This window comes from Crinia signifera, chromosome 12, assembly GCF_055691185.1.
Source record: "Crinia signifera chromosome 12, ASM5569118v1, whole genome shotgun sequence".
Taxonomy (NCBI): domain Eukaryota; kingdom Metazoa; phylum Chordata; class Amphibia; order Anura; family Myobatrachidae; genus Crinia; species Crinia signifera.
The window spans coordinates 72,996,256-73,062,690 of record NC_139228.1 but is presented as its reverse complement, the minus strand read 5'-3'; the positions used below and the strand labels follow the sequence as shown (position 1 = coordinate 73,062,690).

General features: G+C 46.7%; 3 protein-coding genes across 4 annotated transcripts; all 3 read left to right on the top strand.

Moving 5' to 3' along the window:
• The first annotated feature begins 11,598 nt into the window (after positions 1–11,598).
• On the top strand, positions 11,599–14,093 carry RPS29 (ribosomal protein S29). Its single transcript, XM_083167683.1, has 3 exons — positions 11,599–11,757; positions 12,879–12,978; positions 13,951–14,093. Exons 1-3 carry the CDS (start codon positions 11,696–11,698, stop codon positions 13,957–13,959), a joined length of 171 nt encoding a protein of 56 aa, XP_083023809.1. The 5' UTR covers positions 11,599–11,695; the 3' UTR covers positions 13,960–14,093.
• A 7,813-nt stretch (positions 14,094–21,906) lies between these two features.
• On the top strand, positions 21,907–25,835 carry LRR1 (leucine rich repeat protein 1). The gene is made up of 4 exons (XM_083166348.1): positions 21,907–22,284; positions 22,773–22,871; positions 23,328–24,055; positions 25,096–25,835. The coding sequence occupies exons 1-4, from the start codon at positions 22,099–22,101 to the stop codon at positions 25,349–25,351; spliced, it is 1,269 nt and encodes a 422-aa protein (XP_083022474.1). The 5' UTR covers positions 21,907–22,098; the 3' UTR covers positions 25,352–25,835.
• Positions 25,836–31,172: 5,337 nt separating this feature from the next.
• On the top strand, positions 31,173–34,408 carry MGAT2 (alpha-1,6-mannosyl-glycoprotein 2-beta-N-acetylglucosaminyltransferase). Of its 2 annotated transcripts, none has more exons than XM_083166177.1 (2): positions 31,173–31,387; positions 32,554–34,408. In XM_083166177.1, exon 2 carries the CDS (start codon positions 32,848–32,850, stop codon positions 34,150–34,152), a length of 1,305 nt encoding a protein of 434 aa, XP_083022303.1. In that variant the 5' UTR covers positions 31,173–31,387; positions 32,554–32,847; the 3' UTR covers positions 34,153–34,408. The 2 variants fall into 2 exon arrangements, with proteins under 2 accessions (XP_083022303.1, XP_083022304.1); XM_083166178.1 differs by lacking the exon at positions 31,173–31,387 and adding an exon at positions 31,394–31,522.
• The last annotated feature ends 32,027 nt before the right edge of the window (positions 34,409–66,435 follow it).

Genomic DNA, 66,435 nt, shown 5'->3' with positions numbered 1-66,435 from the left:
GGGATCTGTACTTGGACCGGTGCTTTTTAATATCTTTATTGGTGATATTGCAAATGGAATTGAGGGTAAAATGTGCCTTTTTGCAGATGACACAAAGGTATGCAACAGGGTACACACACCTGAGGGGTAAAACAAATGATTGAGGATCTAGGTAGATTAGAAAAATGGTCAAGAGAATGGCAACTACAGTTTAATGCCAAAAAATGCAAAATCATGCACTTGGGTCTCAGAAATCCAAAGACTAAATATAGTATAAATGGCACTATAATGGAAACTACTGAGGAAGAGAGGGATCTGGGTGTCACTATTTCAGGGGACTTAAAAGCAGGTAGGCAATGTAACAAAGCAATGAAGAAGGCAAGTCAGATGCTTGGTTGCATAGGGAGAGGTATCAGCAGTAGAAAGAAAGAAGTAATAATGCCACTGTATAGGTCATTGGTACGACCTCACCTAGAGTATTGTGTTCAGTTCTGGAGGCCATATCTCCAGAAGGATATAAATACATTAGAGATTGTACAAAGAAGAGCAACTAAAATGGTGCATGGCCTACATCACAAAACATACCAGGAAAGACTAAAAGATCTTAATATGTATACTTTAGAGCAGAGAAGGGAAAGGCGGGATATGATAGAAACTTTCAAATATATCAAGGGTTTTAACAAGGTACAGGTGGGAGACATTCTTCACAGGAAGAGGAGCAACAGAACACGAGGACATGCACTGAAACTAGAGGGAGGAAGATTCAGGGGAAACGTGAGGAAGAATTACTTCACAGAAAGAGTAGTAGATAAGTGGAATAGCCTACCATCAGAGGTGGTAGATGTAAATACAGTAGTACAATTTAAACATGCTTGGGATAAGCATATTGATATCCTTACAAACAAATAAGGATCAAATATGGTTTGAGGTAACATGTAAAAAAAAAAGGGGCAGACGAGATGGGCCAAGTGGTTCTTATCTGCCATCAAATTCTATGTTTCTCAAATGGACAAAACCATGTGCACTGCAGGTGGGAAGATGTGCAGAGAGAATTAGATTAGGGTGGGGTTTGTACTTCAAACTGATATCCTATATTGCAGTAGAAAAATAAAGCAGCCAATATTTACCCTGCACAGAAACAAAATAACTCGCCCAAATCTAATTCTCTCTGCACCTGTTACATCTGCCCCCCTGCAGTGCACATGGTTTTGTCCATTTGAGAAGGAATTTGCCTTTGCAAGTGAACTAGAATAAGGACCTCAACCCGGGATTTGCGAGGTCACCCTCCCTACAGAGACCTGCCAATAAGCTGGGGTGCTGACATCCATCGGGGGCAGGGTGGGGTGTTGACCTGGCATCGGGAGGGCGAGCTGACGCTGCTTCCGCCCTATAGTGTGAATAAGATTTGGTTTACCCATTCATACTGCACAGCAACCCGGGTTTGACCTGGGATAAACCCTTCAATTAACCTGGGTCGGGCTGCTGGACCCTGAATTTTTGTAAAAGGCCCTTTTACACTGCACAGTGACCCGGGTTATTTGTGTGATGTATAAGGAAACCAAGAACAGCAGACCGATAATGCAATCAAGTGAGGAGAATAGGACTCTTCACTTTGGAGTTATGCTAATTACATCGCCCTCCATGTGCATGCGTTCGCACGGGGGGACAGATGTGTATTTCTGAAAATGTGCAGACGCAGGGTGTGAGTGGGATGGCGAACTATGTGTTTATCGTCCCACTTGCACCTAGCAGTGAGGGGGTTATGGGTGGGCGTGGGGGGCATAGCCTATGGGATCGCCCAGCGTTTCATGGTCGTTTACAGGGAAACCCACAAATGGGGTGGATATTGGATCTCTGCTTCCCGCACAGTGCGCTCCCAGACCAGACACCCCACAGAGCTGTCTGTGTGCAGTAGAGAAATCAGTCAATGATCGAGGACCATCGAATGATTTCTGGCTGCGGGGGCGCGGCTGGTGTTTGGTCCACACGCAATGATGCGAAATTCTCGGTTTCCTATGGACTAGAATAAGGTCCTTTGTACAGACAGACACTGGATCTGGATTAGTGCGCAGACTATGTCTAGGTGTAGAAAGGCAATAAATTGACATGGAAAAGATACATGAAAAATCGGCATGAGATTTTCTTGTGTCGTTCTAGACACCCCCGAGTACGTGGAACCCCAATAACTGTAATGTATACCTTCATCGCTCACCATGCTTCAGGTCATGTTCCTCGCTGTACTCCGGACACTGTACTGTTCCCAATCTGAGGCCATGTGTATGGTATAGCATAAAAAAAATAGTGTAAAACTCCATGTTGACATTTGAAAGGATGACGCCTCCTTAGTGTGTGTGGTGGGGGTTGTGTCAATGTCCATCCCCTCGCCATGCTTTGTGCTGGTCTGTGAGTCGTCAGGATACCCTTGTTACTACTAGTAAGTGTTGGCTGGCTCAGCAAGCAGAGCAGGCTTCTCTGAGCACTGACGGTACACAGGCCCTTATTATAGTTGATTCGGACGGATGCGTATTTTCGGACAGGAACCGAGTGTTCTTAGCCCCGCCTTCCGTGCGGATCGCTCACACCGTCCGAATGCGGTAAGACGCCGAGCGAACGGACCGCTAGTGGATGTTTCATGTGAACACCTCCTTCATCTGTGGGAACCTCCCCCATCCTCCAATGGTAGCTGACCATCGAATGATGGACTGAGCGGTCAGCCTGCACCGAGTGCTCCAGACCACTTGGACATTTTTCCGTATGAAAGCAGGGATATGGGTGGGCAGCTGCCATCCGACTGTGTCAGCTGTCCTCCCCCCCCCCCCCCCCACACACACACACACGTGCGTCACAGCCACACTTCGGCTGTCCGACCGCACACGCAGCGGTCCGACTCAATCAGAATAAAGGCCACAGTGCACCAGATCTACAAAAATCTTTCATAGCACCTTTTGTCTTTTTGGTGTAGTGTGTTGGTCTTGGTGGTCTCCTGTATATTATAGACACTAGGTGATTCATCGCGCCCTATTGGCGCTCTTCAGACCGGCGTAAGGGGCTGTGCCCCCTTAATTTGTGAGCGTTTGTATTGTGAGAAATATGGTTAGAATTGTATGAAAGATACCTGTTGTGAGGGTACCTTGACAGTTGTGGGTGTGGGGAGGGGGTGTGCGTGCAATAGTATAGTAGGTTTTTTTTTGAGTCAGCGGTTCTCCACTGACGAAGGTCACGACACAGGAAAACAGGAGGCTGGGTAGTGATAGGGGTGTGTGGGCATAAGGGGGACTAAAGAGGAGAGTGGGGGACACTGTGCAGCTTCTGCCAGTGGGTGAGGGTCCAGCGTGGCAGCACAGGAGTACAGGACGCTGACCCTGAGTCAGTGTCTCCTCCTACTGGGTGGGAGTTAGGGTGCATGAGAGCAGGAGGTTGGGTGGTAAAGCATGATAGGGAAATGTGGGCAACACAGGGTGAGCGGGTCCCCACTGGCGGAAGTTACAGGGCAGGAGGCAGGGCAGTGATAGAGGTGTGTGGGCATGAGGGGTAGTAAAGGTTTTTGGCTGTTGCTGAGTAGGGATAGGCATTGGTGCAGACGCCATCGATGGTTGGCATTGATGGCGCTTTTGCACCCTGCCATCGATAGTAGTAACATATTACTTGGATAACCATCGATTGTTGTAGCTATCGATGGTCATCCATTATATCTGACTGAATAGGCCGTGGGTCAATCAGAACTTGGTGGCGGGACAGTACTTGTGGAGTATCACGGCTCCCATCGTATGGCATCGTATGCCATATGTAGTGGCATACGATGCGATACGATTTTTACAGATTTTTTTGCATTTTTGCTCAAAAATCGTATGCCATCACATCCCCATCGTATGGCATCGTATGCCATATGTAGTGGCATACGATGCGATACGATTTTTACCGATTTTTGAGCATTTTTGCTCAAAAATCGTATGCGATCGCATCGGATGCCATACGATGGCATACGATGCGATGGCACCCGATTTTGCACTGAAATGCATCAGAATGCATTGTAATGTGTATTAAACTAGTGAAATGCCCCCAAATGCCATTTTTCATAGTGCACCACCCCCACTATCAACGTCAACCCGAAGCGTGGCGAGCGGCGGCGGTATGCGTCCTACGACTTTTTCATACCCCCACTATCCACGTCGGCGTGGAGTTGAGAATAGAATAGTGTGGCGAGCGCAGCGAGCCACCGAGCCCGAAGCGTGGCGAGGGGACGCGGATACCTGTGAAGCCTGCGAGGGGACGCGTATAGCTGTGAAGGTATCCGCGTCCCCTCGTGGGGCTCGCTGCGCTCGCCACGCTTCGGGCTCGGTGACTCACTGCGCTCGCCACACTATTCTATTCTCAACTCCACGCCGACGTGGATAGTGGGGGTATGAAAAGGTCGTAGGACGCGTACCGCCGCCCCACGCGGGCTCGCTGCGCTCGCCACGCTGACGTTGATAGTGGGGGTGGTGCACTATGAAAAATGGCATTTGGGGGCATTTCACAAGTTTAATACACATTTCAATGCATTCTGATGCATTTCAGTGCAAAATCGGGTGTGATCGCATCGCATGCGATTTGATCGCATGCAATGCGATTTTTAGCATACAATCAGCATACGATGAAGGTCGTGGGAGCCGTAATACTCCACAAGTACCGGCGGGACTTCCGAGTGTGGGGGGCGGAGCTATGCTCCGTGTCCCGGTACCTTAAAAAATTTTGAAACTTGATCGGTTCTCCTTTGCCATCGATGTAGGGAAACCATCTGGTCCTCCCACATCGATAGCAAAAGTATTCAACATCGGCCATAAACCATCGATTATTTGAAATCATTGATGGTCGATGGGCATCCCTAGAACTGGAGGAGGGTGGGGGACAGTATGCAGCTCCCAGCAGTGGGTGAGCGTCTCCTCCCACTGGGAGGGAGTGAGCGTGCATGAGAGCAGGAGGCTGTATAATAGTGGTATGTGGGCAAGACATTGATAAAAGTTGGGGCGCTGGTGCAGAGGACCGTGGGATCACTTCTGGCAGTGGGGGAACCTCCAGCGCGGCAGCCAGGGCCAGATTTCCCACCTAGGGGCGGCACCTGCTTGTGGCGGTACAGGATCCCCCATTGTCATGGGGAACCGTGAAATGCGGGGGTTCGCTGGGGGGTGGAATTGCCAGAAGGGGGTCAGGGGGGTCTGCAAATTGGGGGGGGGGGGTGCTGGGGATCCGCGATTAGCAGGAGGGGACGGGGGTCCGCAAATCGTGGGAGGGGGCGCGGGGGGGCTTGAATCGCCGAAAGGGGGGTCCACAAATTGCGGGAGGGGGGTTGTCGGGGTCAGTAAATTGCGGGAGGGGGGTTGTGGAGGTCCGTGAATCGCGTGAGGGGCGCGGGGGTGCCGTGAATCGCGGGAGGGGGCAGGGGTCTGCAAATCGTGCGGGGGTCCTGCGAATCGCAGGAGGGGGGCTCGCGGGGGTCCCGCGAATCACGGGAGGGGGGTCCGGGGGGGTGCAGGAGTAATGGTGGCTGTGGAGTAATGGTGGATGGAGGGTGTGTACTGTAGCCCTGGCTGGGCGGGGGGAGGTGATGTCAAGGGGGTGGAACATTATACACATGAAAACGTTATACACAGAAAACACTGGTCTTTTCCCTAGGGGGGGCGGGTTTGTGTATGCCGCTGCAATATTTTATTACACAGCTCCAGTTGTGTGGCAGTCTACATTTCGGTACTTGTGTTGTTTCTCGGTGGCAGTTACGCCGTCAGCGTAGTGTTCCTGCCAGAATCAGCGTAGTGTTCCCACGGTTAGCGTAGTCAGTCAGAAGTAGCGCAGTGTTCCCACGGGCGCTTAAGTGTCCTTGGCTACGTTATCAGCGTAGGCTGCTGCCACGAAACTACACAAGTAACTACCGTATTGTTGCCGGGAAGTGTGTCTGTCCCTGGCAAGCCTACTTAGCACCTCTCTCACACCGCCGGCGCCACTATGATCCCCTCTTTTTGGGGGAGTAGGTATCATGCTGGCGCCGGCAAAGAGGCGCTCCATCTGACACGCATGAGTGTATCAGACGCTCCTGCATCTGAGTAGCTATTACAGCAGGGTACAGCAACCCTGCCTACAGGGTTAGGGGTTCTGTAGCGACTTTTCAAACCCCCACTATCCACGGCAGCCTAAAGCGTCCACCCGACCTTTTCATACCCCCACTATCCACGTCGGCGTGGAGTTGATTTTATATAGTGTCGCGAGCCACCGAGCCCGAAGCATGGCGGATGACCTTACATGTAATCCGTGTGCGCTCGCCACACTATATAAAATCAACTCAACGTGGATAGTCGGGGTAAGAAAAGGTCGGGGGGACGCGTAACGCATCCGCTCGCCACGCTTCCGGCTGCCGTGGATAGTGGGGGTTTGAAAAGGCGCTACAGTACCCCTAACCCTATAGGGAGGGTTGCTGTACCCTGCCGCAATAGCTACTTAGATGCAGGAGTGTCTCATTGCTGGAGCTTCTGAAACACTCCTGCATGTCAAACAGATGGCGCGCCTCTCCGCCAAAGAGAGGGCATCATGCTGGCGCCGGCGGTGTGAGAGAGGCGCTGTGTAGGCTTGTCAGGGACAGAGATGCAGTTCCCGGCAACAGTACGGTAGTTACTTGTGTAGTTTCATGGCGACAACCTACGCTGATAACTTAGCTTAGGCTGCCGCCGTGAAACTACACAAGTAAGGCAGCCATTGGGCTATGCTGATAATGTAGCTAAGGCAGCCGTTGGGCTACGCTAATAGCATAGCTTCAAACGTAGCGTAAGCTGCCGCCGTGAAACTACACAAGTGCCTACATTTCTTACTTTTTTTACTTTGAAAATAAAATTTGCACACAGGTTTGCAAATGTATTTATTAACAGTTATATACACGCATATAGCGCACACATATTCCACAGCGCTGTACAGAGAATATTTGAACATTCACATCAGTCCCTGCCCCAGTGGAGCTTACAATCTATGGGGTAGATTTATCAACAAACGATCAGGGGAATATGCCTCTGATCTATGACACCCGCCGAGCGGGTGTCTAGCGTGTGGGGCAGGAGGCATAGCGCAGCTACTATATTTCGTGCTGCGCGCCTGCCTCCTGACTAATTTATGAACGGTCAGCATCGCTGACAATTCCGCTGCCTGCAGCTATCGACTTCGACAGCTGCAGGCGGCGATGCCCTATACCTACAGCAGGGACAGCGCTGTCCCTGCTGCTGGCTCTGAGCTGCGCTGGGGATCTCGCGTGAGTAGCGAGGCCGGGGAGAAGCAGACAGCGCGTCAGTGTTAACTGACGCACTGTCAGCTGGAGGAGGCATCGCCGGAGGGGGGAGTTAACGCTTCCCCGCTTCAGCGGCAAGATCTTAGTAGATCTTAGTAACTTTTAGCGCTGCTATAATAAATCTACCCCTATATTCCCTATCACTTATACACGCACACACGGACATTCTAGGGTAATTTTGCTGGCAGCCAATTAACCTATCAGTATATTCTTTGACTGCGGGAGAAAACCCACACAATCACAGGGAGAGTATACAAACTCCACACAGTTAGGGCCATGGTGGGAGTCAAAACTATGACCTCATTGCTGTGAGGCAGTAATGCTAACCACTACACTGTCCGTGCTGTCCAAAATAAAAAATAAAGTTCTGTCATCAAATGAAGTGTTATAAAGCAGCCTAGAGAAGAACTTCTAGTTCCCCGAAAACCCAAGGAACCAGGTGGCACTTATGTGCACAGGCTTAAACAACAATGGGATAATAAATGGATATATATTTTAAAATCATAGCTGAAATGGGAGCAGGAATAAGTGGAAAGTAATTCCTTTGAGGAGCACCAAATGATACTTTTCATGTTGCACCCACAACTTTAGATGGTTTTAGCTGCTTTACGCTATTGAATGCTGTCTGTCTGGACATGATCATCACAGACGAAAGAACAAGGAACAATTGAATCCCCCCTTTAGTGAATAAACTAACTTGCTGCAGGAAGTTGCTTGGAAACTTAATTGGTTAATGAATTACATTTAGGAAGGTGTCCTTTATATTAGGACACTTTGCCTTTTGAGTTGTTTAGTAAACTAAAAAAAAGTCAGTTCCATAATAGAACTACACTTTATTTTAATTATTCTACTTTATTAGTATTATATTATCCTATGTTTTTCTGTATTTGTCACATAAAAAAAAAAAAACCACAAGGTCAAATTCTGTACTCACAGTGGACCTAGCTGCATTTAAGGGTTGACTGGCATCTCCGTATCGAGTCCTGAGGACATTTGGCATCTTCAAGATAATAAAGATTCCTAATGTTTTGCCCATGTGATGAGCACGGAAAGTGTGTGCTGCACATAGTCTGCACTAGATCGCCTCTAGTCCAAAATGCACGGGCGGGCCGCATCACACTGTGAAATTCCTGCAGCTCTGTCCGACCCTGGGTCATGCTCCAGGACTGTAGACCAGGAAGTTTTCTCTCTGTCACATATCAAAAACCCAGGTAGGTGTCTGGTAATGTGCAAAATCCCGGGTTTTACAGTGCCTCCACCGACAATTTCACAGTGGGCTAATCACCTCATCCTGCTTGGTGACTCATTCGTTTTCTTCACTCATCATCCTCAGAGCTACCACCTGGAGGACTCTATATTTGGCCACAGAAATAACCACCATCTGCTTGGCCCTAGCTGTGGTCACATCAGAACTTCGGTGGTGGCACATCTCCAATTTAAGTCCACTGCGTTGACTTTAGTTTGGTCTTGGGGTTGAAACTGTAGAACCAGGTATGATCACCACTGATGGTTCCTGAGAGAGTTGAAGTGACCACCATCGAACTAAATCAATATGTTACGCCACTAAGTCACCCGAACCACCTTCTGCCCATGAGTCAGCTGATGGGGCACCCAGTGTGCAGAAACCTTGCTCAGGCTTTTCAGGCAGATGCATCTGCTTGGTGCTCCATATAACTGGGCCATGGTCTCTGGTGTCCTGCTCAACTATTGCCCACACAGCAAAATATTGTCCTCCTATGAGGGCGGACACAGGTTTCTGAAGCCCCGTACACACGGGCGATTTAAGCCATTATCACTGAGCGACCATAGCGCCAATGTGTTTTTTTGTGTTGTGGGAGATCAATCTCTAGGAGCGCTTGGCCGCAGCCAGCCCTTAATCTTCGCAGGAGCATGCTCCTGCATTTAACACTAAAAATTGCTGGTCGCTGGTGCACAATGCACTGTACACCAGTGATTTCTAGACAGAATAGCTTGCAATTTTCAGCCAAAATTGCTGGTGGCTGATGAAAATGATACACTGAGCAATATATTGCTGAGAGATATTAAGCCTAAATTGCTCAGCGACCAAATTGCACCATGTGTACACACCTTTATGGAGCCTATACACTAGGATTATTTACATTTAATTTCAACAATAAATAGCATATTCGGTGCCCAGATTGCATGTACATGACAGGAGGTGTGATGCAATGCGCGTTCCCGTGTGCATTGCATGGTACCTCCTAGGTCAGGGGTGGCCAACCCGCGGCTCTCGAGACGCATGCAGCTCTCCCCCTGTTAATGTGCGGCTCCTGCTCTTACTCAGCTGCCCGCCGCCCACCGTCTGTCCCTGTCCCCCATCCCTCCATTACCCGCTGCTGCGGGACAGGAAGAGGGAGCGTGCTGTCAGATCCACTGCAGCCTCCCTCCTGACCCAGGGCCCAGACTGATTGGCGGCGCAGGAGCGCGGGGAGAGGTGACGTCAGGCGGTGCGGAGAGGCCGCATGTAGCGGCAAAGACAGGACCTCATGCAGGAGAGTGGCGTATCGGGTGCTGAGAGGGAGAGCTGAGGTGTCGCCAACCTCCCCAGTGTGAGCCGCTCCCGGAACCTCAAGTACCCGGCAGTGTAGGGAGCAGCCGGGCGCCTACCTGACCCGGAGGTGCAGGTGCGTGACCCGCAGCAGACACCCGGCACCTGGCCGTGCAGGAGCTGCTGAAAGAAGTGTCCGGCGCCTACCCACTGCGCTGGGACAGACAGCAGGCAGCAGAGAAGAGGACCCGGCCGCAGCCTTACTACACGGTGATGATTGACAGCCTGAACCGGCAGACAGGGGAGCAGCACCCAGGACTGGGATTGCAGAGCGTGACTGGTAGGAGCCGGCAACTGACACGGGCTGTAAGGTAGATGCACCCTAGATAACCCGCCTGTCCATCACCCCCTTAACCCACCGATCTTGGCCCCGCACCCACCCAGGCCACACAGGGGCATCAGTAGGCCTTTAAGATCCCCCTTCAGGAACACAGCCGCAGAACACACTGCACACACCCTGGGACACAGGAGATCAGCAGAAAGGGGACTTGTGTAACGGGCATTACGGCATGCAGAATAATGTTTAACGGGCATTATAAAGTACAAAATTATGTGTAACAGGCATTATGGCATTTTCTATAATGGGCATTACGGTGTGTGGTATAATGTGGCACCGTGGGGGCATACCCGGCACCGTGGGGGCATACCCAGCACCGTGGTGGGAGCATATGTGTATCTTTCACTATTGGGGGCATATGCATATATGGCACTGCACTATTGGAGGCATATGTGTATCACACCCACCCAAGGGGTCCAAATAGATCATGCCCCTTTTTTTGGCTCACGCGCCTTCGGCGCGTGCATGTTGTTGGCTCTTTAGCTTGACTACAGATATTTTTCGGCTCTGTACCTCTGACCGGTTGGCCACCCCTGTCCTAGGTCGTACCTGCTGCCGGAGAAATCCGTCACCGGGTTATCAGGAGGAGCGCGCGCCAATGCGAGACATCGCAGGGGTCGCCTCCACCCATCCGGTGGTAGCAGCAGCTGCCCTCCTTCTGCCCTGCTCCCTCCCCCTCCTACTACCCAGTAGCGCAGCAGCTCCCCTCCTTCTGCCCTGCTCCTACGGAGCGTCGCAGCAGCCGCCTCGGACAAGAGAAAATCCGAGGCTGCTGCTTCCACTGTCCACCAATGTTTTATCTTTTTTATCATAATAAAATCAGTCTGCCACCCGCAGCCCATAGGTGGCGAAGATAGCCACGGGCTTCAGCCCGGGCTGGGGTTCCCCTGGATGGGGGTACCTTTATTGGGGGACATGACACGCTGGCTGTTTGAGCCCGGTGCTGGTTTCTGCGCAGTCAAGCCACCGCTTATGTGCATGGGAAGTTTGACAGCTACCACCTGCATTAAATACAACAAAGATCATCATAGAAGATATCCCAGATCCCGGCAGCCGCCTAATGGTAGAGCTTACCATGACTGCTGAGTGTATTGTGCATAATTTCTATATAATAGGAATTCCACAAGATTGGGGCTTCCAGCTTTTTAAACAATGGGAACAGGAGGATTAGGGTGTAAGGGGCTGCACTGGGAAAAGTGTGGACACACTGGAGCCCAACATTATCTACGTATATTGAGCAGGTATATAAGAAACCACACCGATTCGGTGTGTCAATTGTCTGTGTAACTGCGTAACCATCGCAATAAAGTTGTTCAATAAGATGGAAACCCCGCCCCCTCTCCATCACTTTCTCCACGGTAACTGATGCGCGCGTTGCATTTTGGGACACGCCGGGAGCAAGGCAAAGGCCAGGCCTCGCCGCGTTGCATGCTGGGAGTCCCGGGCAGGTTGAATAGCGCAGGCGCGGCTCCGCCTCTTCCTTTCCCCGAGCAGCGAGTCGGAGAAGATGGGTCACCAGCAGCTGTACTGGAGCCACCCCAGGAAGTTCGGCCAGGGATCCCGCTCCTGGTGCGTGTCCTGCGGCTCGGCTTTGGGGTGTGATGTGGGAGGGCTGGGTCTGAGGAGGGTAGCCAGCGCCTAGCGGTGGATGGGGGGGGGAGCACGGGGACAGGCCGCATGGGGAGCGTCATGGCGGCCGGCGCGGCTTACCCCCTCGCCCACTCTGTAGGCAGGACGGGGGAGGCTGTGGCTGGGAAATCAAACCAAATGTATGTAGCAAATTCCCGTTAATGCCCTGCACACACATACAATGTGTGTAGTAACACACACACTCACACGTATCTATATGTATATATAAATATGCATGTGCATTTTCATTCCTATACACAGCATAGGACCACCTGGGCTGGCATAGGTAACCTAACTCCGTACACTATCCACGTCCTCTATAGGGCATAGTAATCTGTGGTGGGCAGTCCAGTAATGTTAATCATGGGGGTCCCATGTTCTGAACTTGAACCTGTATATGTGTATACACCCCCCCCCCCCCCCCCCCTTTTCTGGTGCCCTCTATACATCCTCATTGAAAAGCGCACAGTGGCACTTGAAGACTTGTATTGATATATTGGTGACTGTATAAAATCTATTTCAGTGTTATCAGGAATTTAGGGGTCAGTTCATCTACAGATGACAATGCAGATGCTGTGCCAGGGCACTTGAGGTTGTGCTGTATTCACCCCAAAAATGTTGATCACAAAGTAGATTTCACCAGAGACTAGATTGCATGTCCTTCAGAGGGACTGTTCCCAAATGTCTACTGACTGCTGCACACATTGTTATTTATATAGCGCACACATATTCCACAGCGCTTTACATCTTATTATAGGGTAGATGTGTCTAGTGGAGATGTTTCCTGTAGGAACCATTCAGCCACAGATTAAGTAGATGCTGATTGGTTGCCATGGACAACTTCTCCACTGGTCCAATTCACTCTTTTCTCTACATGATACATCCACACTAATTATTGATTTCTCCCCTTATTAATTTAAAATGGATCCCAAATGGTACTTTGTCTTGAACAAGACTATAGTCCTCCCCTCTAAAATTTGGTATTTGCTTACAGCTAGTAATCTGCCGCTTGGCTAATGCAGATCACTTTCATTAATTGCATATTTGTTTCCACTTTGCAGCCGAGTATGCTCTAACAGACATGGACTGATCCGCAAATATGGGCTAAACATGTGCCGGCAATGCTTTAGGCAGTATGCCAAGGACATCGGCTTTGTTAAGGTAAGTACACATGATATGCAGCAAGGTTGGCTGGTTTAAACCAAATGTAAAAAAATATATATATATATATTTTTTTACATTTTTTTTTTCTGTGGCTACGGGCACAACACCGTGAATTATTTAAAAAAAAAAGCCTATTGTATGGAAACCCTGGAATATTTTTACTTTCTTGTTGATTGTGGTCTGCATCTACGTAAGCTGAACCATGAAATGCAGTAAATCATGCACACAACAACGATATAGGCAGTTGAATCAGATAAGAGGCGCTAAATCTACCAAGCATCAAGCTTCTCCTCTAACATAGGACGGGAAAAAAAGTTAACACTCAGTCTTAAAGAACAAACACATTAAACAGGGAATACACAGAAAAACACCTCATGGTTTAATCTTCATGTTTACTTCAATTCAAAACCTTGTGACATATCCTGTGATAACGCTTAACTTTTTTTTTGTTTGCGTTTCTCTGGGAAGCATGTTTTAATTTAGTGTAATTTTTTTATATTATAATATTATTCAAACAATGCAATGTTCAATTCCAAATTAACAAATAGAAGCTGAGAAGTTAATCTTAAAAAGGGTAACTAATTTCTTGGTAGTTTGAAGGGAGAAAAAGGTATTGTTTAATTATTGCAAAGGCATTATTCTAGATTAAAGCTTCCCATGGGCAAAATGTCCTGCATAGAGAGTAAGACAAGGTGATCTGCTGAATCATTACTTTACTGACTTTTGCAAACGTAGCTCTCCACTTTGTTATGCTTTCAGCATGATCAGACTGCTGAGATTGGTGGCTGATGTGTGAAAGGTGACATGTTAGGTCAGCATTTAGGCTTGCCTCTGCCAGTGCTGTATGTTGTGCCACTGGTGACAACCAGTAAAAGGATGTTCGGTCTGACAGCTGTTCGGTCAAAGGTCAGGGTTACTGTTTAGTTGGTATGGCTGCAGTGTGACATCTGTGTTCTTTTTGTCTTGTAGATGGATTAAATGGCTGTTTGTACAAGATCTATGACCAGAATCGCACCAGACGTTCCATCCTCTTCACATGGGCACCAATAGAAGACCTTGGCGAACATCCTGATTTTGTAAATGAACAAATAAAATTGGTGCAATCTTCACAAGTTGGTTTCTCCTGTTTTTATTCCCTTTATAAATAAAATTGATCACAAATTGTAAATCACCACAAAATACCCCCCAACTGTCCTGATTTTGCCTGACAGTTCCCAGTTCCGTTTTTTTTTTTTAATGGGGCTGTCTCACCCGCAGACAGCAGTGTCATGTGGTTGAGGGACAGTTGGGAGTCCCCCTGTCCCTCTGTTCTGCTTAGCAGCGGTGAACAGACTGCTCTATTCATAATGACGGACTGGGGGCATGTCCAGCAGCTCAGACCACTGGTTATGTCCCCATTGTGACAAAAACGGAATGGATCTCCCTTTAGGAGCCCATGTCTGAGCCACAAACACGAGAGTCCTGATCTTGGGCTTTTAAAAGTTGGGAGGTAGGCAACAGGATGTGGTACATGTGATTAGTAGGCAGTGAACTCTGAAACTACCTTATATTTAAATGTATAGCTACCACTATACATTTGGCATGTAGCCTAATGATTATTTCCTAGATTAACAATTTATAAGGTACTGATGTACTAAGCTGCACTCTTTGTTGACTGGATTATAGTATGTATTGTATAGATCAGGGGTGGATAATCAGCCCTCCATCTGAACTACACATCCCAGCATGCCTTGCATCAGTATGGCCAAATAGTGTAACTTAGGCAAGACATGCTGGGATGTGTAGTTCATAAACAGCTGGAGGGATGCTTTTTGCCTACTTCTATTATAGACCTTAAAGCTGAGGTGAAATGGCTGTACTGACTAAAGGTATCAGACTCTTGGTTAGATGTACAGCATTGGAACTCGTGACCAATTAAGATAAAGGACTTTTTCTTTAATTGGGACAGGTGGTCCTTAAATATATTTTTTCAAAGTATGAATATTCAGCTATGCGCTGTTAAGGTAAAACCTAGGCCAGTGGTTTTACTGATGCAGCACACGCCTATGCGATGGGCATCCCATTCTCCCGGTATAAGGGCAGGCTGTCCATATTATGTGTACACTATGCCCATGCAGGACTTTTAGTCTACACATGGCTTGTAGTGCTCCTGCACTTGTCATTACTGGGAGGTGGTATCTAATGTGCTGCACATGCAACATCCAATACCCATAAAGAAGCAAGAACGCCTGCCTGTCACAGCTGAATACACGCCCAGCTGATCAAGGGCATGTACCCAATGAGCCAGGGATTGAAAAAGTGTGCCCAGCTTTAGACATGAGTGACAAATGGCACATGTGACTGTTCCCCACAGGATGTGATTTATATATTCTGCAGGCAATTCCTATTGGCCCGGCTCCAGTGAATAAATAACCCGCACATACGTGCAATGCTTGCTCTCGCTGGATGGTGAGTAAGCACATCACAGATGGGGCACCCTTCTCCAATGGAGAAAAAGTGCATGCTGGGCCTTATGTACTGTTGTTGACCTGTTATTTTATGTCTATTCAGCATTAGAGTTGTGCTATTAGCTGCTGATGGGCCTTGTTATACATTTGTGCAGAAGCATATAGGGCCCATTTATCATCGCATTTACAATGCGATCTGGGCGGAATATTACCGCCCAGGATCGCATTGTAAAATGCGATCATATCGGGGTAGTGTATCAATATTAAGGGAGCAGGGACAGGGCTCCGATAGGAGCCGTCCCTGCGGAGCCCTAGCCGGGAGGTCAGCGCATGCACGGGTATGCGCTGACCCCTCTTACCGCACTGCCCGAGAAGTGTAGCCATAGACTACAATGGGCTATTGCCACATTACAATGGCGATAGCCCAGGGGTGCGATGCTGGGCTGCCCGATGTTGATACATCGGGCAGCTTCGCATCCCCCATAGAAACCTATGGGGGATGCGGCCGGCAGCGCTGCAGGGGAGATCGCAGCAGGGATTGGAGATCCCTGCTGCGGTCCCCCTTTAATACATTTGGGGGATACTAAATATTTGTGGTGAACCGGGGATTTAACCGCAAATATTGCTTGATAAATGCGGCCCTACTTAGTGTTCACTCTAGGATGGAGACCGGGCAGGGTGGCGGACCGGGCCACAGCTGGGGGCGTGCCTGGGCCACGGTGTCATAAAAGGGGTGTGCCTGGGCCGACGGCGTCATAAAAGGGGCGTGCCTGGGCCGACGGCGTCATAAAAGGGGCGTGCCTGGGCCGACGGCGTCATCAAAGGGGCGTGCCCGGGCTGCCGGCGTCATCAAAGGGGTGTGCCAGGGTCGCCGGCGTCATCAAAGGGGGTTGGACCGGCCCCTCCGAAGCCACTATGCTGCTGGGGAAGCGCCGGGCATCGCCGTCTACGGCGACGCTTGGCTTCCCCGTGAGGCTGTTTTAGCGGGGCGCTGCAAGAGGGGCAGGGCGCATTTTGCCCTTTAAAAATTGGCCAGGGCGCAGCGCCCCGCTAAAACAGCCTAGCGGGAACACTACTACTATGAAATCTGAGGTTTAGTGACAAGGGGGCAGATGTATTAAGCCTTAACAGGAGATAAATGCAAGGGTGATAAGGAGAGATAAACGTCCAGCCAATCAGCTCCCTACTGACTTTTTTCAAACACAGCCTGTAACATGGCAGTTAGCAGGTGATTGGCTGGGCGTTTATCTCTCCTTATCACCCTTGGATTTATCTCTTGTTAAGGCTTAATACATCTGCCCCAATGAGTGCCGCATGGCTGACAGTCGGGATTCCGGCAGTCGTTACAGACGTCGGAAACCCGACTGTTAAAACCCCGACACTCAGGATCTCGACTGCCACGGCTATTCTCCCTCGTGGGGGTCCACTACCCCTATAGAGATAGAGTAGGTGGTGAGCCACTGTGCCCGCAGCATGGTGAGTGTAGCGAGCCCGCAAGGGGCTTTGTTGCACTCCTCCTTTCTGAGTCTCCGCAGTCGGGATCCCAACATCGCGCTAATGACTGTCTGAATGCTATACCGCACCCAGTGACAGCGAATCTATTTACATGGGTGGCTGTAGAGCGATCAATAAATCCTGGACTAACAGTTTATGTGCAGGACATTCGCAAATGGACGTTTCAAATTGTTCTCAGGAAACCACCAAACCTTCCTTTGTTCAAACCCAAGTAGTGAGGTCGTGCTCAGACATCACAGCAGCTCTACTTGGTAATGCTGCCCTTTGTGTGGTGAAATGTGTTGCTGACATGTTGATCAGCGGCTTCATTTCACTGCTTCCAGGCGTCTGCACAGGATTATATCTGTGCATTCGGCAAGAGTCGCCACAGTGGTCGTTATACATAGCCTATGAGACCGTGTCAGCAACAGAGAACCTGTGGGGATGCTTGTCCCAAGCCCATGAGACCTACTTCTATACACCTCCAGTGCCTATTGTTGTAATCGTCCGAAGTCGTGCAAAATCGTTCTAGGGTATGGTGGCCTTAGCAATATTAACACAGGAAGAGGTGCACGTCTCCTCCTGTCTGCATGCCACCCCCTGCCTGCACGCCACCTGCTTGCAGGACTCCTCCGGCCTGCACACACCCTCCTGCCTGCATACCACCTCTTTCCAGCACATCACCCCCTGCCTGCACACCACCCCCTGCCTGCATACCCCTCTTGGTTGCACACCACCTCCTGCCTGCATACCATACCACCCCTGCCTGCACACCCCCTCCTGCCAGCGCATCACCCCCTCCTACCTGCAGGCCACCTCCTGCTTGCAGGCCCCCTCCTGCCTGCACACCACCCCCCTGTCTGCATAGCAAATACTGCCTGCATACCCCCTCCTGGTTTGCGGTTTTTTTTCTCTCCCTAGAATAATATTAACCTCAATAACATTAATTTCCAGCCCTTTCCAGACAATTTGACCACTTTACAGCTCACAATATTGTTTTCATTCAATTTAGGCCAAGGTCTGCAGCAAGCTGGCTGGTTATTAACACACGAAACTTCTGACAGTATCAGTATGGTGTACTGGGGCTCAGTACACACAAACAATAAAGAAGAGTAAAATTGTTTTATTAATGCGCAGCTTGTTTAACACTGTGGAGGCAGAACAATCACACACGAAACTTCTGACAGTATAGTATATGGTGTATTGGGGTGCAGTGCAGCACACCACAAACCATGAATAAAATACACCAAGTGCAATAACCCAGCACAAACTCCTCTGCACTGCACAACACCCCTCAGACCTCTGCCAGTAACACCCCAGACGGTACTTGTTTCCTAGCACGGCGCCACCGATTTTGATCGAAGTGCATCTTATACAATCGCATCACATGCAATATAGCAGCAATATGGGTGCTTACAATGTTAAATGCACCCCCATTGTCAACGCCAACCCCACTATCAACGCCAACTTGAAGCGTGGTGAGCGCAGCGGTACGAGTCCTCTAACCTTTTCATACACCCACTATCCACGTCGGCGTGGAGTTGATTTTAGATAGTGTGGGGAGCGCAGCAAGCCACCGAGCCTGAAGCCTGGCGAGCGCACACGGATTACTTTACATGTATTACGTGCCCCCTCGCGGGGCTCGCACTCGCCAAGCTTCGTGGTCGTATTCCGCGTCCCCTTGCGGGGCTCGCTACGCTAATTAATTTAATGGGAATATCGCATCGCACACCACTAAGTACGGTATGCGATGGGCGCCGTACTAGGAATAAAATAGTGTGCCCGAAGCATGGCTAGCGTAGTGCGCCATGCAAGGGGACGCGGTGCTACGGTTTAGTGTTTATGTTGACTGTGTCGACATTTGGGTTAAAAAAACAAACAAAAAAAAATACTTTTTTTTAATGTCGACCTAATGACCAGACCGACCTGACTGCATGTCGACCTAATGCTTGTCGAGGTACTTGCTAGTGACCTAATGATCCATACCCACCTCATCACTCCCAATATTATTTGCCAATATAGGCCAAAGGCTGGATGACAAAACGAAGCGACCAAACAGCAGCACAAACACAGCAGGGTAAAAGACTGTAGCTCATCAATGAAACACTGTGGCACAGCAGCGTCAGACAAGATGGCACAGCAGCGTCAGACAAGATGGCAGCTCAATAAACTATACAACCCTATAGAAAGAATAGAATTTTTATTTTTTTGGTTAAGCAAGAAGAGGCCCCAGGGATGTCCTTAAAATGGAGGTGGAGTATAGAGTAGCAGACCGGTAAAGCATTGATTGGATTGATAAATTGATTAATTAAAATTAGATAATTAATTTAAATTGATTAATTAATATAGAAAATGTATTTATTCTTAAAGAGAAAGGAACATAAAAGAATTCAATATTAACGGCAAAGAGTTAAAAAAACATAAGCCTAGAAAAAACATATTATCTCTCATAATCAGACTCTGGTGCACCTAAATGTACTACAAGGTTGTGTTACACAATTAGGAGGGGGGGGGGGGGGGTATGGTCAGCAGGTCAGCAGGTCAGCTTAAAGTTTATAGGATAGGCTGATATTTGCTCTTCAGTGCAAATATGTATTTTTCTCCTAAATCTAGTCGACCAGTAGTTCAAGATGAAATTGTCATTGATCCCTCCCGCCCACCTTTATGTTGGACATTAAAAAGGACATACACAGTTTAAGAAACCAAGCACTTCAGTTAAAGGGACAGTCACTTTTGTGTCTGAAGTGCTTAGTTTGTTTAGGCCCCACAAACCAAGCTGACGATGAGATTAAGGTAGAGTTCTTATTCATCGTCACATTAAGAAAATGTCAGATTCGGACATAGCTAACCTGTACACCTCTCCAAAGGTCCCCCTAACCCTAATCCATCCTAATGCCATTTTTTTTAAACAGTGCCTGAGCAACACACAAGTTTACATGAACACCAGATTGTTGTATTTCTTTTCTCACAGTGCGTGAATACACAGCCATTTTATTCTTTTTTTCAAGCTGCTTGAACACACAACACTGTGGTTTTTAGTGTCTCATAACAGACAGTCCCACACACTCTCCCTCTGATCACTGCCACTAGTGTTTGAGGTGTCCTGTCTGTGCAATTTTTCTTTGGTTTGTGTTCCTTCTTGAGTGAATTGGTTCCTGAATCACGAGGAAGGGATTTTATCCAAACCAAAACACGTGAGATCCATTGTTGAGAAGATGACATTTTTGGAACCGAGGGCGGGATGCACTAACATCCACCTCCGCTTACCGCCCCCCTCCCCCTCCAATGGCTAATGCATTGATACTAATCACATATGCTCTAACACAGGGTTAGCCAACTCCAGTCCTTGAGAGCTACCAACAGTTGCACTCATTACTGACTGACACATTATAAAAGATCCACAGGTGGAGATAATTATTTCACTTGTGATTCTGTGAGGAGATCTGGAAAACATGCACTGTTGGTAGCTCCCAGCTCTAACATATGTGATTAGTATCGCAAAGGGCATCTCTTGCGATAAGAGCTGCCGTTTGCGAAGCAGCCGGTAGGGGTTGAGCGGGTCCCCGGTGGCTCTCCCCCCTCCTCCTGCCCACCTGCTGCTGCTGCGATTTAGATCAGGCATGTCCAACCTGCGGCCCAACAGTTTTGCTATTAGGGAATGCTAAAACTGTTGCAAGGCATGCTGGGATGTGTAGTTCCACAAAGCAGCTGAAGGGCCGCAGATTGGACATGCCTGTTCTAGATCTTAGCATATAGCAGGCGGAGAGGTCCCACTGTGCTGCAGCCACCAGGGTCTGAACCGTATACGCTGCTTGTAATTCATCTATGCTTGCTCGCGCAGCTGTCACCAGACTTGGGAGTGTGGGAATACATCACTTCAGTAGACTGAGTAGATGCTCCAATCAGGAGCTCACATACCCATGGTAATCCAATAGTGAGTGCAAGGTTTTTTGTTCGCTAATTTTCTATCTTCGGGATCTTCTAACATCCGCAGCCCTCTAACGCCCCTCTTCGCCGGGTACCGCATTGTTAATAATCGCATATGCTCTAACATATATGATTATTAATGCAAGGGACAGCTCTTGCGATAAGAGGTGTCCCTTGCGATGCGGCTCAGGCGCTGGACATCCGGGTGTCCGTCTGCACATGCCGGGTGCCAGAAGGTTTGCGTGGTTATCGCTGACCCAGTGGACCGCACTGCTCCAACTGCAGTGTGGTGTTTAGCCTATAGGCTACACACCGCACTGCCTCTGGGGCAGTGCATTCAGTGCTAACTGCGCATGTGCAAAGCCCCGGCTGAGCTCATCGTAGGGACGGCGGTAGCCCAGGGACCCGAATCGATGCATCCCCCATAGTAACCTATAGGGGATGTGGCCGGCGGTTGTGCAAGAGGGATCGCAGCAGGGATTGGTGATTCCTGCTGTGGTCCCTCCTGATACATTTAGGTGATATTTGCGGCTAACCTATGTTCGGGAATTTAGCCGCAAATATTAAATAATAAATGGGCCCTAAAGAAACAACCATTTTTTTTTCTATATGGTGTGGGTACATGGAGCTTAACTCGGCCCACTAACGCTCCTGTGAAGCCCATCCCCTATGACGATATCCAGATGCAATCCAATGTGTACGGGACCGCTCATCGGATGGGAAATGTAATAACATACGAAATGACATACGATATGGCACCTTTCACACAATTTATCAAATTACACTAGCATATGGGCACCTTTAGTTTTAAGACAGAAAAAAAAGACATGGATTGCAGAAAAAAAAACAGATTTTGAAATTTTTTATTTTCAACCATCGATGGTCACTAGATACTATCCATGGTAGCCACCGATGATAACAACAGTATTTCTGACGATTGAACTGGAACTGTTGCAGCTGCCGATGTTAGTGTCCGCCACCAGGTGGCGACAAGCGCACACGAGTTACACTGACACGCCTGGAACTAGACAAGAGAGTTGCTTTGGAACGTTCCAGAGAGTGAGGACGGTCTTGTCTTCGCTTATCATCTCTATCTCTTTGGAGGACGCATGACGTCACGCCGGTCTATCGGGCGGGAACACAAAGTTGCTGTCTGGATGTAGTGGTGGTGGGATAGAGCGGAGTCTTCCTGGCCCGCTCTCTATCAGCCCGGGAGGAGTGAAGGTCCTGGCAGGCAGCCACCGCCGTTATGAAGCTGCAATGTGAGGTGGAGGTGATCAGCCGAATGCTGCCCACGTTCGGTATGAGGAACCGGGGGAAGGGCACTCGGGCGGCGCTGTCAGTCGGGAGACAGCAGGAGAAGGGATCCGCAGGCCCGGGACCCATCTATTTAATGATCTGCACCCTGAAGGACAAGGCCGGAGCCAGATACAAGGCGGGTACCAGGGGAGTGGGACTACTGGGCTGTCAGTCTGTTCATCCTCGCCATGACAACGGGGATGGCCGTCACCATGGCAACGGGTGGGGTTCTGGTTTGTCAGTCTCCTAATCACCATGTCAGCAGGGGGGGTCTGCAGCAACCAGAGACCTGAGTAGGGGGCTTCATGCACTGCGGGCATTCGCTTGTCCCTGTCACTGATTGCTCTGTGTGTGGGATGCTAGGAGTTAATGTCTAAGTTGACACTCATTGGTCATCACGTGGAAAAGTTAACACGTTCGTTGTCGACGCCTGAACATGTGGACCCCCAGTTAGGGTACGTCCTCATTTTTGCGGCCAGTTTAGTTAGCCGCTACTTAAACGATAAGATGTGTACCTGCCACAGTTAGTTGCCATGGTGTGGAAATGATGTAATGGCACATTGTGTATTATTGTAACTGTGTAAAGTCTCCTTAATATAATTGTGTTCATTTTCTCCTATACAGTTACAGGCAAATATTGAGAATATGTTCTCCAAGTTCATGAATGAGGGAAAGGCGACTATACGACTCCGAGAACCAGCTGTGGATATCTGTCTGAGCAAGGTACAAGCAAGAAAAAGGGGGGTTAAAAAAAAAATAAACTACTTATGTTCCTTCACGTAATGCTGGGAAAGAGATTTCAGGGAGGTTGTTAATTCGACAATCAGCTGTCGTTTCCAACACAACAGATCCGACTTTTTAATAAGTCTGATCTGACAGCCTTCAATGCTGTCATTAACAGCAGCATTGAATAGGTGAGTGCCGAAAGTTCCCCTGTTGGGAAATATCGGAACGGCTTCATCTCAACCTCTTGCAAGTTTCTCAGGGGTAGATTTATTCAGCTCGGTGAAGTGATAGTTTTTATCACCGGCCAATCAGCTCCTACCTGTCATTTTTCAAACCAAGCCGGTAACTTCACAGTTACGAACTGATTGGCTGGTGATAAAAACCAGACACTTTATCACTTAGCCGAGCTTAATAAATGTGCCCCTCACTCCTGTTTTTTTTTTCCTGTTTTAGGCAGATGTCCCTAGTCTGAAGAACTTCATTTCTGCTGTCGGTATGGCACATAAAGGCGCAGATGCCAGTCCTGTACCACTGTCACGCCTGATTCCTGCTAAGACCTCCGAAATCGAAAAACCAAGAGCAAAGTTGATCATTAATTGCAAGAAAGATTACCCCCTAACAAAGAACTTTCCCTACTCGCTGGAGCACCTTCAAGTGTCCTACTGCAAGCTGGCTCGGGTGGACATGCGAATGTTGTGTTTAAAGAAGCTTCAGAAACTAGATCTTAGCAACAACCATATCAAGAAGTTACCAAAGACTATAGGTGACCTTGTGTGCCTCCAGGAACTCACCCTGCACAGGAACTTCCTGGAGTCCTTTGAAGTGGTGCTGTGTACTTCCACTCTGAGACACTCGCTGAAGTCTCTGGACCTGAGTGAGAATAAGCTCAAAGCCCTTCCTGTCCAGTTCTGCAACTTCCGAGAACTTGTCAGCCTGAAGCTGGATGGCAACGAGCTTGTTCAACTCCCGTTTGCCATCGGCAAGCTGAGTAAACTGCGCTTTCTCTCCGCCACCAAGAACAAACTTCCATATCTTCCCAACAGCTTCAAAACTCTAGTGCTAGAAAACCTGGATCTGTTTGGTAACCCGTTTGTGAAGGCAAATCCAATGGCTCCTGACATTCAGCTGAAAATCCCGCTATCTTTACAGGAAACGGCATCAAGAGTAACGATTAGCTACAGGTATGAGGATTTCCTCTGGGTCCAGCGCTGCACATGCCACCGGCTATAAAATAGCCATGCCTATTAAACACCAGATATAGTTGTTTCATTGGGCCAGATGTATCAAGCTTCAAAAAGTGATAAAGTGGAGAGATCAACAAGCAGCCAATCAGCTCCTCCCTGTCGTTTTTCAAACCAAGCCTGTAACATGACAGCTAGGAGCTGATTGGCTGGTTGGTTGTCACTCTCCACTTGATCACTTTTTTTAAGCATCTGGCCCATTGTCACTTATTGTGTGCTGTCAGATTCTGATAGATGTTTTTGTCAGGCTTGTGTTCTAGGACTATAAAGCTCTCTGCCTCCTTTATATAACTGATATAGATGGTTTACTAATAACCAAAACCAATTTGACCATTGTGATCCACCTATTTAGGTTGCATTGATTGTTTATCCAGTGTTCATTCACTGTGCCCCTTTTAAATTCCATGCAGTTCCTCTTTCCTGCCTGGGGTGTCGCTCTCTGCTCTGGTGCTTCTAGAACAGCCTGGTTTGTATATCATTGTTGATATACAGACCGGACTCTACTCGAAGCCCCAAAGCAGTGAGCGACACCCCAGACAGGAAAGAGGAACTACAACGATTCAGGGAGTGTTCTGGAACACTTTTTTCCCCTGTATAAGTACTTCTGGATTGTTGCTCTTTACATACTGGTGTATGTATGCTCTATATCGTTCAACCGGAAGTTCAAATAAATTGTTGAAGGATATCTTTTAGTGTGCATGGGCCATGAGTGTAATCTTAAACATATGCTATGCAAAGCCGTCCTGAAAGCCGCTCATCTGCTGGTATAACCAGCAGATGAATGGCTTTCCTGGCAATGATGCGGGAGCGCGCAGCAGCGCTCACCGCCGGGGCACACACTGGGTGGCTTTGAGCTAAAAGCCGCTCAAACATGCTGTTTTGAGTGACTTTCAGCTCAGTCGCCCAGTGTGTATGGGCCTTTACTCTTAACTTCATATTTGTTTTCTTTACAATACTATGTTCATTTATTTGTTTTCCAGAATCCCGTATGGACCACAAGTTCTCCCCACAACCCTCTGTCAAGATCTGTCTGTGGCTAAGACCTGTGACTGTGGCGGGCCGTGCTTGAGTTCGTTCATCCAGACCATTGTCTTAATGAATCTGCACCAGGTGTCTCAGACAGTGGTCCTTGTGGACTCCATGGGGGGGACAGAAGCTCCTATCATCTGTTACTTTTGCTCTCTCACCTGTTACTCTGTGTTTCTTGATAAATACCTGCAAAGTACTAGAGTGTAACCTGTAGACGATGACAGTTGGGATCTCCTGCTGACACCTCTGATTACACTTCACAAGATGCCTCCTCTACTTGTCCACACAAAGTGAGAGTGCCTTAATGCCCCAGTTCATGATGATCTGCCCCCTTGTGGGCAGTGGCTCAGTTTCTAGGCTGCCTATGTTACGTGGGTGAATGGGACATTCTTCAGGATGGTCGTACAGTGTAGGATGGTTGTACAGTGTTGTCATGTGGAAGGAAATTGCTCTCGTTCATCTTTTGCGACCGGTTATGAGATATTTAATTATAATGTGTAAATTATATTGTTTGCATTTTTTTCTTGTTGACTTATTTATGCTTTACATTCATTTATTATGAAGTGGATCTGCTAAGGAATCTTTCTTCAAGGTAGGTGTGGGTTCAGTCTAAGTGGAAACATTACACACTGCAGCAGCATTGCTGACATTGTGTGCATACTACAGTGGTGTGTAGTGCTTGCAGGGGGATGTGGGGGAGAGTGGGGCGTAGCACTGGCAGAGGGGGATGTGGGGGAAAGTGGTGCATAAAGCTGGCAGTGGGGGAGAGGGCACCTAGCACTAGCGGGGGGGAGAGTGGCGCATAGAGCTGGCAGTGGCGGAGAGTGGGGCGTAGCGCTGGCAGAGGGGGATGTGAAACTGATCATTAAATTCTTGTTCATACTTAAAGAAAGTTATTTTTTAATCTCACTTTACAGTGCTAATGTGTAATATAGAACTGTTTTAATAAATGTGATTTTTATTTATTGACTATAATATCGGTCTCCCATGTCTTTTCGTCTCCCTTTGGTATTTCTGGTGTAATGTGGAGCGTAACCGTTTCCCAATGTGCGGCAGTAGAATCTCTCCGTCATTTCTGTACTTAGGTGAATATTTACTAACGCTTCTACAAAATGAAAAGAGGTGAAGTTGCCCGTAGCAACCTATCATTTTCAAGGATGCAGTAGAGATAGATGTGATTGGTTGCTATGGGTAACGGCACCTCTTCTCCTTTTTAGAAGCTTTAGTGAATTTCCCTCTTTATTCTGTAAGGTTACAGCTGCTTGTCTCGTGGAGATCACTCCTTGGAAGTGGTACCAAGAGATAGATGTTCAGTGATAATCTGGCCACGTGCATACATTTATTGGTGTGTATGTATAAATGTTTGACCGCGCTTCACACCTCATTTCAATCACATGACTTTGTATGTTAGCTGAAAGTGCGAGCTGTCGCCGTAGTTTGTTCCGATTGACCTGGATCGGACAAATCAAATGAGGAACTTTCTTGCGCCTGAAACAAACTCTGCAGCTAGGGTACTACACACTGGGCCCATGAACCATGTGATGGCCGATAAATCACTCCATGCATACACACTTAGCGGTTTTTTTTCACCTGGCCCACTTTCCATAGTAGGAGACTATGGTACTGGTTCACTCGTCCTGTAATACAGGGCGACCGCCAGCAATGATGAATGAGGGTGCATCATCACCCATCCATATACTCTCACAGATTTTAAACTCGAAGTCACCTAAGGCGTGATGCACTAACATCCGCCGGTTACCGCATCGATACTAATCGCATATGTTAGTATCGCAAAGGGCAGCTCTTTTTTAAACCCTTTGTAAAGCAGCCAGCGGGGGTTGAGCGGGTCTCCAGCGGCTGCTGTGGGGCCCTCCTCCTCCCTGCACCCGGAAGGGGGAAGTACAGGGCAAGGGAGGAGGATGTCACTGGTCCAGACAGCACAGCAGGAGGCTGCCTGGCAAAGGGGAGGGGGGACGGCGGGGGTCTGTGTGGGGTGGTGAGGGTCTGGATAAGAAGCCCGTAGGCTTCTATGGGGCTCTGGCGATACCCCCGAGTACAGTAACCCGCTGTGCAGGTTTTAGTTAATACCAAAATGTGGTAAAAATCCAAATTAACTGGGTTTTTACAGCATTTTTGCTTTATTGCATCACGCCCCTAATGTGTATGGGCGTTTACTTATTACGGATGGTGTAATGGTTAGCATTACTGCCTCGCAGCGCTGATGTCATAGGCGCTATGTTCAAAGGTTCGATTCCCACCATGGCCCAAACTGCAGAGTTTGTATATTCTGTCCGTACTTGCGTGGGTTTCCTCCGGGTACTCCGGTTTTATCCCACATTCCAAAAATATACTGGTAGGCTAATTGGCTCCCAAGGACAGATGTGACTGTTCAAATATTCTCTGTAAAGTGCTGCAGAATATGTGTGCTCTATATAAGAAACTTAATAAATAAAATAATACGTCTTAAAATGATACATCAAATAAACGAAATAAAAAAGCTTCAAATAGTAAAAAATTTATTAAATTTAAAAAAAATCTATATTTAATCAACTAATTATCAGAAAGGCAACAGATTTGGATGAAAGGGCTGTTTTGACATCTCTTAACTAAATATATACTAAATATATTTTTGTATAAATCTGAGATAGGTGGTGGACATTTAAAAAATTTTGGCGAAATGATCTGATGTTGAATGACCCCCTAGGTTACGATTCCCAATAAATGTCCTTGTAGTGGATAGTAAATCAAGTAAATGTTGGAAATGTTGACCTTTTGAATCTGTCGACCAATACAATGTTGAGATGTCATATATTGTCAATCTTTCATCTGCAGTGTCTAGCAGTACCTATTCGCCAGAGGAAGAGGGGCTTGTGGTATGGGCGGTAGCTCAAAGCGCGCTGGGAATGCCCTCATAGTGGTGAAACGGGAGGCGTGGCTTATGATTTACATTTACCTCTCCTAACTCTATTGTTTCCCACCTCTACCAGACTCTTGAAACAGCCCTTGATGACGTGGCTCCAGCTACCCATTACACCCCACGTAGGTTTAGATGCCAACCGTGGCACACCAAAACAACAAGACAACTACAAAATCAGTCACGTAAAGTAGAACGCCAATGGCGCAAATCTTGTAGTACGACTGATTTCCTCGCATATAAAACTAGCTACTACTCCTACAGCAATGCTTTGGACACTGCCAAACAAACATACTACCAATCTCTCATCTCTTCTCATGCCACCAACCCTAAGCAACTTTTTAACACCTTTAAGTCTCTTCTGTACCCTCCCCCTCCTCCCCCACCGGCTACCATCAGTGCACAAGAACTTGCCTCCTACTTTTAAGGACAAGATTGATAACATCCGAGATGAAATGGTATGCTCTCCCACAACCTCTAACCCTCTTTCTTTCCCACCTGAACCCTCTGGCACTTTCTCTTAATTTGAGCCCACAAATGAAAAGGAAGTATCCGCACTCTTCTTATCCTCTTACTCTACTACCTCTCCTCTCGATCCTATACCTGCGCAAGTCATTAAAAATCTATCTCCTGTGATTATTCCAACCTTAACTAAAATCTGCAATCTCTCTCTTACTACTGGTACTTTTCCTTCTCTGCTCAAACATGCAGTGATAACTCCTATTCTAAAAAAAAACAGAATTCTGACCCTAACTCTCTCTCTAACTATCGTCTTATATCTCAGCTCCCATGCCTCTCCAAGCTACTGGAGAGACTTGTCTACTCTCGCCTCACAAACTTTCTTAACTCTAACACCCTATTAGACCCACTTCAGTCAGGTTTTCGCTCTCAACACTCCACTGAGACAGCACTGACTAAAGTGGTGAATGATCTGGTAACGGCTAAGTCTAAAGGCCATTACTCACTACTTATTCTTCTTGATCTTTCTGCTGCATTTGACACCGTCGATCACTCTCTTCTCTTACAAACACTACACTCCCTAGGTCTTAATGATACAGCCCTTTCCTGGTTCACATCTTACCTATCTGATCGCTCTTTCAGTGTTCGCTTCTCTAACTCTACTTCCTCTTCATTACCTCTGTCAGTCGGAGTTCCACAAGGTTCAGTCTTAGGTCCTCTGCTCTTCTCAATCTATACCTCCTCTCTTGGCAAACTAATCAGCTCTTTCGGATTTCAGTATCACTTGTATGCTGATGATACTCAAATCTATCTATCAACCCCAGAGTTGTCACCAGTGGTTTTGGGTCGAGTTTCTGATTGTCTCTCTGCCATCTCATCTTGGATGTCTTGTCGCCAACTTAAACTAAATATTTCCAAATCGGAATTACTTATATTCCCGCCAACTAAGAACAGTTACCATCCTGACATCTCCATCGCTGTTGACAACTCGATAATCTACCCTACCCCACAAGCTTGTTGCTTAGGGGTCATCCTCGACTCTGAACTGTCCTTTCTTCCCCACATTCAATCTGTCTCTAAATCATGTTGCATGCATCTAAAAAACATATCCAAAATACGACCCTATCTCACACAAGACACTACCAAATCTCTTATCCATGCACTCATTATATCCCGCGTTGATTATTGCAATAGTCTCCTAACTGGTCTTCCCAAGAACAGACTCTCACCACTGCAATCCATTTTAAATGCTGCTGCTAGGATGATCTTCCTTGCAAGACGCTCATCGTCTGCTGTTCCGCTCTGCCAGTCCCTCCATTGGTTGCCTGTATATTACCGTATTCAATATAAAACACTTCTACTCGCATATAAAGCTATTAACCATACTGCACCAGCATATATCTCTGCACTTATCACAAAATATCTCCCATCTCGACCACTACGCTGTACACAAGATCTGCGTCTCTCTTCTGCACGGATCACTAGCTCCCATTCATTATTACAGGACTTTTATCGGGCTGCTCCCATCCTATGGAATGCTCTTCCACGCACATTAAGACTCTCCACCAGTCTCCAAACTTTCAAGCGTTCCCTGAAAACTCACCTCTTCAGGCAAGCCTATCATATTTAAGTTCTACATGCATAACCCTCCGAGGCACTTATGTATTATATAGCTTCCCTTCTGGACTTGTAACTGCTATGCTATTACTGGTGCCTGTCCTTATGTTTCCCCCCTATATCCCTATAGATTGTAAGCTTGCAGCAGGGCCCTCCTACCTCCAAGTCTGTCTGTTGTTACCCAGTTTGTCTTATCACTGTCTACTATTGTAAAGCGCAACGGAATCTGCTGCGCTATATAAGAAACTGTAAATAAATGATTTCACACACTTTTGTGGTCTGGTGCAGGAGGCACTTGGGGAAGGGGGGTGGTTGTCTAAGATAGGGAGAGGGAGAGCTTGTTATCCTGTTTTGGAAAACTTCCTTGGCATTCCCAGAAAGTATGCAGGAAGGGGCTGTGTGCTCCCAAACAGGTCAACACTTGAATTGCTACGCCAGGGGCTATCTAGTGGCCAACAGTGCACTTGAATTCACCCCATAGAGGTGAGGAGTAGCGTTAATCTTTTATTTTTTGGGCTTTGTTTGTTAATAACAATATGTTGAACTGTAGAATTGATCACAGTAAGCATGCCATGATGGAGATTGTACTACTCCCTGTCAAGCCACACGTGTCGTGTGTGTGTGTGTGGTGCTTCTGTTTACAAATCAGCAGCCAAGTGTCCCATGTATAACAGATGAGTTTATTTTTCTGTAACTATGGAAACATAATTAGGGTAAAACTCAGTCATACTCTTATCCAGGCTAATGGAAGACATTTTGTTGTCGCCTTTGTCTCCGTTTCCAGACAGAGCCTACTGTCCTATCATGGATCTGCCGCGCTCGCCCCTCCCCCCGCATCAAACACCTTCCAACCACAGATCCTATAGTGCTTTTCCATTGGCTGACTGGCCTGTCACGCAGCCGTATTCCCGCATCCGGCAAACCAATGATTATTCCTATTGATCAGCCCGCCCCATGCCTTGTTTGTCTATACGGCGCATGCTCCCGGCGGCCGCGCCCGTTGGTTGAGGCTTTAGCGGCTTCCTGGGCGGCGGCCAATCAGCACCGAGGGTGACGAGCTGTGCCCTGTTAACCCCTCACTGGCCGGACGCTGGGAAGTGGCTGACGGCTCCCAATCCGCAGCGGCACGTCACGGCGCCGCCAGCGAATGGGCTGGGTGTGGAGGCGGGAGCAGGGAGACGCCGCTGGGTCAGGGAGCTCGGCGGGGGGGACCCAGGCACAGACTGACAGGACAGCGCCGGTCACAGCCCCAGGTGAGGTGACCAGGACCGAGAAGGGGGCGGAGCAGGACGGGGCTCCGGTTTCCCGCCGTGTCACGTGTGTTCGGTGTGACGCTGTCATGTGACCGTGGGGTCGTGTCTATCGCCGCTTTGTAACATATGTTACATGTATGTATCTATTCCTACAGGCCCCCACCCGGTCATTTAAGGCCAGTCAGTAGGTGCTGAGTCCTAGCTGCCCTGCTACCGCTCCCCACACATTCCCTGGGGTTTTCTGGGGCTCTTCAGTTGGGGGATGTCTAGTGGGGTGGCGGTGTTGGGCTCCTGAGGTTTCTCCTGGCCTGGAATCGGGCACCTGTGGTGTCTTGTAGCTTGGAATGGGTCCCCTGCGGTAACTTGTAGCTTGGAATGGGTCCCCTGCGGTATCTTGTAGCCTGGAATGGGCCCCTACGGTATCTCGTCACCAGTGCGTTGTCTCGTAGCCAGGAATGGGGCCCCTGCCTTACCTCGTGGCCAGTGCGGTGACTTGTAGCCTGTAATGGCGTCCCTGCGGTGTCTCGTGGCCAGTGCAATGATTGTGTGTCCTGGTATGTGGCCCCTGTGGCTTGGGAAGGGCCAGTGAAGTGTCTAGGGGCCTGCAATGAGGCCTCTGCGGTACCCCAAGGCCTGGGAGTGGGGCTTCTGTGTTGTGTATTGATATGGGATGGGACTCTCATGGCCACACTAAGCATTTTGTGGTGTGGCAGGGGGCTCCGGCGGTGCCTACCTGACCCTGTCCTTCAGGGAGAAAATGCTGTTCCTGTGCTTCCTTGGTAATGTATGATTGCCAGCACCTGTGGTGAAACCTCTTTCTTATCCATTACCTAGCTCCCCACAGGTGATGGCAATCCTACATTACCAGGGAAGTCCAGGAACAGAGCATTTTCTCCCTGAAGGAGAGGGTCAGGGAGCAACCCTGCATTAATCTTGTGCCCAAATGCCCACCTTACCCATACCCTCCTGAAAGTCGTCCTTGGTGGGCTATATCTGTCCTCACCTACTGGACATAATGTACGATCAGTAGAGTCTTTCCCTTTTTGTGTAACTTAGGATTTCCTCAGTCAGCGTGTTGCTGCGTTCTGTGTGCACAAATTAATGTTGCCTGTTTCCTGTGTTATTTGGTCCTCTCCCAGGATTACATTGTTATTTCTTTTTTGCAGGGGAGGCTGTGGTGAGGCATCCGCTGCGTATCCCTAACCAGCAGATGTTGCATGGAGTCTGTTCCCAGTCAGTGAGCTGCCTCAGTCCATGTGCAGGAGGCTGGGAGGGAAGCAAGATGTGTGCGGTCGCCCACTTAGAGCTGCTGCTCATATTCCCATCAGATGGAACGTGGAGTTAGCCAAAGATATTTGTGCTTTTAATGCTTCCGTCTGGGCTTTGATTTGGATCCCACAGGCAGGCCCTGTGTGTTACTCCAGCTTCCCTCCCACTTACAGCTACAGATCATCTATAACATGAGGTGCAGAATATATAAAAGGAAAGTAATCATCCTTACTCTGGTGGTGGCCGCCTGTGGCTTGGCGCTGTGGAACAGTGGCAGACAAAAGAAAAATGATTTTGTCCAGGACTTGGATGTTGAAAAACCACACAGTAGGATGCACGTATCTCCAGGGATTCGTAAAATATCCAACGAGTCTATGGCTGAGAGAGTACAAAAGCCAGAAGTGGATAACGTGACGTTGGTGTACAGATCAGTAGTTTTCCAGCTGAATTTCGACCAAACCATCAAAAACTTGGAAAAAATAGCCAACCGGCCACAAGACGACCTGGTTGTTGTAGTGCAAGTGCACAACCGTCCGGAATATTTGCGCCATCTCTTGGGGTCGCTGCGTAACGCGAAGGGCATTGAGAATGTGTTACTGATATTCAGCCACGATCATTGGTCCTCGGAGATCAATCAGATTGTCGCGAGTGTGGATTTTTGTCAAGTGCTTCAGATATTCTTTCCTTTCAGCATTCAGCTGTACCCCAATGAATTTCCTGGCCACGACCCCAAGGATTGTCCAAGAGATATAGAGAAGAAAGATGCCATTAAACTCGGCTGCATTAATGCCGAATATCCAGATTCGTTCGGACATTACCGAGAAGCCAAATTCTCCCAAACTAAGCATCACTGGTGGTGGAAGTTGCATTTTGTCTGGGAAAAGATAAAGGTCTTAAAAGATCACAAGGGCCTGGTTCTGTTCATTGAAGAAGATCACTATCTGGCCCCAGATTTTTACTATGTGCTTAAAAAGATGGGGAACAGGAAAACTGAAGAATGTGCGGACTGCGACGTGTTGAGCCTGGGGACTTACGCTCGCCTCCAATCGTTCTCCGAAAAAGCGGATAAAGTAGAGGTGAAGACATGGAAGTCTACAGAACACAATATGGGGATGGTCATGGACAGGAGCACCTATCAAAAGCTTATCCAGTGCACGGATACCTTTTGCTCTTATGATGATTATAACTGGGACTGGACTCTTCAGCATTTGACTGTTACGTGTCTTCCCAAGTTCTGGAAAGTGATGGTGCCTGAAGTCCCTAGGATTTATCACATTGGCAGTTGTGGAATGCACCATAAGAAGTCTTGCAAACCAACTACAGAAAGTGCCATCGTTGAGGCTATGTTTACAGGCAACCAGCAGTACTTGTTTCCTGAGAACATCGTGATCAGCAGGCGGTACTCAATGGCCGCCCTATCGCCTCATGTGAAAAACGGAGGATGGGGAGATATTAGAGACCATGAATTATGTAAGAGTTACCGCAGGCTACAGTAACGGCGGAACCGGAGTTGTCGTACTGCTGACTCTCTTTTCAGAGTATTCCAAGTTCAAGGAGTTTATGAATTTTTCGCTCTAATTTCAATTTAACCGTTTTGTCAAATGTTGTCCCATTGTTTCTATTTGTGTGAAAATCTGATGAGAAAAATCTAATTATGCCTCTTTATTTCTTACTAATTACAGAAGTCAAACATGCATCATGTATAACATGTCCATGGATATAATTTTCAAAATAAATAACGAAGTGATCTTAGATTGGTATCGTCACTGGCCTGTAAGACCATTGAGGGATGTTTGCCTCCAGGGTGAAGGTGTTTCTCTTTGTGACTTATAAAAATATATGTTTCATTTAGTTTCGTATTGTTAAACTGTTTCAGAAGCAAACACTCCTCCTGACTTAGGTGGCCGTGATGATGATGATGATTTGTTATGTGTATAATAGGTGCACACCTTTCCTGGCCTCTTAATGGCATTGTACACACCAATAACTATACAGATACATTTAAACATGATCTGGTTCACCCTAGTTATCTGTAAAGCCTTTTATTGTATACCTGCTTAGGAATGTTTTTGTTTCCTCGCGCTCCCTCTCCTCAAACAGGTTAGTGCACTTGCATCACCATTTCTTATTGCACATGAAACCTGATACAGGACACAAGGCTGTGCTGAAAGAGGAGAGGGCAGTGGTGCAGGTTACAGTGGAACAAGTCTAAAAACATGGCTGTAAGTTACATTTTTGGCTAGGTGTGAAATTAAGAAAACAAAATCCAACTTAGGGTTAGATGTAGGAAGGAGGGATAAAGGGAGGAGGTGTGGCCATGGCAACCAATCAGCTGTTCTGTATAAGTTTATATTATGCAAATTGCAGATGTTTGTTCAGTGCTGATTGGTTGCCATGGGCCACTTCTCCTCTGGCTCACTGCCTCCTCCCACTGCTTCATACATCTGACCCACAAGCCCGGTTGTTAATAACGTCCGGTGCTTTAAATATCAATAGCAGACTTTTTTATTTATCGTATTTAACTCTCTTCTTTCTGTAAGCAGACTGTTAAACCGTCCTCTTATCAAACATAGGTGGTATTTGCTAAGCCTTGGTGGGAGATAAAGCGGTCAGAGATAAAAGGAGCGATTCAGACTTGTATGCTGTGGTCTGGTTTCGCTCCCGGCCAATGGTAGGGGTTTGCATGTGTGAACGCCTTAAGCGCGTTTCACACTCCCCTGGGTGTTTGCTTAATGAAAGGTAGACAGGTCGGGCAGTCACTGGGGTCCATCCAGTGTTCTATATGCGTGCCCATGGAAATGCAGGTGAGCCCCCTCGACCACAGGTGGGTCCATACCTGCTCGGGGGGCTGGCTGACGTCTGCGCCTGCATGTGTTTCGCCCATCACCGTCCAGGTTAAAAGTAAGTCTAGACTTATCTATAAAGGAAGGAGAAGTCATACGATGGTGAGTAACCATCAAATGATTTTTCCTCTGTGCTGCTGCATGCGTAGCCTGGTGGGGCGGGGTGTTAACCTGACTAGGCAACAAATATATGCTGCCTAGCAAGCACGTCTGAATCGGGCCCAAAGTTCCAACTGAAAGCTCCTAACTGCCATGATACAGGCTGCGTTTGAAAAACAATAGTTAGGAACTGATTGGTCGGTACTTAACCTGCATCCACTTTATCTCTATACACTTTGGTCCTCATTCTGGTTGACTCGCAAAGCTGCCCGCACCTGCATAATCTGGGCATTCCCATAGGCAAATTTCCCATGTCCCTGTCCGGACTCCTGTGTCTTCTAATAAACGTTCCCCAGTGTGACCATGCGGGGGACCGATTGATTTAGAATAACCCCTCTATCTCCATCAAAGGCTTCGTAAACAGAACCCAGAGTTACTGCGATTTCTAATAAGTCGGGCACAAGACAAATCCAGACTTGTATTCTGCGTTTAGGAACTCTGCGCCCCACAGCTTTCAGTCTCTAAAGCAGGCATGTCCAACGTTGGCCCTCCAGATGTTGTGAAACTACACATCCCAGCATGCTTTGCCACAGTTTTGCTATTAGAGAATGCTAAAACTATGGTAAAGCATGCTGGTGGATGTGTAGTTTCACAACATCTGGAGGGCCAACGTTGGACATGCCTGCTCTAAAGCATGAATCTTCAACCTATGGCCCTCCAGATGTTGTGAAACTACATGTTCCAACATGCATTGCCCCATTTTTTCCTATAAGAGCATGCCAAAACTGTCAGGGCATGCTGGGAAATGTAGTTCCACAACATCTGGAGGGCCACTGTTTGAAGACCTGTGCTCTAAAGGAAATAATCCCAAAGGAACCAGATGAAAGATAAGCAGATTGGCATCCAATAAGTGACTCTCACCCTTGTGGATTTGCTGCCATTCAAAAAGACTCTAAAGCTGGGACACCCCGAAGCGAAGCGGCGACCCACGGATCTAGTATACGGTTATATCGCTTTGCCATACACCCTCTTATGATCAACGTCGCAGATCAGAGGTTTTGTCCCATTTCATAGGATGACTCAACCACCTAATGGTCCTTGCGATTGCCACAGATGGCAAGATTGGCCAATGTGTTGTATATTGTGTACTCGGCATATGACACTGGGGTCTGTGTACTAAGCCTTTGAGAGGGTGAAAAAGAATAGTGATAAAGTACTAGCCAATCAGCTCTTGTAACATGGCAGTTAGGAGCTGATTGGCTGGTTCTTTCTCTGTTCACGTTATCTCTCTCTAACCCGTAATACATTGACCATCATGGAGGACAATTCATCAGTGCTGTAGATAATGTCAATTTATTTTTTCTATTTAGTTAAACATTCCGCCTATGAATAACTTAAGTAATATTAGTTCAGCCCACAAAGCAGTGGATATTGAGAGGGAAATTATCTTCTAGACCAGTGGTTCCCAACCCTGGTCCTCAAGTACCCCCAACAGTGCATGTTTTCCAGGTCTCCACACAGAATCACAAGTGACATAATTCGCTCCACCTGTGGTTCTTTTAAAATGTGTCTGAATAATGAGTGCACCTGCTGGGTGACCTGGAAAACATGCACTGTTGGGGGTACTTGAGTACCAGGGTTGGGAACCACTGTTCTAGACCACAGGTTCTCAAACTCAGTCCTCGCGACCCCACACCGTGCATGTTCTCCAGGTCTCCTCACAGAATTACAAGTGAAATAATTAGCTCCACCTGTGGCTCTTTTAAAATGTGTCAGTGAGTAATGAGTGAACCTGCGGGGTGACCTGGAAAACGTGACCTGTTGGGGGTCCTAATGAATGAGTTCTAGAAGATGCTAAATAAATAAAAAGTAGATTCTGGTTGGTTGCCCATAGCAACATCCCATATGAACGCCTATCTAAGTAAATTTCCCCCTGACATTCACATGTTGTCAAAAACTGCAAGGTTGGATAAGTGACATTTTTAGGGCTGAAGGTGTTTATAGAAACTACAGGTGCTGCTTGCATATTTTTCTATATTTATATGGCCTCAAGTTACATTTCTCTCTTTATTGGTTTTAAATTATTCAATTATTATTTACCCTACATTTAGAGTGATTCAGCCGTTAATAGCCCAAACTGGGCACTGATTTCCGGTTATTTTACAGGAGATCTGTTGTATTATACTTGGCATTTACCTAGCTGTCCAATTTGCCTAAAGTTTGTAACCATGGCAGCCAGTGTGGGGTCAGTAGGCCGCATGTACGGTGTGTGTTCTCTGCTCCGCGTGCAGGGTGGCGATAGTCTGTGGCTGTGATTCCGGTGGTGCCCAGCACAGGGACGATTAAACAGTCTTGTGACCTATACTTGTTCTCTAAAGGTAAAGTTACCAGATCATAAGAAATGTCACTCTGTTAATCTGCGAGCACATACTTTGGGGGGGGGGGGGGGGGGGGTTGCGTGATGGACTTGTTCTAACTTCATAAGCTCAGACATGTCCGCTTCCTTTGTTTCAGTACTGTGTATTATTCATGACCACTCTAATATGCATGAGCCGACTGAGGTGAAGCATTAGATGTGGTAGGACGTGTGGGGGTAATCCTATAGTGTGCTTCTGGTATATAGCGGTATACTTAATCATTGAATGACCCCAGGCTGAACTTCCTGCCAACTTCTTATTACTCTGAGGCTTTGTGCATTCTGCAGCAAAGCCCCCCCAGATTAGTGATTTGTACCTTGGGCATAATTCAGACACGATCACTCGGATGCGGATTCATAGCCCGAGCAATTATCGAAGCTCTCCGCATGCAATAAAAGACAGCGCCGGCTTTTAAACGCTGGTGTACGCAGAGAGGCTGACAGATGGCCGGCGTCTGGGGGTGGCACCCAACCGTTTTAAGGGAGCGATAAGAGAAAATGCAGGCAGGGCCAGCCATTTTCTCGGGGAGGATCTGTGGCGTTATGCTTGCCCCGATTAGCCAGTTTATTCACAGCCGCCTGGTATGTCCCTGGCTACTCCGCCAATGCACACATGGCGGCAATAATTCAATGCAAAATGAATTAAATGGATCTGCGCTTTATTATCTGGAGCAGCTCTGATATATAGATTGTATATTTAAAGGTTAGGAAAAGAGCGCTAGTGATTTTAATAAAGGTGATATTATTGTTATAATAGAGGTAGAATTATAATACGAATTATATAGTATTGAATTGAGTGGTACCTGTAAAAAAGACAAGATTGATCATGTTTACACCCTTTTTGGGATGATGTAAATAGAGTGCTGGTAGTATACCGATACTTGTACTGTAGGGTCATTGCAGGGATAGTGTCCCTCTGAGCGGCTGCTGGTGTTAAGTTGCCTCCTTCCATAGATGTGAGATCCGGGCAAGGTGCAGTGTAATCTTCGGCGCTTGAGTTGTTTGCGGTCGCGGTCCTGTTCACACGTGTTTGCCGGGGATCGGAAGTGGCCGGAAGTTGCTCGCGGCCGCGGGGAGAGGTTTGGAGCTAGGGTCCGGGTAGCGTGCCGGTGTTCTACTTCTTGACAAAGCGTTTCCTGCATCATATGCACTTTGTCCTTGACAAAGTGCGCAGTTTTAAGGATAACCATTCATGCCCACAGGTGATTTAATTAGAACCTCAGTTAATTTGATTTAACCCTTGGAGTGCCAACATCTCTGTGAGGGATGTGCAAAATATCCACTAAAATCGCCAGCGTCGCTCACATTTGTTATATAAATTCAAATAAAAAAAATATTCTTTTTCCTAACATTACAGGTCGTTATGGTGAATAAAAATGTTGCTTCACTTGGCACTCAAAGGGTTAAGCACCTGTGCTCAGCCAGGGGGAGCCATATATAACCATATTGGATTGACCTCTTGACTGACTGTCTAAACTCTGTAGATATATTATACCATATCCACTGTAAACCAGACCTTCCCCGTAACCTTTTATTTCTAAAAAGAATGTAGAAATACCACCTTCGGTACTTATGTAATATCTGGACTCCCGTTTTTCTTATGAGACCGCGTCCCCTCGCTGCGCTCACCACGCTTCGGGCACGGTGGCTCGCTGGGCTCGCCACACTATATAAAATCAACTCCATGCGTATTTCGATAGTAGGGGTATGAAAAAATGGGGTGCATTTAACATGGGAGCCCAGATAATACATAAGTACCCCACCTTCTTCTTAACCCACTTTAACCACAAAACTTACACCTTGTGCAGGCACTTTCCTGTGAGTGCGTGTATATGTGACAGCGCTCTGGCTCCATGTAAAGCTGTCACCACAGTTTCTCTCCCCCTGCATAGGAGAGGATCTGTCTGCTTCTCTATCCACGCACTGCGACAAGCTCCCATTGTATGTTTTCTACATTGATTCTTGTCGGACAAATATTTGGGATGTGAGTATGCAAGTCGCTGACCATCGAATGATGTGGAGGGTGCACTCATATCTAAGTGGCTCCTGTGATGTCAGCTGCTCACACCCTCGTCACTGGGCAATTTCCATGGGAACGCCCATGAAACGCTAGGGGTTCCCACGGGTGAATCTCCCCAGGCCCGCTAGACTCCTACCCCCAACCCCCGCCCTCAATCTTGGGTGCGTGCACCCGGTGAACACACGCACTCTGTATGCACATGCGCAGATGCAAAACAGCGGCATAAACAAATTAGATTAACCCCCATTGTGATCTAAGGGGCATGAGAATGTGGCATAATGTGTACTAAGGGCACTGCAAATCGGCATAATGTTATCACAGTGCACTAAAGGGGGTGTAATGTGGTCAAATAGGCTCTACTATGGCATAATGTGTTCCAAGGGCATTGCAAATCGGTGTACTGTTTTCAAGGAGCATTAGAGTGGCTTAATGTTGTCAATGGGACATTGTAGTGTGGCAAAAGGTGAGCGGGGGGCACTGTACTGATGACATCTCTTAAGGAAATCGTGTGGTGTGTTTTGACATTTTTAGCATCTTGTTCATCATGCTTCTATGTCTGTCCTGTGCTGTGGCCTCTTCATATGGCCATTATAGTGTCGAGCAATGTGGTTGAAGGGGCGCTACTGTGTGGCGGAATGTTTGCTAAGGGCACTGCAAATTGGCATAATGTGATCAAAAGGGTACTGCAGTGTGACGCAATGCGATCAAAGGTCCACTCCGGTGTGACGTGATATCTACTCAGGGCACACACATAGGTTAAATGATTCTGAAGGAGCACTAGAGTGACTTAATGTGATCTAAGGGATGCTGTGGTGTGGCATAATGTGATCTAAGGGATGCTGTGGTGTGGCATAATGTGATCTAAGGGATGCTGTGGTGTGGCGTAATGTGATCTAAGGGATGTTGTGGTGTGGCGTAATGTGATCTAAGGGATGCTGTGGTGTGGCATAATGTGATTTTAAGGGATGCTGTGGTGTGGCATGGCATAATGTGATTTAAGGGATGCTGTGGTGTGGCATAATGTGATTTAAGGGATGCTGTGGTGTGGCATAATGTGATTTAAGGGATGCTGTGGTGTGGCATAATGTGATTTAAGGGATGATGTGGCATAATGTGATCTAAGGGATGCTGTGGTGTGGCATAATGTGAGCGGGGGGGGGGGGGCACTGTACAGATAAAATCTCCTTAGGAAAGCAGGTGGTGTGTCTTGACAATTTTAGCATTTTGTTCATTGTGCTCTGTTGTAAGCCCAACCTGTCTGCCCTGTAGCCTGTCTGTATGGACATTTAAGTGTGGTGTAATATGATCGAATGGGCTCTGTGTGGCATCCATGTACTAAGAGCACAACACATGACTTTAATGATTATGAAGGAGCACAAAAGTGTGGTATAATTTGAGCTCACTGTACAGATGAAATCTCACTTTTTGGAAAGTGTTTGGACAATTTTAGCATCTTGTTAATCATGCCCAGCCTGCCTGCCCTGTGCTGTAGCCTGGCTGTATGAATGCTGCATTAGCAGCTGCTGCTTATATCCAGTGACAGGTTAAATAGCTGCTGGTCCTAATGAACTTAGTACTGAGACATGTTTACAGAACATCCTCCCTGCCAGGTCGTTCACCTAACTACAGATCAGATGTCAGTACAAGGCCCTAATCATCCTGTTTACTTAATACAATGCTGTACATTAAACACACAGTCCTTGGTAATCCGCTGACATGGTGTACTGTATAACCGCAGGATGATCCCTACCTCCTCAGCACTTCACTAGTTTGCTGCATGGACAGGAAACATTTCTTCTCAGCTGTTTTTACAGTGGCGTAACTATAAATTTTGCTCCCCCCTGCCAAAAATAATTGGAGCGCCCCCCCTCATCTGAGTGCCAAAACAGGGAAATTTAACAAATTAAATAAAAAATGAAATATAGATATCTATACATTTGAAAAAATGACACCTGGGTTTTGCATAGTTAATGGGATATACACACACACACTGTGACACACTTTGTGTGACACTCACCCCAACTTAAACACCCGTTATGCTCCAGTCCATGCTAGTGTGCTACAGGCTCCAGAGAGTCCACCCTGTAAGAAAAGTCTCAGAAGTCACGCTGGAAGTAAGGGACAGTCTGCAAACTACTTGCCGCTATACAAGTGTAATCAAGAGTGTATGAATACACTTGTAAAGTGGAAAGTAGTTTACAGACTATCCCTTAATCCAGTGTGTGACTGTGTGAGCTCTAGCAGACCTGAGAGGACTCGGGAGGACGGGACTGCATACAGAAGAAATAAATCAGTGCAGCTCCGTGACCCCAGTGCCCTCTCTTATCCTGCACAGCAGCAGAGAACTGAAGGCAAGTCAGGGAGAGCGCCCTGCAGACCCCCAGCTCCTCCAAGCCACTGCGGGGGTTGCTGTATGCTAATTACGCCACTGTGTTTTTATTATTATATTAATGGCTTTCATGTTTCTGCAGAATAGACAGTGTAAGCTAGGACTGTACGTGCTAACACTGAGCATATATAGCAAGATATATTAATAGCTGTCCTTTTAAATAGCACTTTTCTCCTAATAGGACTCAGACTGATTTCCTGGTAGAGGCTGTGATTCACCGCTGCTGATAGGTTGTTGCGGGGCTATACTATAATCCTCTCAATACCGGCTGAGGCACATCAAGCAAGATCCACAAAAAGCAGACATGGGGGCTGTGGACTTTTCCCCAATCCCATGTGTTTACACCTGATTGCGGGTCATTTTTGACTGATAAAAACAGCTGTTTGTTTAATACTGTGATGTTCATTGGTTGTTCATGGGGATATCCGTCTGTTTTGTTTTTGTGCACAAAATCTAAAACGACATCAACAACGCATAATAGTGAAATGCTTGGGAGAACCGGAAAGTCTTGAGTCCGTTTTAGAAGGATTCTAGAGCTGAGCTGGGAAGAGAGTTCCCCAGAGTCGGAGCCATAAAGCTGAAATCTAGATGAATTCAGGGAGATTCTAGCTAAAGTCCCATACACATTAGGCCATGTTGGCTACGGCCTAGTTAACTATAATCCCTGGCAGGACGATATTGTGTTTACACACTGAATAATATTTGTAAACCATATCGGTTAATGATGTCACCGGGACACATGGAACATGCAGGTCATTGGCTATATAACCAAATTGATCTGCATGTTCAGAAGACAGGATGGGTTGTTAATGATGCGTGTGTACACACTTGAGGATATAGTAAAAGATATCGATATATTACTATATCCTCTAGTGTGTATGCGACTTAAGGCTATTAACTTTGACTAAAAATGTTCCTACATGCATCTAAATATTGTAGTAAGGGCGTAGGGCAGTAAGGAATCAGAAGCTGTTAGAAGTAACTTGGGCCCTGGTCATGAAAGGCTTTGAAAGTCAGTACGGACAGTGTAATGGTTAGCATTACTGCCTCACAGCACTGAGGTCATGGGTTCTATTCCCACCATGGCCCTAACTGCGGAGTTTGTATATTCTCTCCATGCTTGAGTGGGTTTACTCCGGGGACTCCGGTTTCCTACCACAATCTTAACAATAAACTGGTAGGCTAATTGGCTCCCAACAAAAAATTAACCCTAGAATGTCTGTCTGTGTGTGCGTGTACATGTGGTAGGGAATATAGATTGTAAGCTCCACTGGGGCAGGGACTGATGTGAATGTTCCAATATTCTCTGTAAAGCGCTGCGGAATATGTGTGCGCTATATAAGAAACTGTTAATAGTATAGCCAATCTTGAAAATGCTTCCACCTCTTACAGGCAGCCAGTGGGGAGAAGTTGCTGTACAGTATGGGTACCTTGTGTCAAGCCACAATCCAGGAAACGCCAAGATTCTGCACATGTTCAGACAAACAGGACAGAAAAGACTGCTTGGGTGGCGGTGCACTCTGGAGAAGATGAAAAATGTATCATGTTAAAACGTAACTTTTAATTCAAATTTTTATTAAAATATATTGCAGCGAAATATGTTGGACACATAAAGATTTAACAACCACAGAAATGTGTGGATCAGTAAAGGAAATTCATATATCTTGATGGAAGTCTATGCTCCCATGAAAAGACACATCTGTATTTATCCACGGGGAGCAGGGGGTGTGTGTGTTTCACAGTATTTGCACACTACTACTGTTATGCCATTCGTTTTATCGCATCCACTGAGAGAGTGCTCCCTTTCTAATGAATGGGCTCAGTGGGTACGGGTATACTACTGAATTGCTCAGGTAAGAAATGGTGACTTTTGCAGCTGTTTCACCAAGGTGCTATATCTAGGCAATAAATTAAGCCCCAGCACTGATGAACCAATAGAGATGGGTATTAATAATAATTCCTCAGTTCCTAGCGACCGGATTTGGTGATATATAGTAGCTATATCTAGGGACTATATTATGTGATCTGGAACTAATAGTTCCTGTGCTTTTTACGTCCCCCAGCAATAGTAAGTGTATCACCCATAGTATGGTCGCTATAGGAGCTGTGGCTACTGAATTTTAATTAATAACAGAGCGAACTAATCATGATCAGTGAGCCCGTTGCTATATCTAGGGATCAATAGACATATAGGTAAGTATTCCCAAAAACTGTCTATGTCCCCCAGCAATGTAGCAGTGCTCTTAGAGGTAAACCCATCTACTATGATGCTGGCATAGATTGGTTACACACTGACAGCTCACGAGCTAGTCTCATACATGAGAAATATAATCCTGCCCTGTGGCTGTAGTAGTATAAGCTATTAGTCATCAATTCAAACACTAACACTACCCCTTCAAACAAATATGGCCCCCCGCGGTTAGCTGAACGCCAACGCGCGTTTCGCCGTCTCGCTTTATCAAGGCTGAACCAGAGTCTCAATTCAGCTACCGTATATATACGTTTGAATCCAAAAATTAACATAATTGTGGGCGTAATTGGCTCGTCGCATGGACCAACCCAATATCGCCACGTGTGTCAGGGCGGGTTGAGAAGGCTAAGCCTGACGCTGTGGGCGTGATTAGGGCCTGAGTGGCAGGCGTGCCCGTGCGCCCCTATCGTCTGGGCGTGACCGCTCGTGGAGTGGACCAATCCCAACCCGCCGCAAGTGAAGGGGCGGCAGATTTGGGAGGGCTGGGCTTGACAATCTGACGTGCTGGAAGCCTGATGATAGGCGTGCCCTTGCGCCGTCATACTAGTCCAATCCTCCGCCGCCGCGTGCTGTAGGGCGGGCATAAGGGCTGAACCTTTTATGCAGAACATACATTGTTCTGCATGTCAGTGCTGTGACAGTCCAATCCACTGTCGTTACGTATCCTGGGGTGGATACGGGACTTGGGATGACCGCCTCAATATGGATTTGCCTCCAAATGGGACCGTCCCCGCTGTCAGAAAATGTTGAGATGGATAAAATTACTAAAAACAATCAATGTGCTGCGTCTATTCTGTACATCTGGAGCTGACAATGACAGTGTCACTCGTATATGACCTCTCGTTGGGCCGATCCAACTGGCAATCGATGCCCCCGCGAGAGTGAGTGAATAGGATGCCTGTTGGCATACCACCCAGATGCTGAGTGTATGTGCCCGGCACGATGTATAAACTTGTCAGGGGAATAGTGGGGCAGATATAGAATACGTAATAACGGTGGAGTGTATCGTATGATGCCATTGTGACCCCTCCGCCAGTGAGTTTCAAACGAGATCCGTTCTTATGTGTAGTCTGGGTCTAGTGTGGTACAAAGTCACACTGTTGTCTCTGGATATGATTGTTCATGTTCCCACCAATAAGGGGGATGAGGTTTATCCACTATAGGTAAGTATTAGGATCCCATCATGACTTAGAACTTACTTATGATGTGTCATATTCATTGTGAGACAAAAATCACAATAAGGTGTGAATGGTATTGTTATAGAGAGATGCTGTGGTCACAAGTTGTGCCGACATGTGAAGTATGTGGGTGAATGCAAGCAATCCATAGAGTTTGGACAGATCTGCCCTTACACATACGGTTGGTGGGTGGTCATCGTTCCCAGAAAAAGAGGTAGAGAGGGGGAAAGGGGAAGGACGGTGTTGGTGCCAAGGAAGAAACAGGGTGTATGAGGCCTGTGCCAGGAGGTGTACAAAGAGGTGTAGGAGGTACCCAAGGGTACCAGGTTGTTGGAGGCGTGATAATGATGAGTGATGGTGAGATGGTAACACACAGGTGTGTGAGTGAGGTAGGGTGAGCGAAGTAGCCCTGCAACCGAGATTGCCGGGATATACCTTATATTACGACCTGTCAAAAGTCATTCATAGTGAACTATGGTTTGTGCTGATTTATCCACCAGGTAAGTCTATGGGTCCATAACCTAGTATGTGGAGACATCTGGTGACTAGTCTCACTTGCTGATGTTTCATTGAGTTACAGATATTACAGGTAAACACTGAAACTGTTCTCCTCATTGAGTCCCGATGGTGTCATGGTACCCATGAGGAAAATCAGTCGGGTTTCTTGTTTAAGAAGTTCCTTGTCAAGGTCCCCTTTCCTCGCATCTAACTTCACTTGGAGCATCCCATAGGCTTTCAGTCCCTTAGGACTGCCTTGATGGGACCTCAAAAAGTGTCTGGCCACTGGCGTGAGGGTTTTCATACGTTCCTTGTCCTTTTGTGCATTCAGGATACTGTACACGTGTTCCGATATTCTCCTTTTAAGAGGTCGCAAAGTCTTCCCCACATATTGTTTCCCGCAGGGACATTCAAGGTTATAAACCACTGCTTCCGTGTCACACGTAATGTAGTCAAAAATACGCCATACTTTTCCAAATTTGTCACAGTAGTCAGTGGTTTTGGTCATATACACACAATTGCGGCATGTCCCGCATTTGTATGACCCCTTCTTATGTGCAGTGGGTTTCCTTGCACTGGTGAGACTGGTATGTACCAGTATATCTTTCAAATTTTTACTCCTCCTCCAGCTCATGTCGATGCTTTCTCCCAGTACTGAATCAAGGTCTCTGTCGGTCTTTAAAATGCCCAGATGTTTGTTTAGGATGCTCTTGATCTCTCGCCACTGATTGCAATAGGTCCCTATGAAACGGACCTTTTCTTGATCACCTGTCTTTGTGTCCTTGGGGACCAGTAAGGTTTCTCTTTCTACCTCCTCTGCCTGTTGTCTGGCCTTACCAATAGCCCTATTACTGTACCCTCTGTCTCGAAGCCTTTGACTGAGCTCGTCCGCCCTTTGTTGAAAAGTCAGGGGTCCTGAGCAATTCCTTTTTATACGCAGGAATTCACCCTTTGGCAGCCCCTTCTTGACTGGGGGGAAATGGGCGCTCTCATGATGTAAAAGGGCATTGGTGGCTGTTTTCTTTCTAAACAGGTCTGTGGAAACCCTACCATCGGGTTCCACAAATATGCGGAGGTCCAGGTATTCCACCTCTGTCCTGCTCATGTGGTATGTGAGTCTGAGGTTGTTATTATTATCATTGAGCATTGTAATGAACTCTTTAAAAAGATCTCTTTCCCCCTCCCAGATGATCAGGAGGTCGTCAATGTAGCGTAACCACATGACGACATGGTCAGTGTAGAGTTCCATGCCTTCAGTGAATACCACCTCCCGTTCCCACCACCCCAGGTACAGGTTGGCATACGTGGGGGCACAAGGGCTCCCCATCGCAGTGCCCCGTACCTGGAGGTAGTAGTGCCCATCTACCACAAAGTAATTTTTGGTGAGGATAAATTCCAAAAGTTTAAGGATGAAGTCACCATTGGGGGTATGGTTGTTAATCCGGAGGAAGTATTCTGTTGCCTGGATACCAGCCTGGTGGACTATGCTGGTATATAAGCTCTCGACATCACATGTGGCGAGCCATGTGTCATCTCCAATCGTGATGCCCTGGATTTTGTTGAGGACGTCCATCGTATCTCTCACATACGATGGTAGTCCTTCCACATATCCTCTCAGGTAGGTGTCCACATATTGGCTGGCCCTTTCTGTTAGGCCACCAATGCCCGAGACGATCGGTCTGCCGGGCGGGTTCGTCTCACATTTGTGGACTTTTGGAAGCAGGTACAGGGTAGGTATCCTGACATTTTTAACAGTCAGAAAGTCATATTGGGTCTTTGTAATGGTGCCTTCCTGAAGGGCTTGAGAGATCAGTTGGTTGTACAATCCTAAAAAGTTATCCGTTGGATTGAAAATAAGTCTTTGGTAACAGGTCTTATCCCTTAATTGTTTGTGAAGTTCAATCATGTATTTCTCCACAGGCCACAAAACTATATTTCCCCCTTTATCTGAGGGTTTGATGATGGTATCTGTCCACTCCCTAAGTTCTTGAAGGGCCCTTCTCTCTTTCTCACTTAGGTTGTCAAATCTGGGTCGCCATTGTTTGGCCCGTTCTAGTTGGTCAAGATCTCGGTTGACCATCTCTACAAAGACCCTAACCTGTGGGCAGATGTTCATATCGGGGCAGAAAGTGGATCTCTTTTTCAAATGACCAGCTGGGGTGGATTGATGTTCAGTCTCAGCTTCCAACTCTGTTAGTATCCTAAGGATGGACCTGTCTTGATCATCAAAGATATCAGAACCTTCGGCATTACTCTCTTCTTGTGACCCTGTGTGAGATATTGCTTTTTTTGCAAAAAAATTTTTTTAAAGCAATTTCCTAGCAAACAACTGGGTATCCTTCTCATACTCAAATCTGTTGAAGTCTGCTGTTGGTGAGAAGGATAAACCTTTGTTAAGTAATGATATCTGGGAATCAGTAAGGACATGAGTGGTGAGGTTTATTATTCTGAGTTGGTCCATGTTATCTATTTCCTGTATTTGCGGGTGTCCCTGCGTTCTTCTCGCCACTCTCTTGGACCTCGCTTTCCTCTTCTTGGACCTCCTGATTCTCCTGGGTCTCGCCAGGAATCCCTGGCGTCCCTGGGACCAACCCCTAAAAAATTATGACGTTGGGAGGGGTTAGAGTGTGGGGTCGGAGTGGCGGACTCACTGTCAGTTGACTCAGCCTCCGAGGTAGTGTAGCCCCTGCTCTCATTCCTACCCTTTGAGCCTCGAGTACTCCATTTATAAACTTGATTCGACTGGAAATCCTGGAGGTCTCTATTTAGTTTGTGTTTTTTCCGATTAATGATATCCCTCTCTGTCTCCTCTACCTCTGACTTAATCTTGTTGAACACCTTCTGGAATTTCTCCAGTGTTTCAAATGGTTTGAGTTTGTCACCCAGTTTAGAAATATCCTGGTTAAGTTGTTGCAGCACCAGTTTTGCAAAAAAAGCAATATCTCACACAGGGTCACAAGAAGAGAGTAATGCCGAAGGTTCTGATATCTTTGATGATCAAGACAGGTCCATCCTTAGGATACTAACAGAGTTGGAAGCTGAGACTGAACATCAATCCACCCCAGCTGGTCATTTGAAAAAGAGATCCACTTTCTGCCCCGATATGAACATCTGCCCACAGGTTAGGGTCTTTGTAGAGATGGTCAACCGAGATCTTGACCAACTAGAACGGGCCAAACAATGGCGACCCAGATTTGACAACCTAAGTGAGAAAGAGAGAAGGGCCCTTCAAGAACTTAGGGAGTGGACAGATACCATCATCAAACCCTCAGATAAAGGGGGAAATATAGTTTTGTGGCCTGTGGAGAAATACATGATTGAACTTCACAAACAATTAAGGGATAAGACCTGTTACCAAAGACTTATTTTCAATCCAACGGATAACTTTTTAGGATTGTACAACCAACTGATCTCTCAAGCCCTTCAGGAAGGCACCATTACAAAGACCCAATATGACTTTTTGACTGTTAAAAATGTCAGGATACCTACCCTGTACCTGCTTCCAAAAGTCCACAAATGTGAGACGAACCCGCCCGGCAGACCGATCGTCTCGGGCATTGGTGGCCTAACAGAAAGGGCCAGCCAATATGTGGACACCTACCTGAGAGGATATGTGGAAGGACTACCATCGTATGTGAGAGATACGATGGACGTCCTCAACAAAATCCAGGGCATCACGATTGGAGATGACACATGGCTCGCCACATGTGATGTCGAGAGCTTATATACCAGCATAGTCCACCAGGCTGGTATCCAGGCAACAGAATACTTCCTCCGGATTAACAACCATACCCCCAATGGTGACTTCATCCTTAAACTTTTGGAATTTATCCTCACCAAAAATTACTTTGTGGTAGATGGGCACTACTACCTCCAGGTACGGGGCACTGCGATGGGGAGCCCTTGTGCCCCCACGTATGCCAACCTGTACCTGGGGTGGTGGGAACGGGAGGTGGTATTCACTGAAGGCATGGAACTCTACACTGACCATGTCGTCATGTGGTTACGCTACATTGACGACCTCCTGATCATCTGGGAGGGGGAAAGAGATCTTTTTAAAGAGTTCATTACAATGCTCAATGATAATAATAACAACCTCAGACTCACATACCACATGAGCAGGACAGAGGTGGAATACCTGGACCTCCGCATATTTGTGGAACCCGATGGTAGGGTTTCCACAGACCTGTTTAGAAAGAAAACAGCCACCAATGCCCTTTTACATCATGAGAGCGCCCATTTCCCCCCAGTCAAGAAGGGGCTGCCAAAGGGTGAATTCCTGCGTATAAAAAGGAATTGCTCAGGACCCCTGACTTTTCAACAAAGGGCGGACGAGCTCAGTCAAAGGCTTCGAGACAGAGGGTACAGTAATAGGGCTATTGGTAAGGCCAGACAACAGGCAGAGGAGGTAGAAAGAGAAACCTTACTGGTCCCCAAGGACACAAAGACAGGTGATCAAGAAAAGGTCCGTTTCATAGGGACCTATTGCAATCAGTGGCGAGAGATCAAGAGCATCCTAAACAAACATCTGGGCATTTTAAAGACCGACAGAGACCTTGATTCAGTACTGGGAGAAAGCATCGACATGAGCTGGAGGAGGAGTAAAAATTTGAAAGATATACTGGTACATACCAGTCTCACCAGTGCAAGGAAACCCACTGCACATAAGAAGGGGTCATACAAATGCGGGACATGCCGCAATTGTGTGTATATGACCAAAACCACTGACTACTGTGACAAATTTGGAAAAGTATGGCGTATTTTTGACTACATTACGTGTGACACGGAAGCAGTGGTTTATAACCTTGAATGTCCCTGCGGGAAACAATATGTGGGGAAGACTTTGCGACCTCTTAAAAGGAGAATATCGGAACACGTGTACAGTATCCTGAATGCACAAAAGGACAAGGAACGTATGAAAACCCTCACGCCAGTGGCCAGACACTTTTTGAGGTCCCATCAAGGCAGTCCTAAGGGACTGAAAGCCTATGGGATGCTCCAAGTGAAGTTAGATGCGAGGAAAGGGGACCTTGACAAGGAACTTCTTAAACAAGAAACCCGACTGATTTTCCTCATGGGTACCATGACACCATCGGGACTCAATGAGGAGAACAGTTTCAGTGTTTACCTGTAATATCTGTAACTCAATGAAACATCAGCAAGTGAGACTAGTCACCAGATGTCTCCACATACTAGGTTATGGACCCATAGACTTACCTGGTGGATAAATCAGCACAAACCATAGTTCACTATGAATGACTTTTGACAGGCCGTAATATAAGGTATATCCCGGCAATCTCGGTTGCAGGGCTACTTCGCTCACCCTACCTCACTCACACACCTGTGTGTTACCATCTCACCATCACTCATCATTATCACGCCTCCAACAACCTGGTACCCTTGGGTACCTCCTACACCTCTTTGTACACCTCCTGGCACAGGCCTCATACACCCTGTTTCTTCCTTGGCACCAACACCGTCCTTCCCCTTTCCCCCTCTCTACCTCTTTTTCTGGGAACGATGACCACCCACCAACCGTATGTGTAAGGGCAGATCTGTCCAAACTCTATGGATTGCTTGCATTCACCCACATACTTCACATGTCGGCACAACTTGTGACCACAGCATCTCTCTATAACAATACCATTCACACCTTATTGTGATTTTTGTCTCACAATGAATATGACACATCATAAGTAAGTTCTAAGTCATGATGGGATCCTAATACTTACCTATAGTGGATAAACCTCATCCCCCTTATTGGTGGGAACATGAACAATCATATCCAGAGACAACAGTGTGACTTTGTACCACACTAGACCCAGACTACACATAAGAACGGATCTCGTTTGAAACTCACTGGCGGAGGGGTCACAATGGCATCATACGATACACTCCACCGTTATTACGTATTCTATATCTGCCCCACTATTCCCCTGACAAGTTTATACATCGTGCCGGGCACATACACTCAGCATCTGGGTGGTATGCCAACAGGCATCCTATTCACTCACTCTCGCGGGGGCATCGATTGCCAGTTGGATCGGCCCAACGAGAGGTCATATACGAGTGACACTGTCATTGTCAGCTCCAGATGTACAGAATAGACGCAGCACATTGATTGTTTTTAGTAATTTTATCCATCTCAACATTTTCTGACAGCGGGGACGGTCCCATTTGGAGGCAAATCCATATTGAGGCGGTCATCCCAAGTCCCGTATCCACCCCAGGATACGTAACGACAGTGGATTGGACTGTCACAGCACTGACATGCAGAACAATGTATGTTCTGCATAAAAGGTTCAGCCCTTATGCCCGCCCTACAGCACGCGGCGGCGGAGGATTGGACTAGTATGACGGCGCAAGGGCACGCCTATCATCAGGCTTCCAGCACGTCAGATTGTCAAGCCCAGCCCTCCCAAATCTGCCGCCCCTTCACTTGCGGCGGGTTGGGATTGGTCCACTCCACGAGCGGTCACGCCCAGACGATAGGGGCGCACGGGCACGCCTGCCACTCAGGCCCTAATCACGCCCACAGCGTCAGGCTTAGCCTTCTCAACCCGCCCTGACACACGTGGCGATATTGGGTTGGTCCATGCGACGAGCCAATTACGCCCACAATTATGTTAATTTTTGGATTCAAACGTATATATACGGTAGCTGAATTGAGACTCTGGTTCAGCCTTGATAAAGCGAGACGGCGAAACGCGCGTTGGCGTTCAGCTAACCGCGGGGGGCCATATTTGTTTGAAGGGGTAGTGTTAGTGTTTGAATTGATGACTAATAGCTTATACTACTACAGCCACAGGGCAGGATTATATTTCTCATGTATGAGACTAGCTCGTGAGCTGTCAGTGTGTAACCAATCTATGCCAGCATCATAGTAGATGGGTTTACCTCTAAGAGCACTGCTACATTGCTGGGGGACATAGACAGTTTTTGGGAATACTTACCTATATGTCTATTGATCCCTAGATATAGCAACGGGCTCACTGATCATGATTAGTTCGCTCTGTTATTAATTAAAATTCAGTAGCCACAGCTCCTATAGCGACCATACTATGGGTGATACACTTACTATTGCTGGGGGACGTAAAAAGCACGGGAACTATTAGTTCCAGATCACATAATATAGTCCCTAGATATAGCTACTATATATCACCAAATCCGGTCGCTAGGAACTGAGGAATTATTATTAATACCCATCTCTATTGGTTCATCAGTGCTGGGGCTTAATTTATTGCCTAGATATAGCACCTTGGTGAAACAGCTGCAAAAGTCACCATTTCTTACCTGAGCAATTCAGTAGTATACCCGTACCCACTGAGCCCATTCATTAGAAAGGGAGCACTCTCTCAGTGGATGCGATAAAACGAATGGCATAACAGTAGTAGTGTGCAAATACTGTGAAACACACACACCCCCTGCTCCCCGTGGATAAATACAGATGTGTCTTTTCATGGGAGCATAGACTTCCATCAAGATATATGAATTTCCTTTACTGATCCACACATTTCTGTGGTTGTTAAATCTTTATGTGTCCAACATATTTCGCTGCAATATATTTTAATAAAAATTTGAATTAAAAGTTACGTTTTAACATGATACATTTTTCATCTTCTCCAGAGTGCACCGCCACCCAAGCAGTCTTTTCTGTCCTGTTTGTCTGAATCTAACCACTGCATGGGCGGTAGCACACCCCATAATTCACGAGCAATTCATGCGCAGTATGCTTAATAAAGGGGGTCTTCAGAAAAATCTTTAATAAAACTCACCTGTGCGGCAGCCCTTTCTCTGTTTGTCTGCACATGTTCAGCCTTTTGTAGTTCTGATCCCCTAAGTCTTAATCCTGCCTTCATTTTTCCCTGCTGAGACCATAGCGTTGCTCATGCATTTTGTGAACCCACTGTCCAATTGCAATGCCTCCCATCTGTGTGCAGATCAGCCAACAGAGCCACTGTAGTACTTGGACTGGGTGCTTTGAGTTGTGGTCTACAATAGGGCTCATCCACAACTACAGAATACATTGTGACACAGTTATACCGCCAGCAAGGAAGATGTTGACTGACACAGAGAGGGAGGCAGGTGCACTATGTGGCAGGGGGACAAATATAAATTTGATTATGGTATGTAGGCACTGCCCTGAATTCAACAATTAGGGGGCATTTCATTCATAGCGATGTGCCACCAAATATTCACACATGCTCCGGAGGTTTTGTGTGCTTCCAATGGTAGTTATTCCTGTGCCGTGCAGCATGTTATTGTGTTTCCTAGTGACACAGAACTCGGTGCAGTTACATGGATTAGGGCCAGATTGATCAAGCTTCAAAAGTGATAAAATGGAGAGTGATTAACAACCAGCCAATAAGCTTGTAACTGTCATGTTACAGGCTAGGTTTGAAAAATGACAGGTAAGAGCTGATTGGCTGTTTATCACTTTTGAAGCTTGATACATCTGACCCTTAGTCTTAAGGCCCCCATACATTAGGCCGACTTGTCCTTAGGACAAGTTGGACCCAATTCTCCTGTGAGCTCCCCGGGAGGCTCACACACAATTTGGCACTTGATGAGCCAAATTTAACATGGGGAATAGGGGGCGGGCGGTGAGGTGCAGGGGGGCGGCGGTCATCATCATCAGGGTGGAGCAGTGTGACGGGCAGCGGGTCCCTGAGAATGGCCAGTCATTTGATATAAAAAATCTAATATTCGCCACTGCGCGTCCCGTCGCGCTGCTGAATGAGAGACTGTGATCATCACACCGCCGACCAGGTCAGCACTCGCCGGCGCCGCCAGCCAAGCGCTCAGGGACCCGCTGCCTGTCCCACTGCTCCCCCTGTCAGTCTGCATGCATATGCCTGTCAGGTGGGCAGGTATATGCATACAGGGAGGTCGGACGTGATCTGGTCCGATGCGCACGGGACCGCGCATCGGATCAGATATCACACACCTGCGATTTTGGGCTGATTTCACCCGGTTATCGGCCCAAAGTGCCGAAATCGGATGAAATCGTCCCAAAATCGCATAGTGTATGGGGGCCTTTAGTGACCATACACACATGTGCGTCCGATCACATCTCATGGTGTTAAAGTGTTTTTGTTTTTTTCCAGTACCCGATTTCACATGCCATATTGGGTGCTGGAAGTGAGCAGCTTTGGTGTAGGCGGGGGAGGGCTGGCGTGCAGTTGTAGTCAGCAGCGGGCAACAGAATTAAAACACTGGGTGGCCCTCTGACAACAAAATCACACACAAATTATCAATGGAAATCAAATGTATTAACCCATGGAGGTCTGGATTTGGATTCACACAAAATTAAAGTGGAAAAACACACTACAGGCTGATCCAACTTTGATGTATTGTCCTTAAAACAAGTCAAAATGAGGCTCAGTAGTGTTTGTGGCCTCCACGTGCCTGTATAACCTCCCTACAATGCCTGGGCATGCTCCTGATGAGGTGGCAGATGGTCTCCTGAGGGATCTCCTCCCAGACCTGGACTAAAGCATCCACCAACTCCCGGACAGTCTGTGGTGCAACGTGGCGTTGGTAGATGGAGCGAGACATGATGTCCCAGATGTGCTTAATTGGATTCAGGTCTGGGGAACAGGCGGGCCAGTCCATAGCATCAATGCCTTCGTCTTGCAGAAAATGCTGACACACTCCAGCCACATGAGGTCTAGCATTGTCTCACATTAGGAGGAACCAAGGGCCAACCGCACCAGCATATGGTCTCTCCCTCATCTCAGTAACTAATGGTAGTCAGGTGACCTCTGGCGAGCACATGGAGGGCTGTGCGTCCCCCCAAAGAAATGCCACCCCACATTATTACTGAGCCACTGCCAATGTGATTGTTTAATTTTGTGATTATTATTCATTTATTATTACCAGTCGTCTCTTAAATCATTGCCTAATGGGTGTAGGGGAGGGGGCTAATCAATTTTAAGGTGGCAGATGGAAGATGTAATGTAATGTAAACCATCACTAGCATTGGTTGCAGCAGTGGCAGTAACTGTTGGACCCGGTTGTACAGATAAGGATGCTGACAGCGATGATGTCAAAGGGAGAGCCAGTGAACTGTTGCTCCATGCAGCGCTGGAAAACTTCGCTGCCCGTGGTGATGCCATAGGGTATGCGTAACCATCACTAACCATCCCCTTGAGAAGTATATATACAGACTCCCCATCCTTCCCATTCTCCAACTCCCCCCTTGTTCTCTTCCCTTCTCCCCCCTCCCCTTGTAGGTGTACACTGCATAAATCTCTCCATATATGTGTGCTGGAAGAAATATGAATTTTTACTTTACCCTACCTTATACATTTTTTCAGTTATTCATTATCCTTCCCCTCCCTATTTCATGTTCTTCTTATTATTATTATTATTATTGTGATATTTCTGCTATTTTCTGTTGAGCTAAAGCTGTTTTAATTGTTTAGAAAAAACTAAAGATTATACTATTTTCGGGTAACAAACCCACAAGTAAATAAATAAATAAATTTATAAAATCTGCCATTAGGCTAGTGATGATATACTTACAAATGAACTATATACTACAGCTAAAATAAAGAAATGAGGGATAGAATATGTATGATGTATGAACCGCATAAATGCGTTCCACCAAACCGGAAATATCTAAATTAAAATAATACACGCCAGATATGTTGAAAAGCGGAACTTTACGTTTGCCGTCTATTGTGTCCCAAGTTAGAGGACCAATGTAAAGACGGACACACAGAGCCAAGTACTCCCCGCATAACCCCGGGGGAGGAAATACTAAAATCACGTAAGGTGGAACGCATAGATGCGTTCCAGATACCGGAAATAGTCAATAACCGGATATCCGGAAACGGAACCCGGACAATTCATATGTGAGTTTTATTATTTTTCTATTGTTTCTAATACTCGTTTTAAATAAAAATAGAGGTTATATAAGTGGGTCTGCCTCCTGCTTTATAAATAAAATGATGTTTTTAAATTTTATGAAAGTTATATGAGTATACCAATTAATGAACAGGTGCTAGTCACTAACTAATCAATGAGGGTATATAAACCCTAAACTTCCTGGAAAGCATTACACCTTGAAAAAGCTGTGTACACCACAGCGAAACGCGTCGGTGGAAGGGTGCTAGCAGACAACCGTTTAGGTTACCATACCATCAACCCTTGGACCTACATTTTTTCCTGCACAAGCACTTTATTTGCTGAAATTTAGGAGCCAAACCTTTGGAACCTGGGCAATAAAAGAGAGAGGCAAATCCAGCCTGCTGACCCCATACAGCCAACTGCCAACTCACAGGAAAACAACCTGTTGCCAAATCCACAAAGGACTCCTGCAAATTTACGAAGTGCCAAGGGGGAAACATCAATTTGGTCCAAGAACCTGCATTCCTCTGTCCCGAAAGAACGGACCTAAACCTGGTAACCGGTTACGGGTGACTATTCTGCTACTTAATTGCACCCTAGCATGCTAAATAATCAAGAGAAATTTCTCTAAATTAATTATGCACCTTATATACTTTTTTTTGTTTTTATTGTCATTCTTTTAACCCCTTCCCGACATTTGACGTACATTTACGTCATGGTCGGGATGTACTTTCCGACACATGGCATAAATGTACGTCATGAATGTAAACTGTCACAGCGTCTATAGACGCGGTGACAGAGGGACGATGGCTGCTGTCCCTGACAGCAGACATCTTCCCTCGTGGCCCAGGGGGGGCAGCGATGCCCCCCCCCCCATCGGCGATCGCTGTGATTGGCTGTTCAAATGTAAACAGCCAATTACAGCGTTTTCTGTGTACCGGCGAATAACGTCGCTCGGTAACACAGGGATCGGTGGTGATTGGTGCTAAGTACAGCACCAATCACCACCGGGTGTAAAGAACTCACTGGTGGGCACCCCACCTGCCCCCAAGGCTGTGATTAGTCCGTCGGACCGACGGACCAATCACAGCCATTACACCTCATAGAAAATAACGGAGACAGCCCTGCAGCCGCCATTCCTGTCAGGAACAGCGTGCAGAGCGGTCTCCGTGCCCATCTGTCCCCTTATACTGACCTGATCAGCGTTGGTGGCATCCGTGCTGCCAGCTGCTGGTGCTTCCTGGTTGCTGTGGTTGCTGTTGCTTCCTGGTGCTTGTGCTGCTGCTGCTGCAGCGTCATTGTGTCAGAGAATATAATATTGTGTGATATAATTTTGTCTCTGCTGCCCCCTGCTGCCCCCCTTTTGTGCTGATCAGTATAAATTAACTGATCAGCAACTTTTTTGGGGTGCAGGTTTTTTTTTTTTTTATATATACCCTGTCAGGTTGCACCAAAAGTTGTGTGCCTGCTGCCCCTCACTGCTAATCAGTGTTGCATCACTGATCAGCAGTTTTTTTTTTTTTTGAGGGTGCTGTGGGGTTTTTTTTTTTAGTTTTTTTTACACCCACGGTGATTTTGTGGGTGTCCTGTGGCCGCTGAGCGCTGATCAGTGACGGACGTTACTGACCAACATCTGTGCTAAATTTTTGGCGCAGGAGCTTTTTTTTTTTTCTTTTAACTTACACGTGTTAAAGCACTACATACACACTACATACCCCCCGTTGTGAAATAAAGTTTGTACCCCCACCCCTACACTATACACGTGTTGAAACACTACACTTACACAAACACAAAAATAATAAAAATGTCCTAATCATCGCAAAGACTGTTTTCAGCGGAGGAGGCATATGCCCTTATTGCCTCTGACACTGACACAGCCAGTGAAGAAAGCGATGAATTTGCATTCGTCTTAAGCTCCTTTTCCTCCTCTAGTGATGAGGGACCCCCTCAAAGACGCCCCCGTAGAGCAGCTGAGACCCCCCCCCCCCAATGATTGATCTCGTATGGACCCCACCACCAGACAATTTTGAGCCCCAGGTTCCTGAGTTTTTGGCCAACCCAGGAATCCAATTTGATACTACAGGCCTCAAAGAAATTGACTTTTTCAAAGTCTTTTTCTCTGATGATTTTATAAATTTAATGGTGGACCAAAGTAATTTATATGCCCAGCAGTTTATTGCCCAAAACCCCACGTCATCATTTGCTAGGTGGACCCCTGTAGATGCAGTAGAGATGATGACGTTTTGGGGTCTGGTGTTACATATGGGCATAGTTAAAAAGCCAGAAATTAGACAATATTGGAGTACAGATGTTCTGTACAGCACCCCACTTCATCGTATGGCCATGACCCGGACTCGTTTTGAGACGATCCTTAAATTTTTGCATTACAACGATAATGCACAGTGCCCACCCAGAGATGATCCCACCTTTGACCGGCTATTCAAAGTCAGGCCGGTCATTGATCATTTCAGCGGCAAATTTGCTGAGATGTACATCCCAGATAAATTCATTTGTGTAGACGAGTCACTGATACATTTTAAAGAAAGGGTTAAATTCCGCCAGTACCTTCCCAATAAGAGGGCAAGGTATGGCATAAAAATGTATAAGCTGTGCGAAAGTACGTCAGGGTACACCCACAGGTTTAGGGTATATGAAGGGAAGGACACAAGAATTGAACCGCCAGAATGCCCCCCCTCCCTCGTAGGTGTTAGTGGAAAGATTGTCTGGGATTTAGTGCACCCCTTCCTGGATAAGGGTTATCACCTCTATGTGGATAACTTTTACACCAGCATCCCCCTGTTTAAGGCCCTTGGTTCAAGAGGTACAGCAGCTGTGCGCAAGAACCAAAGAGGCCTCCCAAAAACGCACGTTGCCCAATTACTGAGAAAGGGTGAAAGCAGGGCACAATCCACCGAAAATATGTTGTTGGTCAAATATAAGGACAAGAGGGATGTCCTTATACTGACAACAATTCACGGAGACAGTACCACCTCCGTCCCTGTACGAGGTACCAGTACCCACACCTCAAAACCTATTTGTATCCTAGATTACAATAAGTACATGGGCGGAGTGGATCTTTCAGATCAGGTACTGGAGCCGTACAGTGCCCTGCGGAAAACAAAAATATGGTATAAGAAGCTGGCCGTGTATATCATCCAGATGGCACTGTATAACGCTTACGTACTATTCCGTTCTACCAGCCAGACGGGGACATTTATGCACTTTCAAGAGGAAGTCATAAAGGGCCTAATATTTGGGAACCAGCAGGCAGAGGGCCCCAGTACTTCTAGTACTGGCCCCAGTACTTCTAGTACTGGCCCCCGTATTGTATCAGGGCAGCATTTTCCTAACGAAATCCCCTCCACTGGAAAAAAGGGCAGGACACAAAAAAGGTGCAAAGTTTGCTATAAAAAGGGAATACGAAAGCAAACTATTTTCCACTGTGAAACTTGCCCCGACAAACCCGGCCTATGTATGAAGGAGTGTTTTAAAATATACCACACATCTATGGATTATTAGGTTCATCATTTCACCGTGCTTCGGGGGTCTTGCTTATGCGACATAGCACCCACCATTCATTCCACCAGAATGTGTGCTGCAAAATCCAAATATCACTCCTTCCCTTCTGAGTCCTGCCATGCACCCAAATGGTATTTTTTGGTCACATATGAGGCATTGCCGTACTCGGGAGAAATTGCGGCACAGATTTTGGGGTGCTTTGTCTCCTTCATTCCTTGTGAAAATGAAAAATTTTGAGCCAGAACTGCATTTTTGTGTAAAAAAATGTAATTTTTCATTTTTACAGCCCAGTTGTACCAAAATTGGTGAAACCCCTGGGGGTTTGAAATGTACACTATACCCCTAGATGAATTCCCTGAGGGGTGTAGTTTGCAAAATGGGGTCACTTGTGGGGGGGTTCCTAACTTTTAGCATCTTATGGTGCCTAGAAACCTACATGGTGCCTAAAAAATAATCTCATAAAAAGGAGGCTCCAAAATCAAGTAGGTGCTCCTTCTATTATGAAGCCTGTGGTTTGGTCAACGTGCACACTAGGGCCACATATAGGATATTTATGAAAACAAAAAAATTGGGGGAATCAATTTTTAGTCACATTTCTCTAGTAAAATCTACTGTGTTCCTTAGAAAAATGTATTAAAATTGAAAATCTGCAAAAAAATTGAAATTTTTAAATTTCACCTACACTTTGTTTTAATTCCTGTAAAACACCTAAAGGGTTAACAAACTTTTAAAATGCTGTTTTGAATACTGTGAGGGGTGCAGTTTTTGAAATGGCATCATTTATGGGGGTGTCTCACATACAAGTCCCTCAAAGTCACATCAGAACTGAACTGGTCCCTAAAAAAATCAGTGTTTGAAATTTTCTTGAAAATTTGAGAATTTGCTATTCATATTTTAAGCCTCCTAGTGTCCAAAAAAATTAAAAGGAGGTTGGAATAATGATGGCAACATAAAGTAGACATATGGTCTTTGTTAATTATTAACTATTTTGAGTGGTATGATTATTTGTCTCACAAGCAGAAAATTTAACATTTTGCAAATTGCTAAATTTTCAATTTTTTTACGACATTTTGGTATTTTTCACAAAAAAACACAGACTGTATCGACCAAAATTTACCACTAACTTGAAGTACAATGTGTCACGAGAAAACAATCTCAAAATCACTGGGATAAGTAAAAGCAAAAAAAAGTTATCCCCACATAAAGTGATACATGTCAGATTTGAAAAAAAGGGCTCTGTCAGGAAGGCAAAAACAGGCTGCGGCGGTAAGAGGTTAAAATTGTGTAGAGAATATATATACATATTTTTTAAATTGTGTAGAATATTTTTGCTTAATTAATAAATGTATCTACTTAAAAAAAAAAGCGCAGCAAAAAACCTTTCCTTTCTACTATATATTGGAGGCTGACAACCTCTTTACATTGCTGCAGCTTGTGTGAGACATCTCATTTATCAAGCGCCCCTCGAAAGGATAACTAACGTTATCCTTACTTTCTTCTTTAGTTGCAGCAGTGGCAGTAACTGATGGACCCGGCTGTGCAGATAAGGATGCTGACAGCGATGATGTCAAAGGGAGAGCCAGCGAACTGTTGCTCCATGCAGCGCTGGAAAACTTCGCTGCCCGTGGTGATTCAGGCATTCAGGGTGCTGAAGACCGTTGCACCTGGCATGTCAGTGATCACCTGCTCGATGGTGCAGAGTGTGTATCTGTTTTGGTCAGTTTAATATTTCATAAGACCCCTATCTGTCTTGATTGTGATTATGATTATTTATAATTAATTAATTTCATCTGATTTTTAATTTGGTGATTAGTAATTATTCATTTATTATTTATTATTACCATTCGTCTCGTCAATCATTGCCTAATGGGTGGAGGGGAGGGGGCTAATCAATGACTAGGTGGCAGCTGGAAGAGTTCTATCTGGCTGCGACTTCTGTAACTCTATTGATCGCTAGGGTGGATTCAGGTGATCTGGCTCGCTAGGCGGGTGTTCCCTTTGCTCACTGCTTCACATGCGTCCCTCGTGAAGCTGCACGCTCTGTCGAGGAGAATGTCCTTTGCCGGTAGAGAAGTACTGATCTTCTCTCGAGGTGTTACGACTCGTAGCTGCACTCCCCTGCTACAACCTCAAAACAAGCACCAAGACCCCTATCTGGCTTGATTGTGCACTGTTTACACAGTGCAGCCGAGGAGCAGTGGGCGATTGGTGCAGCAATCAGTGGAATGCAAACAGTTATATGCATTTCAAAGACAAGTCCCTCATACAAATGACTCTCAGCAGTGGGCACCAGACCACAAAGGTAGAGATATACGGCAGTATTTAATTATTTATTAGGCAGTGAGCCCCAGACCACAAAGGTAGAGATATACGGCAGTATTTAATTATTTATTAGGCAGTGAGCCCCAGACCACACAGGTAGAGATATACGGCAGTATTTATTTATTAGGCAGTGAGCCCCAGACCAGACGGTACATACAGCAGTATAGGCAGTGAGCCCCAGACCACAAAGGTAGATATATACGGCAGTATTTAATTATTTATTAGGCAGTGAGCCCCAGAACACAAAGGTAGAGATATACGGCAGTATTAAATTATTTATTAGGCAGTGAGCCCCAGACCACAAAGGTAGAGATATACGGCAGTATTTAATTTTTTATTAGGCAGTGAGCCCCAGACCACAAAGGTAGAGATATATGGCAGTATTTAATTATTTATTAGGCAGTGAGCCCCAGACCACACAGGTAGATAGATATACGACAGTATTTATTAGGCAGTGAGCCCCAGACCAGACGGTACATATGGCAGTATAGGCAGTGAGCCCCAGACCACAAAGGTAGAGATATACGGCAGTATTTATTTATTTATTAGGCAGTGAGCCCCAGACCACAAAGGTAGAGATATATACGGCAGTATTTAATTATTTATTAGGCAGTGAGCCCCAGACCACAAAGGTAGAGATATACGGCAGTATTTAATTATTTATTAGGCAGTGAGCCCCAGACCACAAAGGTAGAGATATAAGGCAGTATTTAATTATTTATTAGGCAGTGAGCCCCAGACCACAAAGGTAGAGATATACGGCAGTATTTAATTTTTTATTAGGCAGTGAGCCCCAGACCACAAAGGTAGAGATATACGGCAGTATTTAATTTTTTATTAGGCAGTGAGCCCCAGACCACAAAGGTAGAGATATATGGCAGTATTTAATTATTTATTAGGCAGTGAGCCCCAGACCACACAGGTAGATAGATATACGGCAGTATTTATTTCTTAGGCAGTGAGCCCCAGACCAGACAGTACATACGGCAGTATAGGCAGTGAGCCCCAGACCACAAAGGTAGAGATATACGGCAGTATTTAATTATTTATTAGGCAGTGAGCCCCAGAACACAAAGGTAGAGATATACGGCAGTATTTAATTATTTATTAGGCAGTGAGCCCCAGACCACAAAGGTAGAGATATACGGCAGTATTTAATTTTTTATTAGGCAGTGAGCCCCAGACCACACAGGTAGATAGAATAGATATACGACAGTATTTATTAGGCAGTGAGCCCCAGACCAGACGGTACATACGGCAGTATAGGCAGTGAGCCCCAGACCACAAAGGTAGAGATATACGGCAGTATTTACTATTTAATTATTTATTAGGCAGTGAGCCCCAGACCACAGAGATATACGGCAGTATTTAATTATTTATTAGGCAGTGAGCCCCGACCACACAGGTAGAGATATACGGCAGTATTTTATTAGTCAGTGAGCCCCAGACCAGACGGTAAATATGGCAGTATTAGGCAGTGAGCCCCAGACCACACAGGTAACTAGATATACGGCAGTATTATTAATTAGGCAGTGAGCCCCAGACCACAGACCACCAGACTGGCAGATTCAGTGCAGGCAGCACCAGTGGACTATATATATATATATATATATATATATTTATTTAATATAATTAATGGTACTTGTTTCCTAGCACGGCCACAAATCTTATGGATCGTGTACCTTTAGTTAAGGTACACGATCCATACGATGGACCCGATTTCCTTTGAAATCAGGTCCATTTGGCCGGCTAGGACAAAATATCGGGGGCATCGCGTCGGTCGGGACCGTTAACAATGGTCCCGACGCGACCAACGCGATGCCCGCGATTTCCCCATAGGCTTCAATGTTAAAAAATATTTTAACATTGAAATCGTGTCGGGAAAGGTAAAATATCGGGGGCATCGCGTCGGTCGGGACCATTAACATAGGTCCCGACGCGATGCCCCCGATTTTTACATAGGCTTCAATGTTAAAAGATTTTTTAACATTGAAATCCTGAAAAAATTTGAAAAATGTGAAATGGGCCAATATGACCCATTTCACATTTTAGATGTCCCCGTCGTCACCCCACGATAGACGCCAACCCGAAGCGTGGCGAGCGCAGCGAGCCCGCGAGGGGCGGCGGTGCGCGTCCTCCGACCTTTTCATTCCCCTACTATCCACGTCGGCGTGGAGTTGAGAATAGAATAGTGTGGCGAGCGCAGCGAGCCACCGAGCCCGAAGCGTGGCGAGCCCCGCGAGGGGACGCGGATACGTTCACAGTTATACGCGTCCCCTCGCGGGCTTCACAGGTGTCCGTGGCGACGCGGACACCTGTGAAGTCCGCGAAGGGACGCGTTTACCTGTGAAGGTATCCGCTGCGCTCGCCACGCTTCGGGCTCGCCACACTATTCTATTCTCAACTCCACGCCGACGTGGATAGTAGGGGAATGAAAAGGTCGGAGGACGCGCACCGCCGCCGCTCGCCACGCTTCGGGTTGGCGTCTATCGTGGGGTGGGGTGTACGCCGTGACATTTGGGGGGGTTGGGAATATTTTAGATTGAATCCAATGTAAAATCGGGTCCCAGGGACCCGATTTACATTTCATAAAAAAAAAAAAAATCGGGTCCAAAATCGGTCGGTCGCGTCGATCGCATCGCATGCGACCAAATCGCATGCGATGCGATCGACCCGATTTTTCCGACACGACCACCCCGATGTAAATCGGTGTGGCCGTGCTAGGAAACAAGTACCTAATTAATTATTAAAATATATAATAAATGGCACAGCACAGCACCAGAGGTATGCCCCAGCACAGAGGAGACAGTAGTACTACAGGCAGGTACACAGTTAGACTGTTCTCCTAAGCAGAGGAGAACAGAGTACACAGCAGCACTGAGGGAGACAGCCCCAGCAAATAAAATAATTAATAACAGCACAGCAGCACACCAGAGGTAGACCGTACAGAGGAGACAGTAGTACTACAAGTACACAGTTAGACTACACAGCAACACTGAGAGACAGCACCAGCGATTGCAAAAGCTCAAGGTCAACCTCAAGTTTAAGCACCAACACACCCTCTCCCAACCCACTACTTGACTGGAGTGAAGATGGCGGGCGGGCACGGCAGCCGCTTATAAAGCCTCGCGAAATCCGACGCCGGGAGATGACGTTCTAATCACGCAGACGGACCGAGTCAGGCGGGAATCTCCGAGCGCTGCTCGGAATCGGGCTCGGAATGATGACGTCCGTGGGGGCTCGGATCTCTGAAATCCGAGCCCGCACATCCCTAGTTGCAGGCATCAGCATGTTCTCCTTGGTGTCTCCAGACTCTGTCACGTAATCAGTGAGGACCTGCTTTCATCTGTGAAGAGCACAGGGCGCCAGTGGCGAATTTGCTAATCTCTG

Bases quoted from the DNA above. Each gene is read 5' to 3' on its own strand.
- RPS29 (XM_083167683.1), top strand. From the start codon at position 11,696: ATGGGTCACCAGCAGCTGTACTGGAGCCACCCCAGGAAGTTCGGCCAG. The intron at 11,758-12,878 runs GTGCGTGTCCTG...TCCACTTTGCAG, and splicing joins GGCCAGGGATCCCGCTCCTG to CCGAGTATGCTCTAACAGAC.
- LRR1 (XM_083166348.1), top strand. From the start codon at position 22,099: ATGAAGCTGCAATGTGAGGTGGAGGTGATCAGCCGAATGCTGCCCACG. The intron at 22,872-23,327 runs GTACAAGCAAGA...TTCCTGTTTTAG, and splicing joins TGGATATCTGTCTGAGCAAG to GCAGATGTCCCTAGTCTGAA. The intron at 24,056-25,095 runs GTATGAGGATTT...TTTGTTTTCCAG, and splicing joins AGAGTAACGATTAGCTACAG to AATCCCGTATGGACCACAAG.
- MGAT2 (XM_083166177.1), top strand. From the start codon at position 32,848: ATGAGGTGCAGAATATATAAAAGGAAAGTAATCATCCTTACTCTGGTG.